The following is a 60948-nucleotide window of genomic DNA, read 5'->3' on the forward strand; positions in this document are numbered from 1 at the left end:
GGATCTGCTGTTTCAGAAAATACAGGAACTGTAAAGTACAAAAATGAGTGACATGTATAGAGAGAAAAGGGGGAAGAAGATATTTCCAGTACTGGGTTCACCCCCTTCTGAAATGGAACCCTCCTGTATATATCCTGATCAAATGATTAACCCACACCCATATTTGTCCTCATTAGTGATAAGGAACTCAGTACCTTGTGGGGAAACTCATCCATCCTAGACAGTTTAATTAGAAGTTTCTTTTTCATGTTTAATTGAGATTACTCTGGATTGAAAGGTTGGACACCATCCCTACCAGAATGGTCACACAATCTGACACCTTGTCAGGAAGAACTGAGCTCTTGTCTTCTCATTTTACATTCCTCCAAACAAGGATTGTTAGGGACCTTGAGGCTTCCTAGAACTGTATGAAAATTCCTGTGCCAAAGAGAACTCTACAAGATGAAGAAGATACTTTAACTCTCCACCAGTTCTTTGGAACAATGGAAACAATCGTAGACTTTTCTTTTGGTGTGATAAAGAGAAAAGGGAAATCAATGGCCTGAGACTTGAATTTCTTGAGATCTTCCGTGTTCCAGGCCCTTCAAAGGGGCTGTGTGTTGGGGGAGTACTTTACTTGTATTACTACGTTTAATCCTCAACAACATTGTGAAGTAGGTGTCTTTATCTGAATTCTTATACTTAATGCTTAGAAAGGATAAGCAGGGCTGAGCATTTTCTCTTGACCCATTATGGCTTTCTATTTCCTTTCTTTTAAAGTATAGAACTAGCAGAAGATCCCCTAAGTTTATGATCTTATATATGATCTTAGTGATCATATATATCTCACCACATCCAGAAGACTTTTGAGATTGATGGGGATCGATGTATAATTTATACCCCAAAATGGTATAAACTGGGACTGTCTAGGCAAACCTGGACCTCTAGATTATTGTAACTTAAGGTCACTCTTAAGCCATCACAAGGTCCTAGTTAGGAGCACTGTATCTTAGGGACTTGATCATAGTAAATGCATCTTTTGTTTCTAACATGGCCCATATCTCTATGCACAGTATGAGAAAGAATATATCAGCTTCTTATATCAACATCCACTCAAGAAGATAAGTTTTCTTTTTGTTTTCATAAAAGATATATTTTTACCTAAATTCACTTGAGATTCTGTCAAAATTGCAAACTAAAGAGGACTTCTTTAACTCTGCCAAGACAACAGTTGAGGCGAAGTTCAGTCTTGCATGACATTGTGCTGACTACCGATCAGACAGCTTACTCTTGGCTTTCCATCCACTCAGTTTCTCAAGGGTTGAACAGGTTGGAGCTGTTCTCCATCTCTTTGCTCAGTCCTGTGTAACTGCTATCCCTGTATATCTCGGGAAAAGGCGAAATTAGTATTTGTAGAATCCCTAATGATAGATGATTTGATACTTTAAGATATTATTATCCTAAATAGACCCTGGGACACTCTTTCAATGATAACACCATTGAAGAGTTGAACTTCAAAGATCCACTCAGTAGTATCATCTAATGACTTTCATTAATTTGGATCAGCAAATATTTAGTCAATCTATAGTGAGAAATGTTTTGTGTGATCGTTACTTAACAAGAAACTAAAACTTGTTCTACATGCACAAATAGACTGACTCATATTTTGAGTTGGGATAAGCACTAATAATACAGGTAGAAACGTGTTCAAATATGCTTTGGAAGAGCCAACTACCAAACAGAAGATTAAATTTGTCAGCATTATCCAAAATGATTCAAGATTGGATAAAGCCAAATTAATAAAATCTTGTCCAGTTTTACTTTACTATCTTAAAACTTGCAAGTCTTAAAAAGAATGCTAATTGTCATTTTATGTTAAACTAAAGAATAAGGAAGTTGATGTTGACTATATTAAATCAATTCATTATTATGCAATTAAAATATGGAATTATAAAATTCAATGTGAAAAAATGATTTGACTATTCGATTTATCTCTTTTTAATTCCCATCAGCTTACAGATTTGGGACGTCATTGTTTTGGCTCAGTCATATTTTGGATGATCTGATGTGTCCTGGTTCTATGATAAATGGTAGAATCATAATATGTTACTGAACTTAGCAACAGGTATTTATACTTATGAATAATTTTTGCAGTTTGGGATTTGAAAACATATTTTAAACCACAAGGCTACTTCTAAAACAAAATACCTGATCGTGAGGATGTACAATGAAATGCTTACACAGACACTTCTTATATAAATGAAATAAAATACTTTGGAGCACCTAGAAATACCAGCAGAAGATATTAGAAGAGTAGACTAATGGATTTTTTATTTTTGTAAAGTTCCCTGCCTATACATTTATTAGGGTTATGTTAGTTATACCAATATTTTGGAGGTATAACTTTAGCATATAACTTTGGCTCTCTTTCTCAGAAAAAAGATGTTTGCATTTTCCAATCAGTTTGCCATGTCAAAGGAAACACTGAGCTCTAAGGTAAACAATCTCATTATTTTTGTTGGTGTTCTGGTACCCAGGACTGTACAATCTGGGTAAGGAGAATCACTTCATGGTAATTTCAGTATTGTGGGCCAACACAAAAAAATGCACGTGCAAAAAGTTGTAAAGCAGTAGTTTCCAAACTTTAGGGTGCATAAATACTATCTGTGAGTCTTGCTAAACATGCATTTTCCTTGATCCCTTGCCTTCCCCCATCCCAGGAGAGATTCATCTGGCCTGAAATGAGATCAGGAATTTCAGGTTTACTCATTGCTTGTAATCGAGATGCGGCTCTGAGAACATTTGTCCAATTTATCAAAGACTAGAACAATGGCTGGAAATTGAAGACAGGTGTGGTAAAGGTAGCAGTAGAATGTTTCTTACAGCCTTTTTATTTTATTTTCAGCCTTTCACTTTCTTTCTTATCAGCTCCTTCCCGCAATCCACTGTCTATCCCATAAACTCTTCAGATTATATTCTATTTCTCCTCATCTTTCTATTAGAGCTTACACTGAGTCCCTTTCAAACAGCGTGTTTTTCACTACAATAGGTTACTCTTGACATACATTAATCACCAACTACTCCTCTGTTTGTTAGAGAAGTTTAGCAGAGTGGTTAAAAATAGGCTACCCGGATTCAAATCCTGCCTCTACCATGTACGTCCTATGTGCCCTGAGACAGTCACTTATGCCTTAGGTTTGTTATCATTGAAAGAGGTATAATAATAGCATCTATATCATAGGATTCCTGTAAGGAGTAAATAAACTAACAGATATAAAATGCTTAGAACAGCACAAGGAAAAAGTTACAGCTTTGTAAATGTCACTTATTATTTATTGTGCTTAAGCCAGTGGACCAGTTGTCTGAGTTCTAAAGAACCTGGGTTCTTAGTGTAAAACTTTAGTAACGTTTTGAGTCTTGGCATTAGAAAAAAGAAGAGTATTCTTTTTACTATTCTTCAGGACCCATTGGTTTCTCTACATAAACATAAATACATAAACAGGCATCGTAACCAACTTAAAAAAGGCATGGGAGAACCATGAAAACAAGAACAAGGACATTTGTGAATAAAGTTAAGTCTTTCACATCAGTGTGTGAAACAGTAATAAAGAATTGTTTCAGAAAATAATCAGAAAGTTATTTGAGACAATTTAGGAGCTATTTCTGATAATATTATTATTTTTAATCTAGAAAGAGAAGTACATTGTCTTAACATTAACAAAGTTCTTCCAGCCTACAGGCAAGCTCACACTTGCCTCATTGCCTGATCTGGGTCCGTACTGGTGGTTGATGGAGTTATCTTACTATCTGGCATCAAAGCTTTGCTTGCGAAATGTCATTGTCTAGGGAAATACCTTGACAAGTTTGATGGTGATGTAAAGTAACGACTGGAAGCAAGGACTCCAAGGAGGAGAAATAGGTCAATCACTCTACTTTAGAAATAAACTTGAATTTAGAGGAGAAAAGAGAAGAGAGCAGAGCAGAGAGTAGAAGAGAAATGAACAGGAAAAACAAGAGCATTCAAGCAGGATAGCATGGGCCAGAGCCTAGAAATAAATTCCTGTCACTAATAAATTCCTGTCATGTAGTTGGGTAAATTATGAGATTTTAAGAAAAGCATTTCTAATGTTATAACGTTTTGTTTTGTTTTTGCTTCCTAAGCCTCCAGTGGAGCCTGGCATTACCATATATTTCTGTGGGGGTGGTGTTATGAATAAAGGGCTGGGACTATAAAGGGAAATGTGGGTGACTGAATGCTGATGTAGAGAGAAAGAGCGGTCAAGGAATTCCACATGGTGAAATGCAGGAAAGCGAATGACAGGCTATGGCAAAACTGAGAGTGGTATAAAAAAGCAGCTGCATGGTTGCCCTGACTCAGGAGTGGGTATGACTACCTCCTCTCTACCCCATATAGTAAATAATATATATATAATGCATATGTTATATATGTAGAATATACTACATGGCACGAACAAATTATGTATCATACATGTATATTGCTTAAGCCTCTCATTAACCTATCAGGTAGGGACTATTTTTACGCCTTTTATGTAGGCAAGAAAACAGAGGTATAAACAGGCTAATTCACTTGTTCGAGATCATATAGCTAGTAACTGACAGAACCAGGATGTGAAAAAAGGCTGTCAGATATAGAACACAATATAACATTCTTTACTGAAAAACTGACTTGAGAGATGGAAGGATGATGGCGGGATTATGTATGAGAGCAGCTAAGTCAAAAGTTCAACGGGATGACCTGAGAGTGGGAACCTAAGTAATAGGTGTAAACAGAAAGGTCTGAGCTGGGTGCTTTGAGCTGGTGATGATAGTAAACAGCCAAAGCAACAGTCTGGGACTGTCACAGACAGAGCTCTTCCTTGTAGCTGGGATTTTGCTGTTCACTATGGCATGATGTGTTTGAAGTTCAGCTCCATTTAAAGCATATAAAAAGCTTCTGCATAGCAAAAGAAACCATCAACAATACAAAGAGGCAAGCAACCGAATGAGAGAAGATGTTTGCAAACAACACCTCTGATAAGGAGCTAATATCCAAAATACATAAAGAACTCGTACAACTCAACAACAACAAAAAACCAAACAGTCCAATTAAAAATTGGGCAGAAGACCTGAACAGACACTTCTCCCAAAGAGACATACAAATGGCCAACAGATATATGAAAAGATGCTCAACTTCACTAACTAGTAGGGAAATGCAAATCAAAAACTATACAATGAGATGTCACCTCACACCTGTTAGAATGGCTGTCCGCAACAAGACAAATAATAGCAAGTGTTGGAGAAGCTGTGGAGAAAAAGCCCCCCTCATACACTGCTGGTGGGAATGTAAATTGATACAGCCACTATGGAAAAAGTTAGGGAGATTCCTCAAAAAGTTAAGAATAGAATTAGCGAATGACCAGCAATCCCTCTTCTGGGTTTCTACCTTAAAAATATGAAAACAATTATCCATAAACATATGTATATATACCTTCATGTTTACTGCAGCATTAGTCACAGTGGTCAAGACGTGGAAACAACCAAATGCCCTTCCATAGATGATCGGATAAAAAAGATGTGGTACATATATATAATGGAATATTATTTTGCCATAAGAAAAGATGAAATACTGCCATTTGTGACAACATGGATGGATCTTAAGATTATCATGCTAAGTGAAATAAGTCAGACAGAAAAAGTCAAGAACTGTATGCTTTCACTCATATGTGGGATATAAATCTGAAAGCAATAAAGGAACAAGACAAGCAAAGAGACAAAAACTAATAGACGCAGACAACAGTTTAGTGGCTACCAGAGTGTAAGGGGAGACTGAATGTGGTAGAAGAGGGAAAAGGAAGTCAAGTACAGAGGGTGCCAAAAAAAAGGTGGCACATTTTAAGAAAGGAAAACTGTATTCAAATTGTAATATTCAGTATATACCAATACCAAAAGATGAATACAAGTCACGTTTGACTTCTGCAACTACAAGAGGTGCTCCAAGGGGTTACCATCAACATCCAGACACTTCTGATTATGGTGAACTAGTACTTGAGCAACATTGACCAGTCTCCACTCGTATACAGTTTTTTAATTCTCTCTTATCCAGCTTTATATTTTACCTTCTCTAGTCCAACACCAACTTCCATACATGATCTCATAGATCCTACCAATACAAATGAACCGGCACTTTCAATTCCTTTGGTGTATAAGCTATTTGTTTTAGAGCAGAGATTATATTTATCCATAAGGCTGTGTTGAGACCTGTGACGCTTAATCTTTTTTGTCAACTTGGCTAGGTTGTAGTATCAGTTGCATGGTCAAACACCAGTCTAAATATTTTTATGAAGGTACTTTTTAGATGTGATTAGAGAGTAGACTTTAACTAAAACAGATTACTCTCTATAATATAGGTAGGCCTCATCCAATCAATTGAAGGCCTTAACAGCAAAGAGAGTTTTCCTGAAGTAAAAGGAATTCTCAAGACTGCAACATACAAACCCTGGCTGGGGTTTCTAGACTGCTGCTCTGTGGAATTTGGACTCAAGACATCACCTTTTACCTGAATATCCAGCCTGCTGGCTTGTTCTGTGGATTTCGAACTTGCCAGCCCCTACAATCACATAAGCCAATTCCTTAAAATAAATCTCTGGCTCTCTCTTCATAGACACACACACACACACACACACACACACACACACACACACACATCCTATTGGATATATTTTTGGTTCTATTTGTTCTGATTCTCTGGAGAACTCAGACTAACACAAGACCTAAACTTCATTATAGGCCTGAAGATAATGAGCAGAGATGGGTAGATCTTGAAAACGGCTGCTCACTTCCAGCCAGGAGTATTCATCTTGAGATTTTTGTCTACTTCCTATCGTCTTGACCTGTGTTCTCCCAGAAGTAGAACCTGAGGCAAGATAGAGCCTTGAGTGCAGGATGTTTATTTAGGAAGCAATCCCAGGAAGCGGGGTTAAAGGGCACTGGAGAGAAACGTGGGATAAAAGAAAAGCTTATACATGGATACATCACCAAGTCTGTTACCAGCACAGGTGACTGATGCACAGGAACCACCTGAAATGTCTTGCAGAACTCTCTGGCCAGAGGATGAAAGGGAGAAACATTTGTCCATCAGCTTGCACCCTCCATTTTCTAAGAATGTGCTGCATATTGTACACACATGGGCACCATATGGACTCACTACTTCCATGATGAATGTTGAAACTTGCAACCAGAAGTACTTGAGAGGTAAAATAAACTCAAATATTCTATTCTCTGATCATAAACAATCTCCTGTAATTCGATCCTCTCATGTTCTTACATTCATTCATTCATTCATTCATTCATTCATTTACTTATTTTTACCTGCTTTCCAACTCCTAATCTTTGATTCTTGCATTTTGTCCCATTCCCAGTGTCCCATTCACAACGCCCTATCACAAGTCGATTCAAATCCTGTCTCCACCATTTACTTGCTCTCTGACCCTGGGGAAGTTAGTTGAATTCTCTAGGCCTGTTTTCTGGTCAATAAAATGGAATAATAACAGTACCGACTTTACAGAGTTGTTATGAGCATGATTTGAGATAATGCATGTAAAACATTTTTGCCTGACACATAGAAACCAGTCAGTAAATGATAGTTGTCACAACTATGATGGTAATTATAATAATGATGATATTTGTCAAACTTTACGTACAACAGTTCATTACTTCATCTACTTTTTTACCCTTTGGCCTTTGGCTTTCTTCTGGTCCTGACCAATAAACTTTAAGCCTGAATTTATAGTCTCTTCATCTGATTTGAACTTTGGAGCAGAGTTAGATATAATTACCAAAAAGGAGAAGATTAGGGTTCATATTTATTCAGGGTCCCTAGCTTTAGCTAGAGTAACTCTATCATTTTTCGCACAGTGGTTATTGCAAAGGATTATCATTTGACTCTGACTTCTATCCTAATCTCACATCTGTCCCGCAGTGATGTCCTTACTTCTGAGTGAAAATTGAAATCCTGACATGGCCTATGTCAAAACCATCCCCCTCTCCTTACTTGTATACACATATTTAGCCATCTCATCCTTCCTACCCTCCTTTCCTCCTATCTCACAAGATACTTTGCACCATTGTGTAAATCTAAGAATTTAACATTTGTTCTTGCTTCATTAGATCAATACATCTTTTGTTACCTAGTCAGTGTGTGAGACCCTGCCTTAAAAGAGCTCTGGAACCTGACTGCTAGGCTTTCAGTCTTTGCTCTGTCACTTTCTAGCAGTGTAATGTTCGGGAAGTTAACCTAGATTTATCAAGTTAACCTCTATCTAAATACTTATTATATAGGGTAGTTGTGAGGATAAGTTAATGTCTGTCAATTGCTCAGACCAGGGCCTAGAATATAATAAGGGTTGTATGAAAAATAGCTGTTAGTCTTCTTGATTTAAAGGATACATCCATTGAGAGACTTAGTGGGAGGCAGAGAAAAAGGGAGATACTCCCTCTCTGCCTTCTGGAGTCCTGAGCAAGAAGATTAGATCCTCTCTCCCAGGGATTTGACACTTGAGCAAGGGAAACAAAGACTTAAGGGACAGGTGAGAAGATACTCAAGGACTTTGAGAGCCTATGAAGTTGGAATGTCAAACGTCCTACAGTGGTGGTATCAGTGTGACAGGACATGCAGTGTGCTTTCTTATGGCCAAGGCCCCCTGACTCCTCCCAGTTTTCTGAGCCTGATTCATTAGCTTTTTGTTTATTCTATGATGTATCTGTTATTGCTTCGTTAAATTCCTTTTCTGTGATGTTAGCTGGTGTCCATTTCTCTTGTCGGGGCCAGGAATCCTACGAACTATAATGATCACTACTGCTTCTTGAAACTCATCCCTTGGGGAATGTCATTCCCTTATTCCTACCTGAATGTTCCTTAGATTCATACTTCTCTGATTTCTCTGCCAAACTCTATAATCTCTCTCTGTTCCCTTCGTGTATTTTTCTTTTTCTCTAATTATTTGCACTTCCTCTGACTGAGCTCGTCTATGTCAATGTCTTCAACTACTTCAGTTTAAGTGTAAATGGTTTCTACATCTATCTTTCCACTTCAGCCTTTAGTCCTAAATTCCAGATGCAATTTTTGACTTCCTACTATTATGTGATCTAGATAAAATGACTCTATCATCTTCCACACCTGAATTAGCTCCTGTGTGTGTGTACTTTCTCCGTAATACACAAGCCAAAATTATGCAAATTATCCTTGACTCTTTCCTTTCTTCCCATTCTCTTCTCCTGTTACTAATGCTTTATTTATGATCTCTGTTCTTTAGGATGAACAACTGCAAGATGTTCTAAATTTGTATTTTTTAAAATGCAAATATGACACTTGTCCTTTGCTTAATAATGTCAGATACTTCTCTGTTTTACTCATGTCATACAAAGTAATTCTAGTCAAATTATTTCAGTGCAAAACTAATCAACTCAAGGACCACTGTGGAGGCCTTACTATGAGGTATAAAGTATTAGAAATGCAAAGGCACATACAAATAATTCTTCATTTATAGAAAGAAAAACACAATGCTTTGGACACATATTATGTTCCACATTAGATCACTCAGCCTTGCCCTTCTCTTGTCTTTCTCTCACGTCTGCATAGTTCCTGGTTGACTTAACACAGATATGAAGAGAGCATCTTGCCACTTCCCTTTCATATCCCAGTCACCATACAAGTTTGGAGTGACATTAAGTCCTCAATAAATTATTGTTTGGAAAATGTCACTTTAATTTTATAGTGTTTAAAACATACCAGCATTGATTATATGAAGGTCTGACAAATAAGTTTGTGAACTCATCCTAGAAAAAGTGCTACATACCTCATTGCTGAATATCACTATGGTCACCTTCGAAGTACTCCCCTTGGGAAACTATGCACCGAAGCCAGCACCTAGTCCACCCCGCAAAGCAATTTTGGAACCCTTTTTCAGGAATGGCCATCAGAGCTGTCCATGTATTACCCTTGATGTCCTGAATGTCATGAAAATGTCTTCTTTTCAATATTTCCTTTATCTTTGGGTAAAGAAAGAAGTCATTGGGGCCAGACCAGGTGAGTAAGGAAGGTGTTCCAATACTGTTATTTGTTTACTGGCTAAAAACTCCCTCATACAGTGCCATGTGATCTGGTGCATTGCTGCATGAGTGAATTTTTAGCCAGTAAACAATTCATGCAAGAGCCATGAATTGTTGGTGAAAAGTTCACATTGTCTAACTTTTTCACACAGACTTATCAGCACTTCCAAACAGTAAACTTGGTTAACTGTTTGTCCAGTCGGTACAAATTCATAATTAAAAATCCCTCTAATATCAAAAATGTTTAGCAGTGGTTATCAGAGGGGAAGGCAGAAAGGGTTGGTAGATGAGAGTAAACGGGATCAAATATATAGTGATGGAAGAAGAACTGACTCTCGGTGGTGAACACACAATGTGATATATAGATGATATATTACACAATTGTACACTTGAAACCTATGTAACTTTACTAACTATTGTCATCCCAATAAACCTTAAATTAAAAAAAAAGTTTAACAGCATCATTGCAACAAGTTCGTGAACTTAGTAAGAACCACTCCCTGTTGGCACAGGGGATAATTGGGGATTTACTCCTTATATTTTTTATATTGACTGTAGTAGATTTCTAGCTTATAACAGTGGACAGCATCTTTTTTTAAAAAAAAAAAAATCTCCCAATAAACCCAGCAGCAACTTTGTTGGAATGATTACATTAAACAAATGAACATCCTAAGAATATCGCTTAACTCTATTAACGAGATTCCTCTAAGCTATTAAGCTAAAAATAGATCGTAACATTTAATACCTTCAATAAGATAAAAAGAAGTCAAATGATTTTTATTAAGATGTTCTCTCTCTTTCAAAGAAAGAGTTAAAAACAAAAACAGAATCCTGCAATCTTACATCAGGATGGTGATTGCTAAGAAATGAACTTACTTCTTAGGATCCTTTATGAATATTTGCTGAAGTCATCAAAATGTCTTGTCTATCTGACTTAGGTACTAACAACTCAAAAAATGCATGGGATGTAACTGTCTTTTTTAATGGCTTGAAATAGTTGAATAAATTACTTCAACATTGTTATGGGTTGAATTGTGTTCCCCCCAATTCACATGAAATCCTAAGCCCCCTTACTCGAGAATGTGACCTTATTTGGAAACAGAGACATTGCAGATGTCATTAGTTAAGATGAGATCATTAGGGTGGGCCCTAATCCTGTATGACTGGTATTCTTATAAAAATGGAAATTTGGACACAGAGACACATAATAGAGGGAAGACAATATGAAGAAGCATAGGGAAAGAACAAGTCAAGGAGAGAGGCCTGGAACAAATCCTTCCCTCAGAAATAATCGACCCTGCTGACATCTAGTGAACTGTGAGATAAATTTCTGTTGTTTAAGTTGTGCAGTTTGTGGTATTTTGTTACAGTAGCCCTAACAAACGAATTCTAACTATATGACATTCTGGAAAAAGGCAAAACTGGGGATAGTAAAGATATCAGTGGTTGTCAGAGGTTAGGAGGGAGAAAGAGATGACTAGGCAGAGCACAGAGGATTTTTAGGGCAGTGAAACCACTCTGTCTGAGACTATAATGATGGATGCATGTCGTTATACATTTGTTCAAACCCATAGAATGTACATAACCAAGAGTGAGTCCTAATGTAAACAATGGACTTTGGGTGACGATGTTACATCAATGTGTTATCAGCTGTAATAAATGTAGCCCTAGTATGGGAGATGTTGATAACTGGGGATGTTATAATGTGTGGGAGCAGAGTATATGAAAAATCTCTACTTTCGTCTCACCATTGCTGTGAACCTAAAACTGCTCTGAAAAACAAAGTCTATTAAAAAAATGTTACACCATGTTTCATAGAGCTTGTAAATGTAGAATATACCACAACCATGTGGAAGCAAAATAAGTCTTTCTACTTCTGAAAAATACAATGTAGCTATTTCTCTTGTCCTGTTCAAAGAAAATATTTATAGGGAAATATGACAGCTTTGTAAGTGGTACTTGGTAATTATATAAATTCTACATTTTAATGCATAAGTAACAACAGGATCCACAATCTAAACTGGAAATACAACATACAATTTTTTTTAAAAGATAAGGTTTTCTCCAATAGTCTTAATCTTAGTCATGTCCTAACTGCACAGTGATTTGTACTTTGCTGGATTTGCAAATTGTGAAGATGGGAGCAACCTTCTTGGGGACTTTTATTTATTTAGGTGTTTTTTGGAATTTATTGAAATTGAAGGAATGTATTTGTCTACAAGACTGGATAATGAAAAATGAATTCTTAAATAACAAGCAGTTATTTGTATACATAGGATAAGCTCAAGTTTAAATTGTTAGGAGAATGATTGCAAGGTCCGTAGAGATTTTAAATACTCAAACATGGAAGTTCTTTCACTTTATTTCCTCCCTTTTGTCCACTTCTTTATTTACTAAACAATGAGCACATGAAATGACAAGAGGTAGTCATCAAACCTCCTGAAATGCCCTCAATTTGCTACTTTTTCTTCTCAATTCCTATGGCATCTATAGATTGGACAATAGGTATTTTCTCATTATGATTTTATGGGTTCCTGTCTTAGAGTAGTATTCTGTTAGCTTATTTAGATAGGCCAGTGATTCTCTCTCTTGGAAGCATATAAAATCACCTGAAAGGGTGTTTTGTTTTGTTTTTGTTTTTTTATAAATGAATGTACCTGTGCGCCAATCCCAGAGATGCTGATTTAATTGGTGTGGGGTGAGGCCTAGACATCAGTTGTTTTTGTTTTTTTTCTTACTCTAGAACTGATTGAAGTGTGCAGCCAAAGTTGAGCACCCCTGATCTAGGCCATGTTTTTCATTCTTGGCTATTCATCAAAATCACCTTGAGCACTCGTAAAAACAGATTCCTAAACCACTTACTCAAGAATCTAATTCCATAGTCTGAGGTTGACTAAGGGAATCTTGTACTTTTACAAGTATCCCCAGTGCTTCTGGTAATTAGCCAGTTTGAGAAACACTGAGGGCAGCCAATAAAAATGCAAAACAAGCCAGAGTGGTCTGCTTTACAACAAAATTTCCTCAAACTCATCTTACTGTTGTTTCTCATTGAAAAACAAAAATTCCTTTTACCATTTTTGATTTTTCCCATATGTGTGTTTGTGTATGTGTATTTGGCTTAGCTGTCCATCAATACCTTTAGAGCATTCAAGAACCAATTTGCAATATTTATTTTATACATTCACATGCACACAACACATAAAACTAACAAATTAAATACTGGTAAAGTATTTGTGCATATGTAATCACTCTAAGCACACGCAAAATAAAACCTTTTTATTTTATTTTATTTTAATTTAATTTAATTCTTTTATTTTTTAAATTATAATAACAGTTTATTTGAGCCAAAATTGATGACATGTGCTGGGGAGCAAGATCTCAAATGTTCCAGAAAACCTTTTTAAATGACATTTTTCTTTGGAGAACATTTATTTCTTTACAATCAATACTTCTCTCACCGATTCTGAATCACTGTCTTCTAACCAAATTTGGGATTTTTAATTGACATTCTTAGAGTCTGACAGCACTGGGTCCAAAATGCATATAATCAACATATTTCCTTCAGGTTTTTCCTACTGGAATACTTCATCTTCATTTGGGAGATAACAGCACTAATTGGGGGGTGGGAAGGGAGTTCCATTCTGCTGAGCAGCTTTTTTTCAAGTGGTTCTGCACAAGGAGATTCTCCACAAAGTTGCTTCTTGTTAGACAGGTATCTTTCAACCAGAGATCAGAGTATAACTACCAAGTCCAGGAGGGTGGGGTGGGGATGAAAGAATTCCTATATTTTCATAATTTAAATATTATTATATGCAGTATTCTAATTACAGTATCTGTTACATACATTTATACTCAAATCAGCATGGTGTTCTAGAAATACACATTTCACCTAGAAAGATCTCTGCAACTTATACTCAGGAAATATGAAGTTTTTGCTCCACACACAATAGGATTTCCACATTTAGCAAACAAACAAACAAACAAACATAAATACAAATAAAACAGTATCATCATCAGCAATAACAAAATAACACATTTTGAGACAATAACATATTAGATTTTCTTTTTTTCCCTTCACTATACGCTTTACTTTTTATCTGTGGATACCTTTCACTTAGATTTTCAAACCCTCTGTAGTTAGAATTTTTTTTTTTTTACTTAGTCTCAACATGTTTATTTAGTTTTATTTCTTCTACATGAAAGGGAAATTTATTGATATATTTACTTTTACTTTCCTTTTCTTCTTCTTCTTTTTTTTTTTTTTTACTTACAATTGGAAATAAAATAAGATTGTCCTGGTCTGAAAACAAAACAAAGCATATACAATAGACAATGTTATACCTGCTGGTTATTTAACAACAAACTCTCCAGAAAGCAAGTCAAAACAAAACAAAACAAAGAAACCCTCTGATTTAGAACATGTGATGATTTCCACTATTGCAGGACCTGGCAAAATATTGGGCTTATTCCAGTCTGAATCCACACTATGCAAATGGAATCTGGGGATTCCTATACTCAGCATTTTCCCTAAATTATCCCATTGCAGGGGAATTAGCTGTAGCCAATTGATTGCAGAAGCACCTATAATGCAATGATAATTTGAGCTCAATAGCTAATTGAGGCTATTTCATAAAGGGAGTATGCTTTAAAGGGTGTAGTTTCTTTTGTTTAATGTTAACCAGTTAATCTAATTACATAAGGGAAACCACAGTTAACACAAATGTAAAGTATATTTTTAAAGTAGTTTATTCTAAAAATATTTATGGCTTACTATCTTTCCTGTCTCCATCCCATAACTATTTTCTACATTATACACTATATCTGAAAGTTAAAAGTTCTTATATACTTTATAAATGAAAATAAAAATATGGATGTCTAAGAAAAGATTTCTTCCATTTGATGTTTTGTCTATTTGTTGTATGATACAACTGGTAATATAAAAAATTTTCCCAATATTTTCCATTTCTTTTAATTGACATTCACTAAGAGGTTTGGAGAATTTAGAAATCTAAATAATATGTTGAGATCATAAGCACCTAACATCTAATTCTAGAAATTAATATGACAAAACCATTTTTTTACAGCTTTGATTTTTTTTCTTTTTCTTTCTTTTTTAGTTTTATTTTTTTACTAATTTACTACTCAAATTAGTAAGCCTCCTCTCCTCTCTGACCTCTGACCTTTAAGTGAAAAAAAGACCTAAATCTGGCTCTGTTCAAGTTTAATGGTGTAACCTCAGGCACATCTTTTTTCTCTGAGTCTTCTCACTTGAAATGGAGGATTAAATGACATAATGTACATGAAAGTTTTCTATAAACTGTAATATGGCACTTTCACATTTTTAAGAAGATGCTTAATCTAAATTATAAAATTTGAAGAAAAAAGGAAAACCTGAATAACTAATATCCTTAGGAGCTCCATTGCTCAGGATCTTTAGCATCAGGGACCAAGAAAATCAATTTAGCAAAGTATTTGGTTCTTTTTGGTGAAAGCAATTTTCCGTTCATTCAGTCTTTTCATTTAGGTCAGGATACAGGTCAGGTGCACAACTCAAAGGTAGTACTCTGAGTTGATTTATGGTTTTTTTCCTTAAGAACTCTGAAATAAACATTTGTTTTATTATGTTTCCCTTTGTCCTAGCCATGCAGAGTTGCTTTGATCTTGTTGTAAATCTTGCACTCTCTCACCTCGGTGCCATTGTTTATTGCGCTATCTCGCTATCTACATGGAAAAACTTTTTCTCTTTCTTCCTCTATTGATAAAGTCCTATACTCCCTCAAGACTCATTTCAAATGTCATGTTTCTGGAAAGATCTCTTCTGCCCCTTCTGCCCTGAGTTGGCAAATTATCGCTCCTTTGTGCTCCCATCAGACTGTGAGCTTACTATAGTCACATCATTTTTCACTTTTATTTGAGATCCTGATTTAGTGCATGGGACATAATAAGCATTCAAGGAAACTAGTTGAATAAATCATTGTCTGTCCTCTTCTATCTTTTCTCATGACTTCTCTTTTTCTTTCCCCTGGTCTTCTTATCTCCTATTCATTTTAATATTTTTGTTGAACGTATTATTTTAAAATGTTTAAACTTGGGTATGTTCTATTGATTGTTTTTTGCTATCACCGCTGTCTCTAATTTTGTGCTATAGAATTTAAAAATCCTGTATGTTCTGGTTTTGTTTTCATATATTGAGATACATGCAAGTATTTCATTTTAAAAAGACTAGAATTCTAAAATGTTTCACATTCCATTTTAAAAGTAGTACAACTAAACTATTCCCTTACGCTATATTCATTTTGTAGCATATTAGAAAAATAGGGTATTGGCCAGGCTACCCATGAACCAATGTAAGCTGCAGCCTGCTTCTCCTCTGTGGCCTGGTTCCTCTTACGTTTCTCTTCTTGGCCTTGGGTTTGCTCTCTCCATACATAATATATAACATAAAAGTAAAAATGTATCTATTTAAATAATAAATATATCATGTAAATAAAATATATAATATAATTTAATATAAAAATGTATAAAATGTTACAACAGCAGAAAAAATAAAAACAATTTAAAGCATAAATATTCCTTTCAAGTCCAAGCAGAAGGAAAATAAAATAAAAGTCATCTGAGGTTATTCATTGATTCTGCTTCCTAGCCTGGTCCAATATCCTGTGTACAATTGTCCATGGTGTGAATTTATGTATCCTTCTTCTTCATTAAGATCAATATCCACCCTCTTCCCCTCACCAGAACAGTCCACAAGACATAGTGAAAAAGCAATGCATTTTCTAGAATTTGTTTTATTTGGTTTAAAATAACACCACCAGGACTTCAGCAAAACATACCATAATGTGCTTTACTTTCAGAATACTGGTAAAATAGCAAAAGAATTAGCATAAGAGTTGAGCCTAGCATGAGATAAAACTGAGCTTTTTCTCTGTGCTTGAGACCCCTGATCTGTCTTAAGAGAAACACAGAGGGCAGGCACTCACGCACATCCTCAAAGTACAGGTAGAACTTCTCAGAAACATTCTAGTTCAAGTTCATATAGGAAATTTTTACCAAAAGACAATCCAATATACAAAGTGCTTCTCTGTCCACAGAGGAGAAAGTGTTTTGTGTGGTCATGCAGAGCAGTTTCTGCTTCCCATTCTCATCTTTCTCATTGTCTTCCAGCACAGAAAAAATAGCCACGGTTCATAGCAACCATTGCACAGACCAGCAGTCGAAGCCCTCATCTTCACCCTTAGGGCCACAAAGAAGCAACAGGACCATTGAGATGACAGTCTGTTCATTTAACCTGAGGTAAGAACAAATTCTTAGAGGCATTTCATGAAACACTATATAGGATCTGAGCAATAGACATTTATATTTGTTACATCCAAAAAAAGCTACAGGAGCATTGGGGAATGGGTTTTATTTTTACTTCAATAGAAAACAAATTGGAAATGGTTCCTTTGAGTATATATCACATTTGCTGTAGCAATAACAACATTTAACATTTCTATCTAGCCGACAGATCAATTGGGGAAGCTCTGGATGAGTTTTGTGGTTGTCACTTCAGAAAATACTAATAGTTTCTCAGGGAAGATTAACATTTCAATGGACTTATAAGGCAAAAATACTTTCACAATATCACCAGATTCAATGACGAAAACATAAAAAGCTAGACACTCAAAGTTAACAACCTTCTTATCTCAAAAAGAAGTTCCATTGAAGAGAGACTTTGAATTATAAACCTGTTTGGTTTTTTTCACATGTGCCAATTTCCATATAGTTCCAAATATATGCCAAAAAGAGCATACATATCACTTAAAATTGCACTGGCTTGGCAGTTATGAAAAGTGCTCAACTTCTAATTAAAATTATAATGTCTTATCAAAATAGTAGGATTTTTAATGAAGTAATCATATTCAATCTTGTGTAGGATATTTATTGTTGCATTCATTATCAGTAAGAATATACCGTATTTCCCTGAAAATAAGATCTAACAGGAAAATAAGCCCTAGCATGATTTTTCAGGATGACATCCCCTGAATATAAGTCCTAATGCGTCTATTGGAGCAAAAATTAATATAAGACCCTGTCTTATTTTCGGGGAAACACGGTACATTGGTACTCTGTTTTTGTGATGCAAGTTGGGCCATTAAATCCCACATCTTTTGACCTGGAAAGAACTTCGACTTGTGGGACTCTATCTCAAGAAATGACCCTAAATCCAGAAGAGGGTTTGTCTATCAAAGTGGTTTTTATAATAATGAAAAATTAGGAACAATTTAAATACCCAATATTAGGGAATGGTTAAATCAATTGTAATTCATTTAATTAAAGGAATTTAATACAATCACTAACATAGGACTTGTCATGATGTATGAAAAATGTCTGTTTTATATTATTAGGGGAAAAGTGCATTCTACAAGGTTACATTTATAGCACAGTATAACAACATTAAAAATTCTATGCACAGAAATTAGACTGGAAGATATATCCTGAAAGATTACCCTCCTAATTTTCTATCTTAACAAAGTTTAGGTACTGAGTATATATTCTTATGTTTAAAACCAATGTTTAATAATATGATTTTTAATATGTAAGATAAATAAATGACAGTAAGATTCCATCTATCATTAAAAAAAACACTTTTCAAATATTTAGCTTTGAAGTCCAAAAAACATTGGAGGAGACATCAGGAAGCGAATCAAAGTCATTCACTATGTTCATTTCACCAGAATTTTAATCTTGACCATATCATATGAAGAATTTTAACTTATTTTTAAAACATATAATAGATTGTAATCTCCTTGAGGGCAAGAGATCACATCTTCAGCTTTCTATCATCAACACCATGGATAATGTTTAAAGTATACAAGATATTGATAAATGATTGATGGATGATTGACTGGTATTATTGAAATGGCAATAAAGAAAGGTTAGTTTGGTGGACATTTTTTGATTTGCCTGTCTAGCCACTATTCCTCCTTTTTCTGTCAATAGGCCACAGTTGTCTTTGGGCAACCACTTCGCCACTGCTTTTTGTCCATGTGGTCTAGCCCACCTCTTGACTTTAGGCTTAGGACAAAATTTGGCCAATGGGATTGTGTTTTGTTCAAACTATTGGAAACAAGACATGCTCTTTCAACTATGGATTACTAAACCAATAGAATGTCAACTGGTGGCTTCTGGTGGCCATCTTTGCCTGCACACTGAGAAAACAATGATAATAAAGGAACACAAAAAAAGGCATGGCTAAGAAATGGAGAAAGCCAATTTGGTAATATCATTTGATCACTTGGCTCAAGCTATGCCTGAATTTAGGATATTCCTGGACTTTCCATTACATCATTTAAAAAAATCTCTTTATCCTCAACTATTTTATTTTGTTTTGTTTGTCTTAAACTAGTTTGACTTATGTGTGTGTGCTGAATAGAGTTCTAAATTATACAGAAATATGTGCTAACATTTCTTTTCGTAGGTCTGCCAACAGTTTTAATGATAATGGGAATTGGTTATTTTATGTAAAATTAATTGGTATTCTATGCAAATAACCTCAACAAATCATTGCTAGTAATTATTAATACCTATGCGTTACTTCTAATTTCTAATAACCATTTACCCATATAAAAGTCTATGAGTGTAATTGAAGGGGCTTTCCACTGCAGAACATTGAACTCGTGGGACCCAAGATGTTTTCTTTTTTCTTTGTTCATATACTTCTACTCTCCCATACTAAGCTTACACACCCATTTTACTTCTGTAGTTTCTTGGTCATATTTAACACAAAGTGCCTTATTATGGCTTCATCAATGTGTACAGCATTCCTACAAGTTCGACGTCTTCTAGAATAAATTAGGTCACCTGACAGAGACAATAATTCTATTGGTAAGTGGCTATTTTGAGGCCTTGAATTTATTCATAACCAGAACTTTCTGGAAGTTAGCTGTGTATAAATATCTCTTAAGAAATTTGTCACTGTATTTTCATAAGATATGTACTTTGAAATTCATAGGAAGGCATATTTTCTTGACATGCCTTAAGCTAAAAACTAAAGAATTGCAAGGGTAATATGGGTCTTTAGATTTAAATCCTTCTCTGTACAACCATAAATCTGTGGTGGAGAACAGATCATGCAACATTTACATATTTCAAATAAATTCTTCTCTTCTACAGGAGTCTCTGCACTAAGAATGTAATTATTGCCTATTCTTAATTTTTCTCTAAATTACTAAGATATTTAATTGTTACAGTGCCTCTTTTTACCATATATTTTGAACTGGAAAGAGAATTACATTTGTATTTTCCTTCGTAAAGTGTGTCTTAAAAAAAAAAAAAAAAACATTTCTGCCTTCTTTTTTCTGTATATGGTACACATTTCTTAGCATAGGTCAGAGCCCAATACATGGACCCTTAAATATTTGTTCAATGAATTAATGTGTTTGTATATATTTGAATAACTTTTACCTAAGAGACCTTGGATTTGCAATAATTTTGTTTGTTTCATTTTAAATTCAATCTCTGTAAATTTTTATTGCACAGCAAGGCAATTATGTGTAGAACGTTAGTGCTTATTATGAGCCAGACATTGTTCAAAATGCTTTCTATGTAATATCACATTTATCCTCGTAATAACCTATAAAGTAGCAGCTATCATTATCCCCATTTTATAGATGAAGAGACTGAGGCATGAGGAGTTAAGTAACTGGCTTAATGGTATATTGCTAATAAGTAGTAAAGCCATTTGTTGAACCCAGGAAGTCTAGCTGTAGAGTCTAAGCTCTTAATCATTGTACTACATTGTCAATCATTCAATTAGGTTGTTAGACATAGATTAAAACAAACAATATACAACAAACAGACACACAAAAATAAAATAGAGCTCTTTCTGAAGAATCTGGTGGCAAGAAATTGGAGCATATAAATTTTGTTCTTATTTAACTTGATTTTAAGGTCATCAATTTTATTATAATAAATTGTTTTCCTATAAAGTACTTAGATAAGGGAAACTTTGTGTATAAGTAGAAAATTTGGGAGAAATATTTTAGATGTGACCAACTTGCAAACCAATTGGAATTAGCTTTTGGAATTAGCTTTTGCACAAGTTTTTCTATTACTTTCGAGAGAGATAACAGGAGATAAAAAACAAGTAACAGCAGTGCAAAAGAAGCAGGATCAAGAAAATCAATTTTCCATAGTCACGGATAGTATTCTGGATGCACTTGTACTAAGCAAGGCTGCGCATCTCTTCAACAGGCCAATACGTGCTAATTTTTTCAGTATTACCAATTTAATTTTTGTAATGCATTCTTTCCCATTTTCATAATGTAGGAAGATGTAATGATGACTTTATTAGCTGGAAAATATATTTCCACTTTCCAGAACTAGAGAACTGGAGAACTTGAATCTTTGCATTCTTTAAGCTACAGACATATATATTTAGATATAATTCAGATAATTATGCTTAAACACACAGAATTACACTTGGATCTACTCATAGACACTTAGGTAGTTATTCCTATCTCTATATTTCATTCTTTTCTCTCAAAATACCAAATATAGAAATATCCAATTAAAGTGATTTTATTTTCTTATTGAGAAATCAAATTCCAATGGAGACACAAAACATATTTATTGGTGGCTATACCTTTGGCAATAAAATACTATAAGATGTCTTTTAGTTCTTGTCCCAAAGTTTTTATTTCCCAAGTCTCCCTGGCCCATAATTACAAAGAAACAATTATATTAGTATTTTTATTCCTTCTACATACAAGAAGGAATTGCTTCTACTATCAAATAAGCAAAAAAAAAAAAAAAAAAAGTTTTCATCCTTTACTCAACGGCCTGAGTTGGGCTGGATTTTTACTTTTCAGTTAAACATAAGGTAGAAATGTAAGTAGCAAGAGCAGGAAGAGTAATTTCTGGTATAAACATTTATAAAGTAAGTAGTTTAATAGCCATTTTACTGAACTATAGAATAATGCTCACCAAGGAGACCAAATCTCATAGTGCTCTGCAACGATTGGCTGTAACTAAGAAGTGTAGATGATAACTGCTCTGAATACATTATACTAGTCTCAAACTGACTTATTGTTTAGCAAGACAGAATTCTCACATATAGATAATCATTTTCTGCTCCTTTTCGAAGTGATGGCAATTGGTGGCAGTCAGACCTACGTTCAAATGTTTACTTCTCCATTATGGGTTAATGGGCAAAGGATGATTACTTACTTTTCTGTGGTTTCATCATCTAAAAGGGGTCTTCATTTGGGCTGTTTGGGAGGATTCACTGAAATGCCTGGCACGGCTCCTGATTATTATCAGCGGCCCAGGAAATAAGAATTTTAGTTCCCTCTCTATCCCTCAAATGAAGCAATTACCATTTCAAAATATTCACCCTCCTTTCCTAAATTCCGTCACTGATGTTGTGTGCCATTGACATTGAACTCACTGAGTTGTGACAGGAGAAATGATATAAAAGGGTATCCGTGTTTAAAAAACTAAGCTTGTAGGAATAGTGTACTTTTAGGCTAGAATGTCCTACATGTAATGTACAAATGATTAAGATGAATGGAGTGATAAAGAGAGTTGGCCTCTATTCCTACTTATTCTTGAATAAAGATACACAAGGAAAAAAAATATTGCCTCATGAGGAACAAAAAGAATAAGAAAATTACAGCGCAGCTATTTATTTCTTTATTCTCTGACTTCTATATACATTCTGGTAAATTCCTTGGACATCTAGAGGAGCAAACTACAGCAAACAGACAATAAAGGGAGTAGACACCATGCGTCCATGAAGCTGCCTCTACACTGGAGTGCCAGATCTCTGGCAGAACTGCAATGCTCTACGAGACAGCCTACACTAAATGCTTCGATAGGGAGATAACTTCTGATGAGGTGATATGACACCTGCATATGAGTATGTCCCCTGATTTGCCAGCGGCAGCTGAGTAGGCATCAATTCTTTGCATGGAGTTCATGCACAATTTGTGTTTGTACCCAGGGGCAAGATAGGTTAATAAGGCAAAGAAGGAGGGGAGGACGTAGGAGTGGGTAATAACTGGGGAGGACTTCAGAGCATCAACCTGGGGGGAAGGGAGGAGGGCCAGTGATCGAGGGTGTTCCCCTTGCCTCTGCTATGTGTCAAGTGGCAGGAGAAGTTTTGAAAGCTGCTGTGAGGAGGAGCTAGTGACTGGGTTTTGGGGTGTTTTGTACCCCACCCTCCCCACTTGTAGGAAAACCTCTTTACATTCAGAGGTAATTGAATTGGAAGGAGAAAGACTACCCCAGGAATAGGAGGAAAGCAATTCTCCTGCAGCTCCTCCTCTTGTCACTTATCATTTGCCTCCTGACTCTCCTCCAAATCAAGCTGATCTGCGCCAGGGTGGCAGCAGAATACCCAGCACAAGTGCCAGCCATTGGGAACCTGCTAAGCTGCCCTGTGCATCCCAAGCTGCCCTGTTATCCAGTCACCATCCCTGACCACTGGGACCACTTCTGATGGCTGTGGCCTCTGCAGCACCAGGGAGCACCTTCTGTAAGCAGCTCCTTTTCTCTTTCCTGGTGAGTAACACCCAAAGGATTAAAAAATTCAAGCATGTTACTATGTGCTTCCTCCCTCCAGTTTGGGCTTGAAAGACAGTAGGGGTGAGAGTGAAAGGCAGAGAAGATAGACTAGGAAAACTAAAACAGACCTGAAAAAAATTCAAGGAAGAGTTGAGAGACTTGGGACCCAGATGGCAGGTCTTTTGCTTGCTCTTCAAGTGCCCACGGCCAGATTGGTAGTTTTTCAAGGGAATCCCCTGTTCAGTCTTGCTGTGGTGTTTTTCTAAAGAGTAATGGAATGAATTCATTCCTCAGGCATTGGGCCCAGGAGGTTCTGAGGTTTGCTTTTGCTACTAGTCATAAATGAGCTGTAGTTATTTAACATGCTTAGTTGCAGTGAGCCGTGAGGAAAGGAAAAGGACTCGGGGTGAAGATGGGAATGACCCAAGACTTTCTTAGTTTTACCCAGGAAGAGCTAAGAGTAGGGTAGAGCCATTGTTCAAGCAAGGGGTTCAGCTTGAGAAAAATAATAAAGAAAAATAGAACAGCTATTGAAAAACATGTCATTAACGTGGTTAGGGTTTTCCACTTAGGTGTTTAATAGCTTTATAACTGTGTATTCAGGTGCTAATTTTTCTTTGGTGGGCAGAGGGAAAGGGGAGTTGTCCTACATCTACATCTGGCATTTCTGAGCACTGAATTTCCTTCTTTTTTCATTTTAGCCAAATGTTTTAACTTCAAATTATGTTTTCAGAATTTAAAGATTTTATTGTATGGTGATAAACATTTTCTCCAAATATATAAAACACAGTGTGAAATTGATGGTTTCCTTCTCATCCTATAACTGCCTGGGTGGGGATTGGGGAAACTCAGAGACCTTCCTGAGTTAGTATTAGTCACGTAACATGTGGTGAAAGCTTTCCAAGAATTCACCCAGGTTTCTTTTGCTTTTGGCTTCTGCTCTGTCTAGTAACCTTTGGTTTATCCTCTGCCCATTCATCCGTGATCCCCATAATGACCAAAAGGATGTGTGACCCCAGCTGTCTCCAATTCACTAAGCTGCTAATTTAACCTGAAGACTGGAATAGTACTTCTGGAGACCTACCTCCATTGTCTCTGTCGGCAAACGCAGAACCAGTAAAGTGGGGATCCTGGGCAGGAAGGAAATAAGATAGGTGTAGGAGTGGGAATGTGGATATATCTTATGAGAATAATGTGTGTATATGTATACATGTATACATATGCATGTATATGTGTATATGTGTATATTTGAATATCTATTTCTAATTACAAAATGCCCTTTCCACATTTTGTATTTAGATTATCAGCAATAGAATTTTTTATGCTTGGAAACTTTTTTAGATATAACTTAGTTCAATCCTTGGCATTAGGAATAAAAATATCAAGAATGCAAATAAAATATCCGTGTTCTAAAAAGTGGTTATTTAAATTAAAACTGAACACAAATGTTCCTTTTTACATTCCAGTCTTTGGTACCATCTGCCTAACAGAGTTTCTGTAAAATTACAACTATAGTTATGTGCCACATAGCAATGTTAGGGTCAACAATAGGACCCCATATACAAATGATGGTCCCATAAGATTATAATGGAATTGAAAAATTCCTATCACATAGTGACATTGTAGCTGTCCTAACATCAACACATTACTCACGTGTTTGTAGCGATGCTGGTGTAAATAAACCTGCTGTATTGCCAGTCATATAAAAGTATAGCAGTGCAATTACAGTAGTGAGCTATGCCATCTAGGTTTGTGTAAATGCACTCTGTGATGTTTGAACAAGGAGGAAATCGGCTGACTATGCATATCCCAAGATGTATCCCCATTGTTAAGCGGCACATTGCTGTATTTAAATAGGCTGATACAATATATACAAAAGACTTGAGATGGAAAAGTAGTGTATATCCACAATATGATTAATAGTCTTCTTTCCTTCTCCCAAATAATGGGTCCCATAAATCTAGAACAATATCCTCGGAGAAAAACTTGATCATAAAAACCAATCTATTTCAGGGAAATCTAGCTCTGCTCTATTTTATATCTAAATAATAAAAAAGTAGTCATTTTAATAAACAGAAGAGGAAGCAAATAAACAGAAACTCCAAGAAAGAGAAGCAAAATAGTGTTTAACTCAAAGAAACTTAAACTGATAGCTTCTTTGATTTTTCAGATAGTCTCTGTCTTCTTTCCTTGAACTACCTAGCTTTTTAGGACAATAGTGTGTCTTGACTTTGATTAAAAATCTTTACCCTGGGATGGGGGTGGGGGGTTTCACAGTGTGAGGGATATAAATGATGAACGTCGAAGTATTACCTTGTCTTGACTAATAATAATAAAAAAAATCTTTACCCTGTTGAAAGCTACTCTTTATATTTTGAAATATATTTCTTTTTAGACTAATTTTGTGAATGAGATCATTTAGACTTTAAAGTTTATGCCAAGCCAGTCCAATTAGTGATTTGAGATCAGTAAATATTTGTGGATGTTGTTCTTTAAGAGGTTATAAAAAACCTCTCAAATATTTTCTAGACTTAATCAACTATACTCTCAAATTGTTTGGTTCTGTGAAAATGTGATTTGTGTACATTATAAAGTATAATATATGATTATTATATTCTAGAGTTAAGTACTTTATGCTAAAATCAGAATGGCATTTATGAATGGCCTTAGAGATGATAACTTTTATATAAAATCAATGGTTCATAACATTTTCTTAAAATGATACAATATGATTTAGGTTCTAAGAACTACTGTTCATTTTAATTTTGTCATTGATATTAAATGACTGCGATGCCCCTAAAACTATATTCTTTGCTGTTTCCTTTTAAAATAAATATGAAACATATTGAAGGATTAGAAGATTAACTTGTTGCTAGAATTGACAATATTTTTATCAATAAGACACAATTATAATGTGAAAGTTTGTAATAAAATGTATTCCTGATTATTATTTTTTTTCTTTTTTCTTGTTTTTTTTAGGTTTTAATATTGCTTTGCGATGGTTGTCAGAAAATTTCTCTTCAAGTTCCTTCTTATCTTCAGGCTGAAACACTTGTAGGCAAAGGTAAAAAACAGTATTAAGAATGTCATAGTTTTAATTGCTACATTTAGTTTCAGGCTGCTCTTGTAAAGTTTGGAATAAAAGTCATATAGTAGCTACGTGGCATTAAAATTTGATATAAAATGAAAGGTAATTTGCTTGTTTTTTTTTTTTTTTGTAATAGTAAAAAACTAAAGTTCCAAGTTAGTTGTATTCTTTTCTTACCAGAAAAATTAGCAAATATCAGAGGACTAAATTATCTTAGTTTAGTTCAAACAAAGCGAGACCCCAAAACCAGAAGCATATTTTAATCCACATTAACTTATCTGCAGCCAAAATTACAAAGTCGAGATTTTTAAATTGATTTCATATAAAACAGATGTGTCAAAATTTAAATGCCTCAAAATAAAATTTGTGTAAAAATTGATTACAGTGAACTGGTATGCATCAATTTATGTGATTTCACAGAATAGCTTGTGAAAATCAATTAAAGTTTCAACTAGTCTTACTATCACAGCCACACCTGAAGCACAGGTTAGTTGTTCTGAGTCCAAGAATAACATCCCTTCCGTCAAGGTTTTTCATCAGCATTAAGTTTACATTTAGAAAAACACACTTTGTGTACAGAAGTGGTATCCTTCCCAGATAGAGATTGCTTCGACCAGTGCTTTAAATTAATCTCTTGTATCTTTCAAAAAACATATCAAATATATATAGTCTATACTCTAAAGACACACAGTAAATATACTAAATGTACTAAATATGAATCTGTAAAGGAAATATTTTGATAACAATCACAATATATACTAAGTGTTGGGTTTATTAAACCTCCAGAAGATACTATACAATGATTATTTGCAATATTACTGAGAAATATTATGTAAGTATAAACCAGTTTTCTTATTTTTGCAAGATTTAACTATCAAAGATTAATTCAAACAAGTTCAAAATCGACTGATGTCATGCAGTTAGTTATATTACACATAACATAAAACAACAAATTTTTTTATACGTGTAGAAACCCATAAGTCAAAGTTAAAGTGGAAACAATAAATCCAGTGACACTAAAAACATATTTTGTCTATTCATAAATTAATTTATGATGAAAGTAGTGGAAACTGTGACTTCATTAGTGTAATTATTTAATTTTCATGGCCCCTCAGTTTTAGCATAGCAGGTACTCATCAAATTCCAAGTGTGACTTTCTGTTTCTCATGCACCAACTTGCAGTTGTTATTCCTGTAAAACTTGTTCCATTATGTTTCATCTCACAAATTACTGTGAAATTTCTTCCCTGCAGTGAATCTGAAGGAGTGTCTCCAACCAGCCAGCCTAATCCTGTCAAGTGATCCTGACTTCAGAATTCTAGAAGATGGCTCAATTTACACAACACATGATCTTATTTTGTCTTCCAAACGGAAGAGTTTTTCCATTTTTCTTTCAGACAGTCAGAGGCAGGAAGAGAAAGAGATAGAAATTGTACTGGAAGCAAGAGGAAAGAAGGTATATATTTAGCTAAGACATAACCATGCTAATCTGCTTATGAGAGTCCTTCCTTTCATAGACTTCATTCCATGTTAAAAATCATTGTTCTTTAATGCTCACTTGGTTGTCTATTTCATTGATAATACATGTAAGGACTAAGCTGTTTTAAGGAGTGTTAGTGCTGTTTACAAATGGTATAAAAATGAACAACTTTAGAGCCAGGGAGCAAAGTCAGAATATCAAAGATTTCAGACAGTGCTTTGAGATGTGGTAATAAGAACAACCAACCTGAAGAACAAGGCAGGGGTGAGTCTGTAACAGTGAAAACTGATTCAGGCTGGAAGTGTGGCACTCCACCCTGAATGGCTCTCTCCCAATGACTATGGGTGTGAGTCTCTCTTTAAAGAAGAGAAAGGATTGTCTAAAGCTTACTCCCATCTGAACTGAAAATTCCATGGGGTCCTTTTCTTCAGAGAATGAAGTAATGGCCAGTCCATAGCATTGGTTTCAATGTTCTGATGCTAGATTCACTTTCTTGCAGTGAGTGGTGGTGATCAAGGATAAACCTGTATAATTTTACTAACTAGTGTCACCCCAATGCACTTAATAATAATAATAATAATAAAAGAATGGGAAAGGAGGTTATTGGAATTCATGCAAATCTCACTTTAAGCCAACTCTGCACAATGAATTTGGTCTTATAATATCATTTTTTAGTAAGTGATTTGATTCGAGACTTTCCCTGCTAAATTTCTTTTGATTATAAGAACTCCTCTTCAAGTTCAGAATATGCTTTAGGATTACAAGATATTATTTTATATCAAAATTTTAAAGAGTCTCCATATCACATAAAATAAAACATACTTGAACAAATGCTGACCTGTATTTTATATAGGTATATGAATACTTTGAAATGCAGCTAGTGTTTCAACAAATTTTGGTTGTACCACTCCTAGTAGAATAAAATCCATTCTTAAATATTTGTTAAGGGATTATCTATTTTTAAGGGGTCTTTACTTCTCAAGATGGCATCTTTTACCAGTGCCTTATACAATTCTGGTTCCTTAGCTGGTTAAATCGGGAAAAAAGGTGAAACTGTTTCTTAGTCATGGTGTGTGTGTGTGTGTGTGTGTGTGTGTGTGTGTTTGTGTGTGTATGTGTCATTAATAAAATAATAAAAAAACAGAAATAGTTTGGGGTTTATCCATGGCATTGTTATGTATACCCTCACTTATTTTCTTCATGTCTATATAAAAATCCTATGATGATAGGCCATGCTATATATTTCTTTCTTCCTCATCAAATGCAGGTTCCTAAGAAGAGACATGCTAAAGACTCTGTCCTCAAACGCAGCAAGAGACGATGGGCTCCAATTCCATGTTCTCTGATGGAGAACTCACTAGGTCCATTTCCACAACATGTTCAGCAGGTACATTTCATCTTGTTTTATTTTATAGGCTAGAGGGTTTTTTGGTGTGTGTTTGTTTTTAAACATTCCATCTGAAGTGCACAATATTTTGAATCAGGGCTTTAACCTATTGGTACTAATAAGGATCATGCATTCACCAGAAATAAGGTCCCGTAGAAGTGGATCAATGTCATTTGTCCCTTTCCTCCAGAAATCATATTTAGCATTTAGAAAAAGTTTTATATTTTGAGTTTCTGATGCTCTTAGGTCTACACCCAGATTTCCCTAAATACTATACTGGACTTTAGCATTAATGTACAGAGGTCATGCCTACAGATTTTGCATAATGTAACTCACGATTTAACACATCCTCACAAAAAAGAGGTCAATATTTATGTTTACCAAAAAGGTGGTGTCACTGCCAGGTAAGTCTAGGGTAAACATAGGCCAGCTTTGAAGTTATGCAATTTTTGAAGAATTAATTTGGGGAGGAAAGTTATATTATTTCTATTTTTTTAATCACGAAATTCTCCATTCCAAATAATTCAAAATCACTGAAACTGTTACTATAATTTATACGAGAATAAGAGCAAGTGAATAGGAATTACAAAGGTGTATTCAACTCCATACATTTTCCACAAATATGCAGATAACACAAAAACATATGGGACCAAATAAATTACTATAATTTATACGAGAATAAGAGCAAGTGAATAGGAATTACAAAGGTGTATTCAACTCCATACATTTTCCACAAATATGCAGATAACACAAAAACATATGGGACCAAATAAATGACAGTTTGTGGCTTTGCATATTCAGAATATGAATAAGAATTTGAAAAATATGGGAAATGGCAGGTAGATAAATGGAGGAAAGAAAGAATAGGTGAGTAGGAAAGAAAGCAAGTGATTAAAAAAAAACACACGAAACATCAAAAGATGTCAGATTGAAGATATTTTTTATCCTGAATTGTCACTTGCTGTTATAGGTCCAATCTGATGCTGCACAAAACTACACCATCTTTTATTCCATAAGTGGACCAGGAGTGGACAAAGAGCCCTTCAATTTGTTCTTCATAAATAAAGACAGTGGGGATATCTTTTGTACACGAAGCATAGACCGTGAGCAATATGACCATTTTCCGGTAAGATAATTTGATTACTTATTCAGAATTATGTTTTTTATTACTGGTTTAATATTTTTGGTGTTGCTTGTTTATATATTAAAAGTGTCAATTACTTGATTTAATATTTTAAATATTGTTAATGTGTAACATAAGCTACAAATTTCTATTGATGCCATTGATGAAGACATACAATGAGTATAAGGGAAGAAAAGTGGAGAACTATAGAAAGTATAATGACCAAATTTTAAAGGACAGGTTTTGATCTGTAGAATCCTGGGATACCAGTGAATTTATTGCGTTCAAAGTGCCCTAAAATAACATGGTTCAATTATTTTCAACTCTGCCTGTACATTATAAATGACGTGATAACTTTAAAAAAAAAAATACTGGTCCTCTGGCCTATCCCCAGAAATGCTGATCTAATTATTCTGACATGGGACCCAATCAGTTGAAAATTAGAAGTCATCCAAGGTGATTCTAAATGTTGTTAGAATCCTAAGGTTGTCCTAAGTTTGAGATCTGTTGTTGTAGCCTCTTCCATATAAATAGCATTGTGCTTTTCTTTTTTTCTCGCTGGCTATCCTTCAGGAACAAAAATCTTGAGCATCATTTTATTTCTTTATAATAAATTTGTTTTGTTCTATCTAATTTTACCCATACCCCAAATTCTCATCTTCTGAAAATTAAATCCTTTATTTTCTTTTTTTTTGCTGTTTCAACTTCACGTATCTCCTTAGCATTCTGATATCTAATCTGACATATAAGAGTTCACACTGAATTTTGGGGTGATGGAGAATGGAACTGATTAAGCAATCGGTATCTTGAATTATAAGAGAGTGTAGTAAAGACATTTTTGGTAAAGAAGCACATGAAAGAGGAATTTATCTTATACCTGGGAAGTTCAGAAAATAAAATCTTAGCAGACATCTGAAAGATGAGTAGGAATAGGGCCACATAAAGGCAGCCATTGAAAGAAGTCAATAGTGTGGGGAGGAGGAGGTACCCAAGTGTTATAGGCCGAGGCATCAGCAATAGAAAGATGCGTTTGTTAAAAAGAAATCAACAAGAACAACAACAAACCCTGGCTGAAGTGTTGTTTGAAGTTAAGAAAGAGGGTGTAATACAAGGCTAGAGTGGTAAGAAAAGAACAGACTCTGAAGGACCTTATAATTCATGCTAAGGACCCTATCCTCAGGATGTCAGCGCACTACACTATATAAGGAAGTGCAATTTTTGGAATAACATGAATGTTCCACTTCAGGGATTTCATAATGAAATAAAATGGTTTGCAAACATTTTTATCTTTCTGTCAAGAAGCCAAATGAATAATGGACAAATAACACACATATATCCATCCATGTGTATGTAAATATGCAAGTTCTCTGCTGCTTTGGGAGTTCCTTCACAAGAAGAAAGATTAACACTAGCAGTCACCCTTGTAGAGAAGTATAAAGCTGCCTACTCTACATGTTAAGATGTACTCTTCATTTTTACTGTGCTGATAACATCCCATTTATGGATTTTGAGGTTTTCGGCTGCTTCTCACTGGTCAACCTTCTGTCTATCTTGACTAATTGGGATTATTATCATGAAAAACAAAGAAAATCATTTAAAATTAAAATATCCTTTTGCTATTTTTTTGACTTTTTTTTTCAGGACAAAGGAATAAAGTAGTTTGGAATTTATGCTCAGAGTTGAGCTTTTGAATAATTTTCATAATCAGCCATGTTTCTCTAGTTTCCATTAACATGGTTAAGTTTGAATTGACATTAAGAAATGCCACTTGCAAATCAGTAACTTCCTTCTTAAAGGGAAGTATAGCAACCAGATGTGAACATGATGCACGTTGTATAATCACTTGAGGCCATATGGAATAGAAGCCTTCTCTGTCAATGTAGAGGTTAACATTAAAATAATATGTCTTTGCTTTTCTATCAAATCAATTGCCCTTATTGTTTTATACTGAAAAGCTTATTTTTCTGGAAATTAGTAGATTTTCAATACCTGCCACTTTTCCTTTTAGTCTTGAATAGGTCACAACCTCAAGAATTGGTTTTCTTCTCTGTTTTACGGGCTGCTAACAGTTGTCTTACCTACTACCTCAGAGTTGTTTTGGTCGTCAAAAGCCATAATGTTGGCAAGATCACTATATAACTGTAAAGCTCTTTAAAAATATCCTAATGGTAGATCAAATAAGGCACATGCTCCAGAATTTTGTTCTCAAAACTGGGGATTTTGATGGGATTTCTCAGTTCTTTGCTTTTATCTAACCTATATAAATAAGTGTTAATAAACTATTATTTGAAATAATTGATTTCGTTGATTATTGGGAATGGTAGCCATGGTTCAAATTCAATACATATCATCACTGTGCTCCTGTTCTCTCTCTTGCCCTATGTTGTATTGTTCAATTTTGCCTTGTGAAGACTTTTAGGGGTGAGTCACATCATTTTCACAGTTGGAGGAGTTAGTCATAAACCACTCAACTCATCTAATTTTTTAGGGATTCACATAAGGTCATTTTTCCAAGTTTTTAAAAAGAGTGTACAAAAAGAGAATTTTTTCCAATAATTCCAAGTTATTCAATGAAAGAAAGCAGCTACAAACACTTTTACTCTTTTAAAAAAATATATTAAAGAATAGTTGGCATACAATATTATGTTAGTTTTAGATACAACACTCTTCTTCTGAGTGTTGAGGAGAATCTGTACCCTTTATAAGTTCATAGGGAAAAATCAGTTCAATCTGGTTTCTTCTTACCTATCCAATAAGAACCGTACTATCTTATAACTTATGTTTCCTTTTTGAGACACACAAGTCTATCCATTGTCTTTATATGTGTGTTGTTAATCACATTGTGCACCCACTCAGCTTTGGTGTCACTGCTCTCCCCCTCTCTCTGCCCAACTACACTGGATACCTGATGCCACCTTTACAAGGCCAAATTCAAGTCCCAACTCCTGCTGTCAGCTTTTTGCATATTCCCAAAGATGAGAGGAATTTCAAAGATAAGAGCAAATTATAGTATGAAAGGGCTGAAAGAGCTGGGTTTCTTCAAGCTATAGAGGCGATTCAAGGGGAAAAAGACACCATAATAATACACACTTGAAATTTAAACAATACTCTTGTAATTCAGCTAAAAATATGCTAACTCTAAAGTATATTCTATTTATGTGTACTTATTATATTTATTTATACTTATAACAGTATTGAAATGTATTATTTTGCTTTTAATATAGAATAACGAGAATAACTGTTAAGCAATTACTTTTAAGTTTCTTTGAAATTGTTGTTGTAATGACTTTAAAAATATTTATAATTATGTTCTCTATTATATGAATATAAGTGTATTCTCCTAGGGAGCTAGGCTACACTTTAAGGTTTAGCTACATTTCTAGTTTAAGTTGTCCCATTTACAGTAAAGATTTCAATTTTGATTTATTTTTTAGGTACTCAGCTCATTTATAGCAAAACAAAAAACAGTACCTGAAATGGTACTGGAAACAAAATCACTACATCTTAATCAGTGGAATGTGAAATAATATTTACTTGTCTTAGGTTGGTGCAAAAGTTATTGTGGTTAAAATGGTTAAGAAATAATTGCAAAAACCGCAGTTCCTTTTGCATCAACCTAATACTTAAACATCAGGAAATATTATTTCAAAGGACAAGTGATTATATGGTGGGAAGCAGATGATCATTTCCATTGAATAGAAAAACTAGCAAAGAATAGTGTAAATTATAGCAGAATGGGCTTAGATTAGATATGAAAATATTTTAATGCCAATGTGATGAGATAAAAAAATTCATTACAATTGATTCCACAGAATGTTTATGACATTTTTTTATGGAGGGTAAACTTGGGTGTAGTTTATCGTCCTAAAAGGAAAAGATGTGTGGAATTGAAAGTAAAAAACTAATTGTTGAAGAATTCCCCAGTGTAAGACTCTGTGTTAGGTGCTCCAGACACACAAATATCTGTAAAACACAGGCTTCATCTCTGAGGACAATTTTAATCTAATGGAGACATAAAACAATTTCATAATTTTCTCTAACTGCGACTCTCAACTGGCAGCAGTTTAAAGAAAAAAAATCACATCAAATATGGGGAGAGGAAGGCTGAATAGTTTGACATCTGGATGTCATGGTGGTGAGGATGATGATGGCCGTGATGGCAGTGGTGATGGTAGTGGTGGTGAAGGGGTGATAATACACTCTAGTATTACACTCCTGCGTTCAGAATTTATTTGAGAAATAAGATATAGAGATCAGACTGTGGAGATCAAAGTATAAGCTTTGTTACTCAAATAGCACACCTGGAGGTTGTTTGGGGAAAAGTGAATAAGGGAACAGAGAGAACATGGATGGCTATTTCAACACTTCCCATCCTAGAGATTAGAGTGGAAATTACTTCTCTATGTTAGCATGTGAAGATGAAATGTTGTCTTTTAACACGTTAATGAGGGTTTTGTGGTTACTTTGGTCAAAAATCACTGAAGAGTGTGATGAAGGGATGACGTTTAAAGATGTGCTTCATGGATATGAATCTCACTCCTGAGTTCTACATAGATTGGAGAAGGTCAGTTAAGACAATTGCAGGATAGCTGGTAGGACAACATGTTGATAGGATACATATGGAGTCACATGAAGATGATGGCATTGGGAATAGAAAAAAGGAGATGGATGATAGAGACAGAAATGCCGTAATTGCTAGAACTTGGCAACTGACGAAAAAGGCTAATGAAAAAGAGGGAGGAGATAGATACCTGGAATTTTATGAATAATTTTGGTTCATTTTAGAAGATGGTTACAGTAGGGAACTCAGGAAGAGCTAATTGTGGTGAAGAACTGAATTAATACAGAGTTCACTTTGGACAGATTTAGTTGGTTCTGTCAGGGAAGTAAATCTGTTTAACTCAACAACCATTCATTGAACACTTACTATGCAGAAGCCACTTTAAAAAGAGTGCAGAAATAATATGATAGTGTTTAAAGGGAAAAAGCATTAAATCCTGGCATTTGGGATTAAGATATATCATTTTGAGATGAAATTTGGAATATGTACATGATTTTATTAGTATTTTTATTATACAAGAAATGTGTGTTTATGGTAGAAAAATGAAAAAAAGCAGTAAATAGAGAAAAAAAACATAATTGAATCATCCAGAGATAGTTGATATTTATATATCAACTGCAAATAAATAGAATTATGTTTTTTATAAACTAAAAATACTTTTTATTAGCATAACCGGGGGATGCCAACATGCCTTCTAACATGCAGAACAGCATGCAGTTACTCAGAGAATGGAGCAGCCTCATCCAGCTGGAGTGCATGGGAGAGTAATGAGAACGCTGAAAGAGGACTGAAGCCATATGGCATGCCTAGACTGTGCTGGTGTGTTGTCTCTCAGTTACCTAAGTTCTTAGTTACATGCACTATTGTGGATGATTTCTTAAGCATTATGTCTTTCCCCAACTGCGAGGTTTAATTTTGTGCATAATTTGTTATTTAAGAATAAGCTGATGGCGTTTGTCTACCTTTCAGCTGTATGCCTATGCAACCACCGCAGACGGTTATGCACCAGAGTACCCACTCCCCTTATTATTCAAAGTGGAAGATGATAACGATAATGCCCCATATTTTGAGAATAAAGTGACTATCTTTAGTGTGCCTGAAAATTGCCGATCCGGTAAGTTCACATTTTAGGAAAACACTAGATTTGTGCTTTAATTGAATCCCTCATTAATGTTTTAAATGCATAATATGTTTATTCTAAACATGTTTAATTGCTTGACTTTCAAGGATATTCTATATAAAACTCTGTTGTTTTATATAAAATCCACTTCAAAGGCAAACCTTTTAGTGCTCACTATGCTATGCACATATAGAAGACAGCTAACTGATACATAAAGTTTCTAACTTTGTTAAATTAATCCACAAAGAATATGAATGTGTGACAGTAAAATGTTTACATTTTCTAATTTGACCATGTACATATGTGTCACAAATATATTTAGAAAGCCATAAATGGTTCGAATCTATATAAAGGCTCAGTACACTTTCAAGGACCCAGAAATATATCGCGGCATGGAAATGCTAATCTGATTTACAACAATACATGCATTGCTTTACTTGGCATGTTTTCCAGACAAATTGAAAAAATAATTGAAACTGGTTTGATGCTATGGGCAGCCAAGATTGTGATCTGGTATACCCAGGGACATAACAAGACTTCCTAGTTTACTACAAAAAATAATCTACAAAGAAATGTTGTTAGTTCTTATGCTTCCCCTATTCTGTCGCCATTATACGTGTGCATTTAATATTGCTCTCCCAAAATAAGTGGTTTGCTAAAGCAGCATTTCCAATACACTGATTTCTGGGCCATAAAACTTGACCTAAGGTACTAAACTGGTGCACAATATTTGTGTCTAACATATGTTTATAATTACTTGCATATGTTAATAATCCAACATATTTAATAAAACATAAAATCTTTATCATAAGCAAAGCTGTGCTGTTGCTCTAGCTAGTATTATCAAATTGGGCTACAAAGGAAACAAGATATACAGAGAAGTTCCATCCAAAAATGGCCCATGAACTCCGGTAGTGGTTTGGGGGGGAAGTATTTGAGAATCACTGTGACCAAGGGTGGGGTGAATGTTCTTAGATATGTGGGATACAAATCATGTTATTCACAGCACCTACTCAATTCAAATTTCTAAGTAAGGATAGCTTACAGATTTGGAGAGCATTTAGATACTCTTCCACTTACCTACAAAATTAATCTACTTATAGGTTTTGGGAGAATATACTACAGCCATGCCTTGATTTAATTTTTGTCTGTAATTCAATTATATTGCTACTTTAAATTGTTGACTCTGCTGCATTTATTTAAACAGGCACCTCAGTGGGAAAAGTGTCTGCCATCGACCTCGACGAACCTGACACTCTACATACTCGTCTGAAATATAAAATCTTACAGCAAATCCCAGATCAGCCAAAGCATTTCTCCATACATCCAGACACAGGTGTCATCACCACAACTTCACCTTTACTGGATAGAGAAGTAATGAATTGGTTATTAATTTCCCAGTCACTGACCTATATTTAAACTGATAATGAACTCCCAGACAAGTTACAGTAAGGTCCCTTGTAGCTCCCTCTCCAAGCATACTTCCATATAGGCTGTGGTTAGGGACAGCCTGTACGGAAGTATGGACACTTCTCTGGACACTTCCTTTGTCCCTACAGAGATTTGGGGACAGTACAGGGTATTAGATGAGGTCTCACTTAAGATCATTAACTTGATTTGATGTACAGATGCTAACATAAAAAAATAGCTTTACATTTTGAAATGTTGTGTTAGACACATCAGATTTTCATTGTCCTGACTGACCAATCTCTTGCTCTACATTTTTATTTATGCTGACTTTTTTTTTTGAAAAAATATTCATCAATATTTCTTTTTTCTTTTTTTCAGAGCTGTGATACATACAAGTTAATAATGGAAGTACGAGACATGGGGGGCCAACCTTTTGGTTTATTTAATACAGGAACAATCACTATTTCACTTGAAGATGAAAATGACAATGCACCATATTTTACAGAAACCTCTGTGAGTATATCACTGTATTCATTCATCTAAGTTAATTTACTTTTTCAAAAAACAAATCTGGAATTCGGTTGCTCTGTGAGATTACACATTTTGGTTTTAATAGCTACCACTTACAAATAACATAAGCAGAAAAATACAATATCTATAAAAATATTGAAATGGCGGTTATTTCTGGATGCTAGGAAGGTAACTACTCCCTTGGCTCTCTAAAAGTTCCTTAGCCATTGAAGCTGTTCATACATCAACAGCATAAGTGTTTCCTTGGATGCTAAGTTCCAGTATCAGATTCCTTAGATTTAAACTCCTTTTATAGGATGGAGGAGAAGAGGCCTTCTCTCTGGTGTCATTTACACTTCAATATATTAAGATGGAAAGAGACTAAAGCCATAAATTTGTAATGAGAAGAGGCAATTTTTTTCAGTATGTTGCAGAAGTAGAAGAAAACAGAATTGATGTCGAGATTTTACGAATGGCGGTACATGACAAGGATTTGCCAAGCACTCCTCACTCAAAAGCTGTATACACAATCCTACAGGGGAATGAAAATGGAAACTTCAAAATTAGCACAGACCCAAATACAAATGAAGCAGTCTTGTGTGTTGTCAAGGTAAACAAACAAACAAAAAAATCAAGTGATACTTTAAAAAATTCTACTTAATTGATATATATGTATTTATATATGTGCATATATGTATATGTGCATATATGTATATGTGTGTATATATATATATTTCTGTATGTATATGACTAGAGAATTACAATACAATGCTAAAATTATTATATTGGTTTACATAAATTTATTGTTATTATTATTTCACCCTTATTTTATGTATTAGAGGAAAGGTATATCAGGTACAAAACTTATTTTTCTATAGATGAGGCAAACCAAGGCAGAGAAATTTTGAATTAGTAATCAGATACTAGCCTGAGAAAGTTTCTTAGACACTCACTTGTCCAAATATCCTATTTTATAGAACACAAGACAGAGAGAAATGGAAGAGTCACTAATTGAAATCAAACCTCTTGACTTTTCAATTCCCTTCATGCTCACATTCTACTTTTACCTCTCTATAGTGTATTTTATAGAACAATTTACTAAATATCCCCATGTATTCCCCTATATTTGAGGTAGCCAGTTCTTTAGGATTTTAAAAATTTAATTGCTATTACTGGCACCTACAATGATTACTTTAACTGAATCTGGTTCTGTTTTAAATCCTTCTGCCCAGAGCACTCACTAACATGTTCCATATCTTCCCTCATTAATTTCTTAGAAGCTTTATGCACAAATTGTGCTTCCTTCATAAGATTTGTAGAAAATGTCCTTTAATTATTATAGTTCCTGTTCTTTCTCTTTTTCTTCTTCTTTGCTTCTAGGTTTCTTTCCATTTTGTTCTTATCTTGATCGATTTCATTGTTTAATTATATAACTGTTGTTTCAGATTCTTTCTAATTATTCAGTTCAGGACTAAGCATTTTGATTAGGAACTAAACAAACCCAAATATAAAGTGCTTTGAAAGTTTCTGCTAGATAATATCATTTAATTTTTCGACTCATATACTTGGAGAACTGCTCCATTATAGCCAGATCTCATATGCTAATACTCTCTCTAATGATTTTATACACTTAGCTTGGAGTGACTTCTGCTGTTTTGGTTATCACTGCTATCCCCTTTGATAAGTAATGAAATAATGAGTAATAGTGATCTATTTGAATTTAGTCAAACACTTATTCTGTATTCCTGTTAATATTTAAACTTGCAATGAAAAAATGAAAGCAGGACCTTCTAGAAGAAAAGTGAGAAGAAAAATTGGTTGAATCTTAAAACAACAATTTTGCATTGGATAGAATTTGTCATTATAGGAAGCCAATTATTAGTCTTTAATTGCATTACCACCTGCTTTTGGTAACATTTTATACAAAAAAAAAAATGATATTCCTTTTTGTGCTAAAACTTGGAATCATGGTTATAAGTCTTCTACATATAATGTTATATATTGAATAATCAAATTATGTTTATTTAACAGCCATTGAACTATGAAGTCAATCGTCAAATTACTTTGCAAATTGGTGTAGTTAATGAAGCACAATTCTCTAAAGCACCAAGCTCACAAGCTCCCACTATGTGCACTACAACTGTCACTGTTAAAATTAAAGACAGTGATGAGGGCCCTGAATGCCAACCACCAGTAAAAGTTATTCAGAGTAAAGACGGCCTCCCAGCTGGCAAAGAACTTCTTGGATACAAAGCATTCGATCCAGAAACACGCAGTGGTGAAGGGTTAAGGTAATGTATTTTTCAAAAAGGTCCTTACTTTTAATTGTGATGTAAATTAACTTCAAATTTATAAACGTTCTGTGTATTTTTCAGAATGACAAATTTTGAGATTATATCCACTTTTTGGTTTGAGCATTTACATTTGATTTCTAAAAACTAGGTATAAGAAACTAGGAGATGAAGATAACTGGTTTGAAATTAATGAAGTCACTGGTGACTTGAAAACTGTAAAAGTGCTAGATAGAGAATCAAAATTTGTAAAAAACAATGAATACAATGTTTCCGTCGTTGCAACAGATGCAGGTGAGTGCAATTTTCTAGAAATAAAATATAAGTATATGATATATTTTCAAGAAAATCTTGGGGAGAATTTTGTGTATTTCCAGATCAAAATTTAAGGCAAAAATGTTTGCATTATGATTGCTCAATTTTTTGGAGACCACTCAATTTATTTAAATTAATTATTTATTTTTTTCAGTTACAGTTGACAATCAATATTATATTTTATGTTAGTTTCCAGTGTACACAGTATAGTGGTTAGACATTTATATAATTTATACTAGACTAATTGATCCCCCCAATTAGTCTAGTACCCACCTGGCACTATACATAGTTCTTGCAACATTATTAACTATATTCTCTAAGCTGTACATTACATATTTTACATCCCTGTGACTATTTTGTAACTACCAATTTCTATTTCTTAATCCCTTCACCTTTTTCATCAAGCGCCTCAACCTATTGCCCCTCTGGCTACCATCAGTTTGTTCTCTGTGAGTCTGTTTCTGTTTTGCTTATTTACTTTGTTCTTTAGATTCCACATATAAGTGAGATCTTATGGTACTTGTCTTTCTGTCTGACTTATTTCACTTAGCATAATACCCTCTAGGTCCATCCATGTTGTTGCAAAAGGTAAGATTTCATTCTTTTTGGTCAAATTAGTGTTTGGATTTTTTGGGACAAATACCCGGAAGTGGAATTGCTGGGTCACAAGGTAGTTATATTTTTAATTTTTTGAGGAACCTCCAAGATGTTTTTCATATTGGCTGTATCAGTTTGTAATCTCACCACCAGTGCACAAGGGTTCTTTTATCTCTGCATCACTGCCAACACTTGTTGTTTGTTAACTTATTGACGATAGCCATTTTGACAGGTGTGAGGCAATATCTAATTGTGGTTTTAGTTTGCATTTTTCTGAGAGAGAGCACCCCACTTAGACCCTAGTGCATCAGTACCACAAAGCGAGGAGCAGGTGGATGGCCAAAGTCCTAGTTTCAAGGTCCATATTACTTGATACCTGCCTTGGACACGGTAGCATCTTCGAGGATGCCCATTTTATTCAGGAGTACAGATTAATTTACTGTGAGTTGAACGTTCTGTAGGAATTCAACCCACCTAAAACAGTTGGGTCCAAGGTAGGTTTATTCTGAGTCTTTCTTAATGGGAAACAGAATAGTCATCCTAATTCCTAAAGAAAAGATTAAACAATGACTCTTAAACAAGTCTTTGCTGTAGTTTGCAGTCCTTTTCCAAGGTTAATTCTAGATCGTATCCTGTGAAGAAATGTTGTTCAAATGTCATAAAGTAGTCCTCTCAAAATCCTTGTAAACATACAACTCCTAGCAGTAAACCATGAACCATTTAGTGTAAGCCCTTACCATTGCCTTTCCTTTTGGTAATGCAAGTGCCTGACTTAAGGTTTGATTGCTGAGGCACCCACTTCAGAGATGGCCATCTCAGATAAATACACTGCTAGCCACACACCAGATAAAGAACCAGGCTGCTTCCCTCACCCCTTGTTTGTTCTCCTCCTGTGCTTTGAATTCCCACTTTTATGTTTTAAATTCACCAATCAAGAGTGAGCCTGCAGAACCCTAGGCCCCTCCCCAATCCTGACCCCAGGCACACAGAGAATTTGCCTCTTTCCATTTCCCCACCCCATCCTCAACTCCCATGATCTTGCTGTGTGGCCCTTGGTGTGCCATGTAATATCCAGGACTCTTAAGTAATGAACCTTATTTTTATTTATTTATTTTTTTCAAAGTTTCCTGAAAGCATCTTGCAATCATAATGAGAACCACAAAGCCTGGTCTAGCCACAAAACTGGTTATTGATAGGCTGAGACTGGCACATATGCTCTTAATGTAGTTCTTTCAATACAGGTAGAATTTAAAAAGCTACTAAAGAATGGGAAAAACACTAGCTGAGAAATATAGTTAATTTTGCCACTATTCTATAATCCTGGGTGATTTGCTGCTCCTATATAAGTAAAAGTGAAATTTGAATGGTTTAAAAGATAATTATATTGTCAGACAAGGATTTATGTTTACTCATTTATTCCACAAATGTTGACTGTTTAGTAAGTTCCAAGGCACTAGGCAAGTTACTATGGAAACTAGAATTCATAAGACAAGGTCAAAATTTCACATGATGTCAATGAAAGGATTATTATATTCTCATAAGAGATTCTATGGTATGAAACTTTCCCTATAAAGGAAGTAGTACTTATGAAGTAGTAGAAATCAGTTAAGAGTTGCCCTAATTAAAGGATAAAAGGAGGAGATTTCACAGAAATACAGAAGCTTGGTTATAGGAAAATGAAATACTACTTGGAGAAACGAAAAATATGGAGAACAGAAATATAAGAAATTAACTTTGTTGTTTAGTACTAAGAGACAATGTTTGTAGGCATAGTGATCATAATACAACGAAAATAAATGCCAAATCTAAAAGGTAGGAATCTATATCTCAGTCTCATGGATAACCTAGGTGTGATCAAGAAGAAGTTGGAGATGTTATAAGTTTTAATGGACGACCATATGGTGACATGAAGGATTTTGTTTATTTGAACTTTAATCCATAAATATATACTTCCAACGGCCAAATATACAAATAATTGTTTATATTTCCACATGAGCATTTAGTTTTGATGCTTATAAATATTTCAGGTTGATGACCTAGATATTCTAGCTTTTTTAGAATACAATTTATTTCCTAGTCTTTCTTGTAGGAAAGAAAAAAACAGCAGGCTGGTTTTCCTGCTATCACTCTAGAAAGCACTGTTTTATACACCCTCTCCCTAGAATAGCACTGTCCCTTCTGTTTGACATTCAAGTCCCTTCTTCAAATAAATGGCAATGACAACTTCTGTGATTGTTTCCACTGTGTGTTCAGTTCTTAATACCTTTTAAACCCGCCTTTCCTGGGAATAACATGTTAATTATCACAGATGCGTGTTTTCTTTATAAACGGTGTTTCATTTTTTCTCATGTATATTCTGTTCCTCTTAATTGATTGTTGTGAATTCAGTTTCTGATAAGCACCCCCATTTTTTGCTAAACCATCCCTTTACCAAGAATCTTGTGTAGATTTTGGCATGTTTGCTTAACATAGGTACTGATATTTCCCATTCCTCTGTTGTGAGTCCCATTAATCTCCAGGTATAGATTGTGAATTTCAAAATAGTACGTTCATTCTGTTCAATGTGTTAATATTAAGTTATAAGTCAACCAAAAAATACTATGCATTTCACTAGACTCTCAAGATGAACGTCACTTAGCTCTTAAGATGAGCAGGTCACAGTTCAATGTGTGAGCCAACAATCAGTCAAATGTTCTGAGAAATCAAAGGACACTATGGCTACCATTGTCCATAGAAGTTATGACAAGTTTTATGAGGAAGTGATATTTGAGTGGATTCTTGAAGGATAGCAAGGTTTTACCAGGCAGAGGAAGAGAAAAGTGTTCCCAGCAGTGCCAACAAAATATACCAAAGCAGACACAGGAAAGAGCACACCTAGTGAGTTTAATGAAAAGCGTTACAAAGTTTGAGCAAAGAGTATGTGAGGAAAAGTGTCAGGAAAGGAGGTTTGGGAAGTGATTACGACCAAATGTAAAGTCTTTGCATTTTGAGAGTGAATACAGCTCTTCACAAAGAAAGATATAAGCAATCAATTTTATTTTTAACTGGTTATTCTGTTAGTGACATTATTCACAATCTCCTACATTTCAGTTTTAGAAAAAACCTGTCACAATTTCATACTTGGAATGTGATCGGGAAAATGTGAAATTCAAGTTCAGATAGCTAGTAGACTGCAGATATCAACTGTGTATCATAGAGATGGTTGAAAATAAATTTTTAAGTGAAGATGTGTCTTATTTTTTTATTTTTCTTAGATGGCAGATCTTGCACTGGAACATTAGTAGTTCGTTTGGAAGATGATAATGATCACCCACCACAAATTGAAAAAGAAGTGACAATTTGTCAGCATGTCCAGGATTTTGCTGTTCTCAAACCTGTGGATCCAGATGGACCTGAGAATGGTCCACCTTTTGAATTCTTTTTGGATAATTCTGCCAGTAAACTTTGGACTGTAGCAACAAAGGATGGTGCGTAATTATGCTAAATCTAATTAATAGGAACTTAAGATGACTAATCCTCTTGATTTTCACCTAACTTCATGATAATAAACAAATATTCATTTTAGGAAATTATTTTATTGGTCCCCCAAATGGGTAATACCTTGATTTTTTAAAGCAATGAAAAATATATTTATGTGTAGACTCTTGTTTTGAATATATTTTAGGAAAACATATAAATTCATTTTTATATAATATTTGAACAATACGTTAAGTATAGATTAGTCTGATAGAAGCAGTATCAATTGCTTATAGAGCAATATCAACTAGTTTTCCTGGTTTTTCAAGAATTCAAATCATTTTTAAGAAAGAAAAATGAACCAGTAAAACTTTTCTTCTAAGCTAAATTCTGTGCCTTCTATCCCCGCCCCCTCAACCCACCCTAGGAACACCAAGTCAGAATAACATTGCTGTGGAAAGATCATATCAATATATATTCTCTATGTCTTTTTTTTCTTGTAGGTAAAACTGCCATTCTTCGTGCACGGCAGAATCTTGATTATAACTTTTATAACGTGCCTATCCAAATAAAAGATAGACATGGTCTTACTGCAAAACATATGTTGTCAGTGAGAGTATGTGACTGTACAACTCCATCTGACTGTAGAATGAATGCTAGACAACGTGAGAGCACTGCTAATGTATCAAAAGTAATACTTGGAAGATGGGCTATTCTTGCCATGGTTTTGGGTTCTGCATTGTTATTATGTAAGTATAATTATCTAAACTGTTAGCTAAAGTTTTCTTTCAAAACATATATGGCAGTTCTTTATATCAATGACATTTACGAGCTTTGGTGAACATGCCCTTTTTAAAATCGTGTGTGGACTATATGACAGGGTTCTGAAAGATAGAAGAAGAAACATATCAGTAGGAGAAGATTAAATTTTAAAGTAATTTTTAGAGGGGGTAGCTCCAGTTCTTCCAATAATTAGCTGTGAGATACTTGGTAAATCGTTTCCTCTTTTTTGAGTTCACTTTTCCGTATGTAAAACGAAAAGGTTGGATAAAATTAACGTGAAGAGTCCCTTCCATACAAAACACTATAGGCTTTCAATCAGCCAAGTTTATGCAGTGAATGTGCAAAAAGAATTAGTGAGAAAAGCATTTCCAAAATTTTCTTAGACATTTATTAAGGAAGTGATGTAGCATACTTATACATCTTAAGAACATGCCAGTCAGTGAGAGGAATCAATAGAAAATAGTCATGGTTTGAGCCACTGAGGAAAAGTAGTGCATGCAAAGAATACTAAGATTTTGCATTCTGCCAGTTGTTTTTTAGAGATGCAGAGTGATGGAAATCATTGCCCACAATTCCTTTACTCCCTCCCTCTCTCTGATTTCTTTTTTAACAGTCTGTTTGACTACACAAAACCTATTTGCATTTATAAACTCTTCCCATAGTCTTTACTGTGTCCTAATTCAGTGATTTGAGTTTCAGGTTAAAGAGGATATTTTTCTTAGCACTGCATTAGTGATGTAAAACCAGTCACTGATTCTTATATAATTGCCTTTCTTCTATTTATGCCTAATGATCTTTGTTTTATAGTTCTAAGCCTTTTGCGTGTGTTCTTTACGAATTTTAAATACCAATAATACTACCTTAAAATTCAAATGAATGAAGTTACTATTTCAGTGTGGAGAAAATAAGAGAAACATTTAAGTTAATTCTGGACCTGGGAAGAGAACTGCTAATAAACTATGCTCACTTCATACTCTTTCCTTTTTATTGATTTATTTCTCATTTAAGCCTAATAACATAATCTCTCTAAAACAGAGATGGTCTATATATATGTTAATACATTTGTTGATATTCTGTTTTAAATTTTATGACTCAAAGATATCTCAATTTATGGAACAAATTTTTTAAAGTACTGTGAATAAACTTTTAAGCAATCATGTGATTCAAATGATTTAATGTACACCAGCATAAAAACATACTATTTACTTAAATATTTTTATTTTTCAGGTGTTCTATTTACTTGTTTCTGTGTCACTGCTAAGACAACAGTAAAGAAATGTTTTCCAGATGATGTAGCCCAGCAAAATTTAATTGTATCAAATACTGAAGGACCTGGAGAAGAAGTGATGGTAAATCAAATTTCACTTTCCTTTGAATTGTAGGGTGATTCCAAAACCATTGATTATTACATAATAATAGTAATAATAATAAAAGATAACATTTATTGAGCAGTTACTATGCCAAGCAGAGCTCATATGCAGGTACCCTGCATATGTTATTTCATTTAAACTTTAAAATTCTATTGTATTAGTTTCCTATGACTGTCATAATAAAATACCACAAACTGAGTGACTTAAACAATAGAAATTTATTGTCTCACAGTTCTGGAGGCTAGAAATTAGAGATCCAGGTGTTGGCAGAAGCATGTTCCCTCTGAAAGTGTTAGGGAAGAGTCTGTCCCAGGACTTTCCTAGCATCTGGTAGTTCTTTGGCTTATGAATCAAATCTTTGGCATAAATCAAATTTTCAAATGGCATTCTCCTCGTGTGTGTGTGTCTGTGTCCAAATTTCGCCTTTTGGATTCGGGACCCACCCTAACTGAATATGACCTCATCTTAATTTAACTAGTTACATCTGTAATGACCTGATCTTCAAACAAGATCACATTCTGAGGCACTAAGGGTTAGGACTTGAATATATGAATTTTGGGAAGACACAATTCAACTCATAACGCCTACTATATGGGTACTATTATTTTATATGTAGGGAACTGAGAGGTACAGCAGGTAAGTGATTTGCCTACGGTGGGAAAGACATGAAAGCAAATGGTTAGTTTCAATTTGATTCTTTCATTTTATGACTCTGACTTTATTTTTAGGATGCAAACATTAGACTCCCCGCACAGACATCCAACATTGGTGACACAAGCGTGTCTGTTGGCACTCTTGGTGGCCAGGGAGTCAAAGCACAGCAAAGCTTTGAAATGGTCAAAGGCGGCTACACTTTGGAGTCCAGCAAAGGAGGTGGACATCGGACCTTGGAATCTGTCAAGGGAGCAGGACAGGGAATCGCAGATACGGGCAGATACGTATACACCGACTGGCACAGCTTCACCCAGCTTCGGCTTGGCGAAGTAAGTGCCAATGCGTTCGGGTTCATACTACATGAAAGCTAAACACTATTCACAACTCAGGATTTCCCCAAAGTTTTACTCCTCATACACTTGTAATTCATCACCTTTTTAATATTGAATTATCATAGATCTGGATGTCAGGTTCAAACCCAAAGAGAAAAATGACCTTTTACAGTTCAATTTTTAAAATAAGGTTTACAAAACTTTATCTAGGAGTGGCGTATGTAGGCATGTTTAAGAAGTATAAAAAGACTGATAGCTTCTTCCCTAAAAAATTACCAGCAAAATCACCTGGGGTGAAATATTTGTTATAGAGTAATGCATGGATCATAAATTATAAACATTTTTTAGTGTGTTGAATCCTCTATGTGGTTATGAAGTCCTGGCTATCAACATCAAGAAGATAGACTGTTATGCTTTTATTTTGGGTTTTAGTTCCTTGGTTTATGTTCAGATTAATCAATATAGGTGAATATTAGCCACTTTAGTACATTCCATTATTATAGCTCTATAATAGTGTATAAACAATAAGAATCATAGCCAATATTGGTTTCCCCCAAATATGCAAAGATACTACAGAGACCCATTTCAACTGTACAAATCTTACATTCAAATGGGACATAAAACAATTTTTGTATGATGTAGCTTTAATCTCCATAAATGTTTCCACTGGGAGCATTTATGTATTTGCTATATTTTAAGAATGACTATAATATAGACCAATTATGTGCATTTTTTATATGTAGGAATCCATTAGAGGACACACTCTGATTAAAAATTAAACAGTAAAAGGTAAATGAAAGACATTATTTTTATGCTAATATATTTAGGTGTTTTTTAAAAAAATAATAAAATGTGCTCTGTTTTAATACAGAAGGTGTATCTGTGTGGGCAAGATGAGGAGCATAAACATTCTCAAGACTGTGTCCGTTCATACAACTATGAAGGAAAGGGGTCTATGGCCGGCTCAGTAGGCTGCTGCAGTGAAGGGCAGGAAGAAGAAGGCCTTGAGTTTCTAGATCATCTGGAACCCAAATTTAGGACACTAGCAAAGACATGTGTAAAGAAATAAATGTGCCTTTTTAATAGAATAACATCTACAAATGCATATGTAGGAGTATATTGAATGTAAAATAATAGCAGCATCTGCTAATGTGTTTGTTTATTGGTGGTACACTTCCAGTCGTGTAGATAAGGATCCTATAAATATAAAGCTCCCTAAATTCTTCTTGTCTGATATAACTTCCCTGTTCTTTAGAAATCAGTTTCATTTGTTAATTTTCTTTTACATATGTGTATATATTGCCCTTTTCAGGATTGTACTATGTGCTTTCTTGCACCTTCTCTCTGAACACTCTGTATGCTATATGGAAGAGTCTGTGGGAGTGTTGGGTATTGTGGAGGCTAAACACATTTTTATTTTGGATGAAAATTAAACACTTTCGTCAAAATCTTGGGGGGAATTACACTTTTAGAAACATTGTCTTTGGTGCCAGAGAATTCCCTCCTCTACCCAAGTAGCTATGTATTGAAGGATTTTTAAGTATTCTTTGGCGCAGTCTTTGATTTGATATATAATGGTCATTTCTCACTACACTTTTCACCCTGAACAGGTGCTCTCAGCATTATTCATTTTCAGGATCCTTCAAAACTCAGTCCTTGGATCTCTGCCCATGTGAATCCATTAACAGGTTCCTACAGCTTCTGGGATTGTTGGAAAGACATGGACCAGAAGTATTTCAGCCACAGAGATTTTATAAGGATCACATGAGAGAATGTCTATGAAAGAATTGCAACCTTGATGCCCATGGGTTGACTTAGACACGCACGAATATGTCTTGAGTACAAAAATAGTACAAAAATCATCATGTACTATTATTACCTTTTTAAAATACAAATACCTTCTCAAGAACATGCACTCTCTAGTTTCACGCAGGCCTACCATCTTCCAGCATTTGTGGAACAAACCCAGCAAGCATTAGGCTTGCAACCCTGAACCACAGTGCTTAGCCCTTTCAATATGCTAAACATTGAATGACCATCCATATTGGAACTGAATATTCAATCTACATTGGTAATTACTGTAAGAAAATGGGAAATCAGAAATAAAGAGTATCTGGCACGTATATATTAAAAAATTGAAATCTATTAAAGCAATGCTTACCAAACATTTGTTGAATGATAGATGAATGAACGCATGAGTTAATAAATTATTTTAAATGCATAATATTTTAATAGGATACTATATTTTATTAAGTTAGAAAGAAACCATATATTTAAATAATATTTTAATAGTCTTTTTTGCCCAACTATACATTTATAAACAATAATACCATATATTGCACAGAAATTTCTCATGCAACAAAAAAGTGTTTTTCATATAACTATGAACTAGCTAACTATTGAAAAAAAATGAGTGGTTATTTTTTTTAAATTTTGTGATTAGTCTCCTTATTCTCAGTTGCAGTACCTAATGAGTTTCTTCATATGAAATTGGATATTAGAACAGAATAAAAATGTTGTTTTAATAAGATTTTATTTTATAAGCTGTCCACATTGTATGATTTTTATAGACATTGTGAGGAAAATAATTCTGGGGAGGGGTAATGCAATTTCTGTTGTCTGACGCATGCACACTACTCTGACAATTATACCAGTTTTAAAATTTTTAAATGTAATATTAAAAATTTGGAAATACATAATAATATGCTAAGTTATATTCTGAAATATAGGTACAGAATATCTTCCAAGGAGTTTAAAAATTACTAGTCAAACATTAACTTACATGTGTTTGTTTATGTTTTTATATTTCTTAAATTTGCTTAAATATGAAAGAGAAAATTTATACCTGGACATAAAGTACAATTAAAGGCCAAAGGAAGATTTCTTGGTCAGCAAGAGAAGACACTCTAAAAGTATTACCAGAAGTATTAGAAAGTGTGGGGAATGAATTTTTATTAAGCAGTTTTGTCTATTTGAAATATTTTCAAATATCATTAAAATTTATCTCAGAGGAACTAACTATGACAGTTTTTTTATTTACGTAGGAAATTCAAAGTCATTCTCTGTTTACACTCAAAATTAAATGTTAATTATGTGATTGATGAAATTTATGAAACTCCACTGGACAAATTTAGTTTGTTAATAAAATATTGTATTTTATAGATTATTTCATATAAATAATCAATGAGTTAATTATAAATTTTTTTTCTATAATTAAATATATAAGTAGGGAAATATGCAATTAAATTTTCTTTTTCTTGATTCAGACCTGAAATTATTTCATGGGAAAAAATTCCAGGGGAACATCAAAATAGTTGAAGATTGATATAATAATTATAAATTAGCATTAATACTTCCTTAACTTTACTTAGCTTTTAATTCCTCCTGAGTTTATTAAAAATATTTTATGAAGCTTGATATCTATGCATATGTCTACATTTAAAAAATGGAATATGCTATATTATTTGGAAAATATTCACAAATAGATGCTTTAGAGTTGAGGATTTTCATTATCATAGAAAAGAAAAACTAACTCCATTTTTGTGGTGTGTTAGTTATAAAAGTCCTGTACTAACTGAAAATCCTCAATTAGATTAGGGTATTCAAACAAACCATGTATGTATACCAATGGTTTCTTTCATTTGCTCTTCTAATAAATCTGAAGGAACATTGCATTTGGCCAGGTACTGCCTTGTCTTTCTACTTACGTAGGGGAATAAAAAAATTGAACTAAAGCAGAAGAAAGCATGACTAAGAATGGATAGATTCTTGCATATTTTGTAAGGCTCAATAAAATTAAGTATAATTTTTAAAAACTCTTTGTAAGGATAGTATTGCATAAAAATAAAAACCACACTTGACCTCAAATTCTTACTACTAAGAATAAAATAATAGCTACTTTCAAACACATAAATAGACTAATTTAAGTGTATAATAAGCTTTATGAAAACAAATGTGAGCAGATTCATAATATACATTTTGCAAAGATAGATCAAATTATTCAAAAATTTCTACTTCTTAAAGTGTTTTTATTGATATGAATAAAATGCCCTTTGATACAATCAATCTACTGAGTTAGAAGTTGATTATTTCCTAATTTTAGAGAAAAGAAAATCAAAAACAAGTATGACCTTTCTCTGTATTTGGCTCGAAAATATATAGGATTTCAAAATTTTTTAAATTTAGTTGTTAGGGTGCAACAATTAATGTCTTTAATTGTGGAATATTTTTATTTGCCCATGTTTAGAGAACTTTAATAGCATGGAATTATTAATATTAAAAAGAAACTGCAAAGCTTCCTATGAGATACCCGAAATTTCACCTAGAATTCATACCAAAACTTCATGCAGAATTATTTTCTGCTAGTTATAGTTCAAGAAAAACTAAAAGGAACCCTCTAATTCAAAGCGGAAAGAATTTCCTTGTTAGGCTTTGCCACTCTTAAACAATACAGAAAACTTACAAATTAAGGATGATGACATTTATATAGTTCATTTACATAAAATTTAAAATCCAAATTCATGAAGATATTTTTGTCCGCAGTAGGTATTCTACAAAGGGATAGGCTACTTACTGTTCTACACCCTCCATATTTCTCACCTGTTTGAGATCCATATTGAAATACTAAATCAGTGGTTCTTGAAGTGTGATTCCTGGACCAGCAGCATCAGCGTCACATGGGAACTTGTTAGAAATGCTAATTCTTGGGTCTCTCACTGGATTCATAGGAAATTCTGAGGGTGAGTTTCTCCAGGTGTTCTGCTGTCCCATCAAGTTCACCTCAGTTATTACTGGTAGCTCTTTGCTACTCAGTGTTGTTTACATCACCTGACACCTTGTGAGGGAAGTGGATTCAGGCCCCACCTTAGACCTATTAGATCAGAATCTGCATTTTAACAAGACTGCACCAGAAACTTTGATAACCACTTGATAGAGGATCTCTTGAGAGGAACTTGCAAACGCTAATAGGTGAATGACACAATTAGCCAACTGGAATTAGAATTACAGGTAGCCTCAGGCAGCAGCTAGTCTCAGGCAGCAGGTCTATAGCCACTGCCTGGTAGGGAAATTTGTCCTGGCTCACCTGGTGATTCAAATTCAAAACCACCTTGCCTCTTCCCACTCACAAAGCAGAAAACTACACTCTGTTTTCTTATGCATCTGCGCTGACTCTGAATTTTGTACCTAACAGTGTCATGTAGTGGACGGCATATACAATGACACATAAGGTAACCAAATTTAGGTAAATGACATGTTCATTGTCACCTTATTTAGCAAATTTATTTTGCTAACCCATAATTAAGAAAAAAAAAATCACATGTTGACATTAATTATTTTCGGCCAGGCTTATCCAACAAATTTACCAAATTATATTTCAAAAACAAATTTAAGCAAAAGACAGTATTCTGAAATCATTTTGGCACATACTGTGTTTCCCCCAAAATAAGACCAGGTCTTATGTTAATTTTTGCTCCAAAAGATGCATTAAGACTTATGTTCAGGGAATGTCATCTTGAAAAATCATGCCAGGGCTTATTTTCTGGTTAGGTCTTATTTTGGGGGAAACACGGTAGGTGTCTTGATGTAGTCTTTTCTTACTCAGACACTTTATCACCATGTACATTTTTTATGTTTTACTTTTCTGGGTGTAGCTGACTTTGAGTATCTTAGGTGTGGTTAAGAATCTGTCAGAACAAGTTGTTTATACTAAGCAACCATATTCTGTCATGATTATTTCTTTTTGTTTCATACAGGGAAATAAGTAGAAGAAAATTAAGACACATTTTTAGAGTTGTATTAATTTTAATATTAATGTATTATGAATTGATATTAAACATGTAACATAATATAAATATATCATATAAACAATTATTAAATATAGTAAGTATTAATTATTAATATTAAGTATTAATTTGGTATTGATGTTTTAATATTAAATATATTTAAAGTTAAACATTAAGAGGACACACCACTGACAAACACGTCCCTTGGTATTATCGGGGGGTTGTGGCACAGACCATTTTCTACCAACGACCCCTTAACCTAGTTCTTTCTTAGAGACGGAGTTCTGATTTTCCTGGGAGTGGCTATGTGCCTAGCTAAGAGACTATTATTTCCCAACCCCCTTAAACTAAGTGTGATGTCTTCTAAATACTGGCCAATGAGAAGAAAGTGAAATGCTGTGTATAAGATTTCTGTGTATAAGGTATCTTAAAAGAGCTAAACAGCTAAAAGATTTTGTTTTGTGTTTGCTTCCCCCAATTGTGTTTCATGATATCTAGAATACAGATGTTATGCCTCGTATTCAAGTAGCCATCTTGTGATGCTTCAGATTGGAAGCCTTGAGCCATATGTTGAGAACGGTGGAGCATAAAGATAGAAGGAGGCTGAAACCCTGATGAATTTGTGGAGCCTCCAAATCTTTCCTGGATTTCCTGCCTCTAGATTTGTTCACCTGGGTGAATAAATATTTGTGTTTTTAAGCAGTAAAAATTTAGGTCTTCTGTTAAATGTCACTGAATCTAATCTAATATAGGGAGAGAACAGATTGGGTGGGAATAATTGATTTATATAAGTAATGATTCAATAAACTTGATCTACCTAGGGAACTGCTTTTCTTTTAGCTGAGATTTCAAAAATCTTGGATGATATTTGTAGGGACAGAGTCCCAGAGAGCAGTTTCCAGGCTCTCGGTCTCACATGGAAAGATGGTGGCTCTGTTATTAGATGGCCATCCGCTGTGGCTGGTTGGCCGTCAGCTGTTACCGGTTAGCCATTAGCCACTAATATAACTTCTGTGGCTATGCTAGGGATTGGTAGATTGGTTGGCAGAGAAGTGGACTGCAGATTGCAGCTGGCAAGTGGGGTTGGTTGGTTGGCAGAGAAGTAGATGGCGGATTGCACACCATGTGGATCCTGCTTCCTGTGTCTCCAACTGTGGGGACAGAACCCCAGAGAGCACTTTCCAGGCTCTCGGCCTTACATAGAAAGGTGCTGGATAAGGTAGTAAATGGCCATCAACTGTGGTTAGACGGCCATCAACTGTGGTTAGATGGCCATCAGCTGTGGCTAGTTGGCCATCAGCTGTAACCAGTGAGCCATTGGCCACTAATATAACTGCTGTGGCTACACTAACAGCAAATGGGGGCTAGCAAGGAGCTGGTGGCTGAGCGAGCAAGTGGTGGAGTGTGGATTGCGGATTGCAGAGAGGCGGATTGCAGTTAGCAAGTAAGATTGGTTGGCAGAGAGAAGTGGACGGCAGGTTGCGGAGCATGTGGCTCCAGCCTTCTGTGTCTCCAACTCAGCCACCAGCGAGACTGTAGTGGTATGACTCCCCTATCTACGGCTTCATGGGTGTTCCTTTTCAGCCTCACCATGTCCTGCGTTCTTATTTGGGGAGTGGGACCAGAGGCCCCACAGGCCTCCCAGCACGACACCAACTGTCATGCGGGGGACCCTGCTCGCTGCGCCATGTGTCGTGCAGGGCGGCCTGCGGGGTCTCTGCTTCTGCTCCCCACATAAGAACGCAGGATACGGTGAAGCCTAGAAGGAACACCCATGGAGCCATAGATGGGGGAGTCATACTGCTATATTCTCGCTGGCAGCACTATAGTCTCCCTAGAGGCTGGATTCACGTTATCCGCAACCCACCATCCTAACTGCAATCCGCACTTGCTAGCTCAGCCACCATCTTCTTGCTAGCCCCCCATTTTCTGCTAGCATAACCATATAAGAACGCAGGATGTGGCTAGGCCAAAAAGGAACACCCACAGAGCCATAGGTAGGGGAGTCATATCACCGCAGTCTCACTAGAGGCTGGATTCACATGATGGGCGACCTGCTGTCCGCTTTCCTGCCAACCAACCGACTCCCTCTAGACTCCACTCCCCAATGAAGCCACAGCAGTTATATTAGTGGCCAATGGCTCAAGGGTTACAGCTGACGGCCAACTAGCCACAGCTGATGGCAGTCTACTACCCGAGCCAGCAGCTTTCCACGTGAGCCCAAGAGCCTGGAAACTGCTCTCTGGGGTTCTGTCCCCACACTTTCATTCTCTCTACAATCAGAAGACTGATTTTGTAGAAAGCCATGGATCTAGGAGTGAGAACTCCTGGATTCTTCTGTTAATCTGTTGTCTGATCTTTAACAAGTCATTGAATGTCATTTACTTCAATTCCTTCAACTATTGAAAGGCTTTTATTTGCTGTTTTTTTTTCAGCCAAACTATGATGTTCTTTAATGCAGAGATGATGTTTTATTCATCATTGTATTCTCCCTTACACTTAGCATCCTAATTTGTTAACAATTAGTCTATGGATTACAGGTAGTTGAATAGCATATATCTAAGATAGATTAGATAGATAAATAGATAAATAGATAGACCCTAGATAGATAGATATAGATATATGTTCAATAAATACTATTTACTGAGGGTCCACATTGTCACAGGAATAGCTGTAGGCACTAAAAGCAAAGACCAATGTAAGACCTCATGAAAATTACATTCTAACGCAGAGACACAGATTAAGAAAGAAAAATAAGTAAAATGTGGGAGACAGATGGTAGGGTGATTTGTGGTAGATCAATGCTCTTACCAAGACCAACTAGAAGACCTGGATAAAATATAAAATTTGTTTAGAGCCAGCAGAAAGTTGCAGAATCAATAAGAACTAGAGAGGCTAATATTCCAGAAAGGCCCACACCAGAAAAAGCTGAGTTTATCCTCTGTACCAGAACTTTACATCTTTTCCCAGGAAGCATTTGAAGATACGGGACACGGGCTAACTGCTGAGAATCCAGGCTTGGCCAAAGCAGAAGGCCACTGCTTGGAAAGAGAGAAAATGGTGGAGCTTTTAGTAACTGGGTGGGGCTAGAGGGCCAAAATTAGAGACTTTGAGGGATTTCACATGCTTCTGGTTTTCTCTTCAAGACATTTGTTGAATCCTAAACCTTCATGGGGCAGGAAGCAACAAGTCAAGGCAAAAACCTCTAATAAATAGAAAGGTGTTTCCACCGTCTCATAGTGCAGGAAACAAAGACCTGCTAGGGGATGAGCCACAGTAAACGCAACAGGCTCTTGGTTAAAACCCTTAGAAAGTAACCAGCGGTTTGATGTTTCAATTAGGGGCTCAGGAAAGACCTCAACTGAGAAGGAGACATAGCCAAAACCTGAAGGAGGTGAGGGAGCAAGCAGTGTGGCTATCTGAGGGAAGAGCATTCCGCGTGGAAGTGAACAGCCTGGGGAGGAGTGTGCTCAGTATGTTCAAGGAAGAGCAAAGGGTGCAAGGTGGCTGCCACGCGATGTGTGAGGGAAGTGGGGAGTGAGGTGGGGTCAGAGAGACACACAGTGAAGTGTATAAGGCCCGGGGAACCTCTGGAAATACTTTGGATTTGATCTAAATGAGATGAGAAACCTCTGGAGGACATTTTTTTTTTAAATCTTTTATTTTGGAAACATTCTGGAGGAATTTGGGTAAAGAAATGTCATAATTCAACTTACTTATTACTAGGGACAAACTGGCTGCTGGGCTGAAAATAGACAGTAGTATTGAAAGCAGTGTTGGCAGTAGAAAGACCGATTAGGAGGGTTTTTTTTTTTTAATAACTCAGATGAGACACGATACTGGGTTGAACTGTATCATGATGGTGAGAAGGGAATGGATTCCAGGTATATTTTAAAGGTGAGGTTTATAGGACATACTGACATATTGGATGTGGAGTATAAAAGGAAACAAGGAGCCAAGGAATTCCACAAGACATTTTGGCCTAAACAATTGGAAGGATAGAGCTGCCATTAACTAAAGGGAAAAGACTGTGAGGTGGTCACTAATGGAGAATATCGGGAGCTCACAGTTGGAAAGAGTAACTTGGCCATGCCTATTAGACACATAAGCTAAGATTTCATGTAGACAGTTGGAGCCTGAAGTTCATGGAGGAGGTCTGGGATAGAGCTATAGATTTGCCAGTCATCAGCACGGAGATGGTGTTTTAAGTCACAAGGCTGAATGAGATCAACAAGGGAGTGAGATGTAGATAGAACCAGAATTAAGGTTCAACAACTGAGTTCTGGGGCACTCCACTAGTAAGAGGTAATGGAGAGCAAGAGGAATAAATCAGTGAGGCAGAGAGGGAAAAACAGAAACCAAGTGAAAATTGTGTTTCAAGGACGAGTGTACCAACTCTCTGCAATTAAGACAGCAACAAAAAGGTGAGAAATCACCATTCAATTTAGCAATATGAACGTCTCTGTAACCTTTTTTAAGAATGCTTTTGGTGAAGTGGTAGGAGAGAAAACCTGATTAAGAAGGGGTTCAAGAATTAATGAGGAAAGAGACAAGACAGTAAATATACAACAGCTTTTCCCAGAATTTTTTCTGTAAAGGAGAACAGAGAAATGGAACGTTATACCTGGAAAGAGAAATAGGATATAGAAAGGTAGGGATTTCTAGTGCATTATTTTAGTTTAGCTTTGTTCATATGCTATTGGGGAAGATAGAGATGGATCAAATTGATGATGTAGGAAAGAAGGAGCAGAACTGTTAGAATAATGTCCTTGAATGGGTGGGAGAAGATGGAAACGAACGCCCAAATGACGAAGTTAACCTTAGCCATAAACAAAGGCAATTCTTCCATAGTATCAAAGAAAAGGCCATGTATGTGGTACAGATGCAGTCTGAGAAGGAGACAGCTGTGGGCAGGCTAGTAGAAGTTCTCCTTGATAATTTCTATTTTCTCTGAAATAGAAAGCTAAGTCAGTAATGGAAAGTGATGATAAAGGAGGATGTACAGGAGATTTGAGCAGAGATAAAAGGATAAAAGAATATATTGCCAATATATTGCCAAGGAGAGTGGGTAAGTGAATGAACTACGCAAATAGAGTACGACTGCAGGGCAGTATTAAGGACTACTTAAGATACTGATCATGACCTTAAAGTAAAACTCCTGAACTTAGATTTGAGCTTATCTCTAGCCACATATCTCTAAGTGTGTAGCAGCTGGGAAGGTGGAGATTTAGATTTAATCAAGGAAGAACTCTGACAAGGGAGAAACAGTTTCCTATGTTGTCAGTACAACAACTATAAAGAGACATTTTATGGTTTTAGTATGTACTTCTCTAATTTCTTAAAATATACTTTGTAGACTTTATTCCTCTATTGCACAATGCCTGGTCATACTCTTTACTCATTTTTTTTCTGTGGAGGTTCCTGTAATGTTCTCACTAATGTGCAGGAGTTCCTTGTTATGTTACAGGTATAAGTCCCTCGTCTGTTTTAGTCATAACTAATGTATTCTTCCAATCCTTTATCTGTCTATTAAACTTTATTCATGGTGTCCTTTATTGAATAGAAAGCCTGCATGTTAATGTAGCCAAATGTGTCATTTCTGTTCCTACATGGTAAATGCTTTTTGAGCTGTATTTCAAAAATCTTTCACCCCCCGGGACATATAGATGTTTTTCTATATTGTCTTCCATTAACTTTAAGTCCCTGTCATCACAGGAAAGTTTAACCCATGTGGGGCCACTTGTATGTGGTGTGAAGCAGGGGACCAGTTTTCTTTTTCTCTCATGAGTCAGTTTTCCCAATGCCACCACTAAATAATTTCTTCTTTTCTCAGTGGTGTGTGCTCCCACCAATTTTATCAGATATTGTTCTCATTTATACATTCGTCTCTCTCTGGATTCTAAGTTAAAATCCATTAGCGTATTTGCCTGCTCTTGAGCAAAAACCACACCAGAAATTCTTGGTAGGCCCAGCTCACATTTTAACAAATATACTAATATGTGTCCATCATGTTTGAGATCAGGTTAGAAACTCCTGCCAAATTTGACCCAAGACAACATTAAAAATAACATTAAAAATAGGAAAAGCAAAGCAAAGAATTACTTGCCCCCAGAGTGCTCAGGAGTCATTAATTGATTTATTCATTTGTTTACTCATCCAACAAATAGTTATTAGGTGTCTACTATATCACAGAATTTATGATTGAGTGCTGGGGCTGCAAGGGTGGACCAAAAAGGACAGGTCACTCCACTCATGAAAATGTAGTCTTTGGTGAGAAACAAGTATTAATCAAATAATTACTCACACAAATTTAACTTTCTAATTGTGACAGTGTTCTAAAGAAGACACAGCTCTTTAATAAAGACAGTTTTGTCATGGTTGCTTGCCAGTTGTGAAAGTATTCCCGAAGCGCAAAGGAAGAGAAGTTAGAAAGCTTATTTAAGAAGAGAAATACCGGGGCTGGCCGGGTGGCTCAGGCAGTTGGAGCTCCATGCTCCTAACTCCGAAGGCTGCCTGATTGATTCCCACATGGGCTGTGGGGCTCTCAACCACAAGGTTGCCAGTTCAATTCCTCGAGTCCCGCAGGGGATGGTGGGGGATGGTGAGGGATGGAGGGGGATGGTGGGCAGCACCCCTGCAATTGAGATTGAACACAGCTTGAACACAGCACCTTGAGCTGAGCTGCCGCTGAGCTGCCGCTGAGCTGCCGGATGGGATGGCTCAGTTAGTTGGAGCACGTCCTGTCAACCACAAGGCTGCCGGTTCCAAGGGATGGTGGGCTTTGCCCCCTGCAACTAGCAGCTGGATCTGGAACTGAGCTGCGCCCTCCACAACTAAGACTGAAAGGACAACAACTTGAAGCTGAATGACACCCTCCACAGACACCCTCCACAACTGAGATTGAGGGAACAACAACTTGACCTGGGAAGTCCTGGAAGTGCACACTTCCCCAGTGAAGTCCTGTTCCCCTTCCCTAATAAAATCTTAGGGGAAAAAAAAAAAGGAGAAATACCCGCAGAGGAGTTGCCAGGGGCAGCGTCTAGAGTAGACAGCTG

At 35.4% G+C, this 60948-nt stretch overlaps 1 protein-coding gene across 1 annotated transcript; it reads left to right on the forward strand.

Moving 5' to 3' along the window:
- Nucleotides 1–23568: 23568 nt before the first annotated feature.
- On the forward strand, nt 23569–50648 carry DSC1 (desmocollin 1; the record flags this gene model as incomplete). Its single annotated transcript, XM_081078349.1, has 16 exons — nt 23569–23631; nt 26614–26698; nt 27975–28177; nt 29469–29588; nt 30559–30714; nt 36242–36386; nt 37600–37766; nt 38181–38315; nt 38737–38922; nt 40344–40603; nt 40755–40897; nt 44770–44982; nt 45475–45720; nt 46982–47103; nt 47853–48107; nt 48982–50648. 16 exons carry the CDS (start codon nt 23569–23571, stop codon nt 49177–49179), a joined length of 2697 nt encoding a protein of 898 aa, XP_080934475.1. The 3' UTR covers nt 49180–50648.
- Nucleotides 50649–60948: the final 10300 nt, after the last annotated feature.

This window comes from Rhinolophus hipposideros (assembly GCF_964194185.1).
Source record: "Rhinolophus hipposideros genome assembly, chromosome: 17".
Classification (NCBI taxonomy): domain Eukaryota; kingdom Metazoa; phylum Chordata; class Mammalia; order Chiroptera; family Rhinolophidae; genus Rhinolophus; species Rhinolophus hipposideros.